Here is a 72089-nt window from a genome sequence, read left to right on the forward strand (position 1 = left end):
ATCTTCGAGCTCCCTGCTTAAATCAGAAGAACTACTAGGTTTTTCGCTAATCAATCGACCTAGAGTATCTCTTTTCCAAGCCCTATTAACAAAATCGGGCATACACTAAAAATTCAAAAAGAATAAAAACCTAACAAGGAAGGCTGTTCTAACAAACACACAGCAGGCTGACTCGACTTCACCAAAGCAAACCTAAAGATTTCTAGCAAACAAAAAGCATGATGGCTCCACTTAGATTGTTTCTAGACCAGCTTCTAATCCTTCGAAAGGGAATTCGTTACAGTTTGAGAAACCCCTCTGGATCAATCCGAGCTAATGTGAGATGAAACTGAGGCGAGGGAAGCTCAATGGAGCGTTGATACCCAAGGCCTCACCAGCGTTACAAGGCGGTTTGTTTCAACTCCCAGAAGTCATCATAAACTTTGAAATTGCTTAAAAGGTAACCAATATCCTTCGAAAAATTTTCCTAACAAGCTCGATACCCTATAGGTCTCTTTCTAATCAGATTTTAAAGCTTGGGTTCGCGTTAGGTTTTGTTTTCCTAAAACGGGCAAGAAAGGAACGGTGATGAAATCCGAACCCTTATCTTGTTTAGGCCAGGCCTTGCCCTTTACTAGGAAAATAAAGACAGTCCGGTTCGTCCTCAAACAATTATCACCTTAAGGAATATAGTAACTCGCTTGCAGGGGATTCGCGAGTGTTTCGATTGGACTTACCTCCCGTACCAGACGGGGGATGAACCGTTGTCGTCGACTCGGGCCACGACTCCTATGCCGTGTGCGAACCCGAGGGGCCGAGGTGATATTATAATCACCGTCCTTCTCTGCACATAATTTAATATATTTTTTTTATTATTAATATAACCCTTCCGTAGGGTTTTTTAAAAAAAATGTCCAAAAGTCCAGAATAAAGTCCAAATAAAAAGTCCAAAAATTACAAAAATTACGAAAAATAAAGCCTATTTACAAATTCTAAAAAAAATAAAAGCTACATATAATAAAAATTAAATCCTAAAAAAAAAATTATGTCTTTTTTTTTCTTCTCTTTTAGCTTTTAGCTTTTTGTTCCCAAGTCCTTAGTATTCCAGTTCGAACCTGTACCTCAAAGACACAAAAAGAAACGTAAAGAGGAACAAATAAAAATAATAATAAAAAATAAATCTAAAAAAATGCTACCTAAACACAAATCCGCGTCGGCGGCGCCAAAAATTTGATGGTTTCCAAAGTTATTGTAGTTGTGGTAAAAACTGGGTTCTTTTCAGACTTGTGAAGGAAATAATTTTTAGACTTAATAAAAATAAAGATAAAACAAATTAAATTCAAAGGTGAAGTAAATATTATGGAAAGACCAGGGTTCAGGATTTCACCATACACCAAAATTCATGTGATTCAATGATAATTCTTATCATGCAATTCTAGACATTATAATTACAATCAAAAGTAATTGTGATTATAATCATTGCCTAAATTAGATTTTCAAAACATCCATTATTAATCGCAAGCATAAAATATCAAAAGAAATAAACCAAGCATATTTTATCATGAGAAAACACAATTAATTAATCAAAATCATTTATTCAATTTTCATTCGGTGCAATTAATCATAAAAGGATTGCATATATAAATTTAAATGAATTTTACCACATAACTTTTGGAAGAATGGCTTCCTCCATCACCCCTGGGATTGGGTTTAGCTCCTCATCCCAAAAACACACTCACAAGATAAATTCATGGCTAAAATAGGTGTTTTTATTGATGAATATAAGATGAAACAGGAATTTGCAACGCTGTAATGGTGTTACAGCGCCACTGTTACAAAGGGGAAAGGGCTGAAAATCAACAATACAACTCAAGTGTTGTAAAACAACGACACTGGATTCCACTTTTAAGACTGTTGAAGAACGACTGTCTTAGCTAGTCTGTTGTTCGTCTTCTTCTTCCTCCTCGAGCAGCAGCAGCAGCTGCACTGTAACTCTCTGTAACTCGATTCTCCCTTCTCTGCAGACCTCTAAACTCTCTCCTAATGGTTTCTAACCCTTCTATGATGAAAACACAGCTATTTATAGCTATCCAACTCCCTAGAAACTCGATCAAATCCGAGAATAATCTCATTATTCTTCTCGGGCAGTTTGGAGAAAAATCACTTTCCTGTTGATTCACGTGGTTCTGTTGGCTATTCTCTCGTATCCAAACTATTCTCTGACTTGAACAAGACTAGGTACATCTTTATCCAGCGTAAAACTTTCCCAAAATTCTTCACAAAATCTTTGAAAATAAACAGAAAGAATACGTATCCCTGTTGAACTTTGATTCACTTCTCCCGGACATTCTAGCCCAATATGTTCGACCCAAACGCACACACAAACCCTGTTTTGCTCTAGTAAGTCCAGCCCAATCGAATTCCACAATTGAATCTCTTTAAAACTGCCCAAAGATTCTCACACAAAAATTGCTCATCGCTGCTGCCAGTTTCCCGCCAAAAATTGTATTTGAATTATGTAGATGACCTCCCCTTATCCATTTCGAGAGTCCCTTTAGTACATGCCCTGAAATGGGGCGCCCCTTATCCAACTTAGGGGTGCCTTTAGCAATTCTTCTAGGATGTTTTCCGCACTTTTTCGGGGTTCCTCCGGGGTATTTCTGGGGTGTCTCCAACATACTTCTGGGGTGCTTCTGGTAGTTCCTCTCGGGGTGTAAATACCACTTTTCGAGCCCATTTCGCCGCAAAAGCTTATTTCTCCAAAAACACCTACAAAAGCGCAAAATAACCAAATAAGTACAAAAACGAGCACTAACAATACATGTAAATGAGAACAAATAGACACATAAATGCGTCTATCAACAATGTCTTTCAAGCATTTCCATACAAATAATTTAACCTTATGTGGGAGCTTAGTTCTCCATAAATATACCCACACAGAGTTGGGAATCAGTTGATTTCTAACAATTGCATTAGTTCTACTACTAAGGATGTTATAGGCACTCTTAACAGAGAAATCTCCCTTTTTATTTGGTGCCCAAATAAGAGTATCAACACCCATCTGTAGGACATGCATAGAAAGAATTTTAGAAGCAGTTTCAATAGGAAAAACATTATTGATCAAAACAACATTCCAAGTTCTTGTACCAGCTATAAAGAGATCAGAAACCATAATAAGGGTTTGAGTGATAGCCAAACCTGTAATCGGATCAGGAGGAAAGTCCAGTCCAACCACCCAACAATCTAACCAAATATGGATTTTGGTGCCACATCTAACACACCAAAAACTATTATTTTTAATAATGTCTCTGCATTTATGTATACCTTTCCAGATCCAAGAACTAGTGTCACTAATCTTGTCTTGATTTAAGAAACTAACATCTCTGAAATATTTTGCCGCCATAATTTGAACCCACAACTCATCTCTTTCAGAACATAGCTTCCAGGTCAACATACAAGTAAGAGCTTTGTTAAACAATTCTAGATTTCTAAAGTCAAGACCACCTAAATCCTTAGGTTTATACATATTAGACCAAGCAATGAACTTAATACCTTTATTAGCATTATGACCCCACCGGAAATTCATCCGGAGAGAATCCAATTTCTTGATGAGAGTATATGGGATTTTAAAACACCCCTTTTGAAAAGTTAGTAGGGAGTTAAGGATAGATTTGATCATAGTGGACCTACCAGCCTGGTTTAAAGAAACACTCACCAAATTTTGAAGTCTAGCTTCAAAAGATTGGGCAATAGGATGAAAAGCTTTCAGTTTAGAGTGACCAAGTAAAAGAGGAGCTCTTAAATATTTTTCAGAATCATTAACAATATTCATATTAAGTGCTTTGGCTAGATCAACACAAGCTTCAGGACTAAGATTACCACTGAAATGGACAGAAGATTTATTAAAATTTAACAGTTGACTAGAATACTTACCAAAATTATGCAAAATATCCAGAAAACTATCAATATGATTCATACTAGCATCACCAAAAATAAGAATATCATCTGCAAAAAGTAAATGCGTTATAGGAGGAGCTCTCCTAGAAACTTTCACACCACGAATGACACCATTTCTCTCAGCATGCATAAAACTTCTAAATAAAAATTCCATGGAAATGATGAAAAGGTAAGGAGATAAAGGATCTCCTTTTCTTATACCCCTAGTAGGATTAAACTGTTCACAAGGAGAACCATTGAGAAGAATACTAATACTAGTGGTGGACACACACTGGAAAATCAAGTTGCAATTTTTTTTACTAAAACCAAAATTTTCAAGGACTTTAATAAGAAAGTCCCATGCAAGCATGTCAAATGCCTTAGAAAGGTCAAGTTCTAATGCCACAGTGCCAAAAACTCCCTTCTTACGTTCCATGGTATGAATCATTTCATGAGCAATAATAATATTGTCATGAATAGCCCTATCTGGCGCAATACAGCTTGATAAGGAGAAATAATTTTCTTCAATAAAGGCCTAATCCTGTTGGCAAGAATTTTAGACACAATTTTGTAAGAAACATTACAGAGACCTATTAGTCTAAAATCAGATGGCAATTTACGATCCTTGGTCTTAGGAATGAGAGAAATGTATGTTTTGTTCAAGCTTTTAGGCATAAAACCACATTCAAAGAATTTTTTAACCACATCAATAACATCTATACCTACCAGATCCCATCGGGATTGATAGAATCCAGGTTGGAACCCATCAGGACCTGAAGAGCTCCAGGCAGGCATACTCTTCACAACATTTTCAATTTCATCATCAGTAAAAAATCATTATCTACATCAACAAGTACAGTAGGAATAACATCAAACACATCATCATTTAAGCATGGATTAGATGTAGTACTAACATTTTTAAAGTGAGCAGTGAGAATATTACCAATATCAGACCTGTCACTATACCAAGTACCAGTACAATCACAAATAGTATTAATGTTATTGATATGCAGCCTTTTATTCACAAGGGAGTGAAAATATCTAGTATTTTTATCCAAATCAGAAATATTCTTATCCCTAGACTTTAATTTATAAAATTCAGTTTGGATACTATACCAATTTTCCAAGTCATTAGTGAGAGCTTTCACTCTACTAATTTGTTCACTAGAACTAGAATCACTTTGAGCATTTTCTAGTTGAATCTGAATATTTTTGATGTTCTGATGGATATCACCAAACTCCATCTTGTTCCACTGAGATAAATTTAACCTAGCACTCTGTTGTTTAAGCTTAAGTTTATATGCAGGGCTACCATGCACATTCACATTCCAATCATAATCCATAGTAGCTCTAAAAGAGCCATGATTTAACCAAATACTGAAAAACTTGAAAGGTCTCCAAAGATTTCTAGGAATAGGATTAGTAATCAAGAGAACAGGACAACGATCAGACCCAATAAAATTCATGTTTAACAGCTTAGCTTGAGAAAAATTTATGAACCAGTCATTATTACCTAGAGCCAAATCAATTCTAGCTCTTTTACTTCCAGTGCCAAAGTTATTATTAGTCCAAGTATAGTTTTTTCCTTCAAAACCAATATCCATAATACTCGAGTCCATAACTTTATTATGGACCCAAAAATCAGTGTTATTATCATTCCTACCTAAATGAAAGTTTAGGTCACTTATGATTAACCAAGTCTGAAAAACCTCCTTACTAAGTTCATGCATAAAATTCCATTGCTTTTTCTTTGGATCAGGATAGGTTGAACCATACATAAAAGATATCAAGATTTCAGGCTTACTATCATAACTAATTCCATCCTTCTATATTAGGAAGACCATCAACGTAGCCTATCCTATTAGTATAGTGATAATTATGATAATGTAAAGATTGAGCAATAAAGATCATCCTATTTTTATCAATTTTAGTTTCACAAAGAAAAATAAAATCAGGATTTTGAGTTTTAGCGAGATTCTGCAACTGCTCATTCGTAAAGTTATTAGCAATTCCTTGGACATTCCAAAAAAGAATTTTCATTTTTGCAAAATTAAAAATATAAACCAAGAAATTTGAATGAAGTGACTTAATTAGTACCTAAACTAGTGAACCTTTAGAAAATGCATAGGAACCAAACAACAAAGGAGAAGATATAAGAAAAAATGAAAAGTTTAAAAAGACAAGAGAGGGAGAACCGGCCCCTGAGTAGCTACTACACAAACCTAACTGGTATAGCCTCTGTTAGCACAAACCACAAACCAAAGAAATGTTTTAAGAGAAGCACTGGGATATCGGAAAGAAGAGATAAAAACAAGAATAAATACTAGTAGGATTGAAATCAGAAAAACAAATCGTCTTACCTTTGAGATTTATCGGATCAGAGGAGCGGAGGTTTAGATGTGAGGTTTATGACATACATATATGTGATAAAATTATTCAATTAGTCTTCTGTTTGTAGTTATTCTTTTTCTTTCTTTGGATTACGAGGGTGAGGGATATTCTTGTAATTACGTTTTTTTCTTTTGCTTTAATAAACATGGTCCTAAACAGGAGTAGTCACCCTCCACCGAAGAAAAATCGGATTACTTCGTCTCTAAATCTCTTTTCCATAAAGCCAACGAACATCTTCACCCCTCGTGTTTGTTTGGATGGTCAAAAGTAGGTGTAATGCTTTCTCCACCACCCCATGTACCATGAGTTTAGGAATAAAATTGCTTTTGAGTCACTAGAACTCTACGGGGAATAGCCTCGCGATACCACCGAAAACAATTTCAGTCATGCATCCAAATCAGTCCTCCAACAGCCGAACCTTGGTGTCAAAAATTGGCAAGACATGATTTGATGCCTATTTTACTAATCAAGATATTTGTACTCAAAATTCACTGTGTAAAAATAGATTTTTTCCGAGTGTTGTGGTTAATCGGAGCTTCTGGTTGATTCTGGTCCCACCATTTATATTTTTTTTAGTAATTTTTTTGATATATCCGGTAAAAAAAGCTAAAAAAATATTTTCAAAACTAAGAAAATTTTACAAAATATTAAAATTCACCAAAAATCGGCTAAAATATATTTAATCACAATCAAACAAAAAAAAAAATCACATCGAGATATATATTTTTCATCATGATTTTATCATAAAATTAAATTAATAATAAAATTTAAAATTAAAAAGTCCAATATCCAAATACATTTCTAAAAATCAAATTAGTCCTAATTACAATCCCAATCAACTAATTTAACCTGGATTACAATTTCATCAAATTTAGGTCAATGTTTAAAATTTGAGAAATATCCGGAGTTATCGATTATTACACGTTGATTTACTTCTTCCTCCCCGAAAATATTGATCCTTCAACCTGTCAAACAGATGAATTACAAAATCATCAAAAGAACATATTAAACAAATAGAAAACAAAAACAAAAAAATTGAAAAGAAAAAAGAAAACGTTTGTGCGAAGAACAAAACAAAAAATCCCAGGAGTATTTCGTGAGCAATTATTTTATCATTCATTTCATAACAAAATTAAATAAAATAATTTCTATTATTATTAGATGTGTAAAAGATATTCAATGTTTTTTTGGAAAAAGAAAATATCCCAACAGTAAATGCAGTATCTTAAATTTTAAATGCAGTATCTTAACGTATCGTCGGAAATCTCTTATTATGGAAATTATACAAATTTTAAGATATTATGTTAAAAGAAAAACTATTTTTGTATAGAAGTTATGGGTTCGGCGATTCACTATATAAAGCACTCGAACAACAACCAAATTTCACTGTTTCCACGTTTTCTTTTTATTTCTAGAGTTTTACTTTTTTCTTTCTTTTGCTCTTGCAATGCAGGGTTTGTCAGTTTAAAGTCTTATATATTTTTGTGATTTGTTTTGCATGTACCATCGGAAGTGTAACAGCTGCAGCAATGGGAGCTCGTGAATGCTAATATCAGAGGTAATGGAACTAATCATGATGTTTTTGTTTATGTTTAGACGTGGGTTTTCTTTGAATTTTAACCCTCCTATTTTACTTTTGTTGTAGATTGGTTTACGATCTACGAAATCAAAAAAAAAAATGTAGGATGACGAATCCAAGGTCGTGATATTTATTCTCCCAGTGGAATGACGACTTAGGTAAATATATTTGTTATCGGGAGGTTTTCTTTTTTCAAGTGTCTTAGCATGGTTTTGCGCTTTTTCCTAAGAACACACCCGCGATCTCTTCTCTTTCCTTCAAATTTCCTTTAACTGTATAGGTCCCATGTTAAGTGTTGTCTTGATTTAGGGTACGCTGAATAATTGGAAGAGGACGTGGGTGAGTTTTCGCGAACGGCTCGAGTCAAGTGGTCCACAGCACAGCCATGGATATGAGCCGATTCAAACAAAATGAATCCTTCAAATACCGTGAGAGAAGAAGGTAACGGCTATCAACACACTTTTTATTTTCATTACTATTTTTTTTTTTTGCTCTGTTTTGTGTTGCAAGATAGTTGGATTGCATGACACATTGTATATTAGCTTAGTGTGCTAAAAGAAACAACCAAACTTGGGTCTTGCCGCCAGTACTGAACCTGTGAAGAAGGTAAGAAAAAAATATCATGTTTGTAGTTGGTATTACTTTTGTAATTTATCTCATCGGTTTAAGATTGGTTATTTTTTGTTGTTTTTTTTAGAAAAAAAATGTTTTGTATCATCTGAAAATATAGTAAGTAGTTGTACATGCTCCCAAAAGAGTTGTGAAGGCACCCTGTAACAGCCAAGAAAAATTTAGTAAGTTTCAGCTTTTCAAAAATCAAGATCGAACCAGGCAACCTTCTATTGGCATATGGTCTTCAATACATATGGTAATTTACTCTTTCTGTATGATTAAGCAGTTGAATTGATGCTAATTGATAGTAGTACCTTTATGGTAATTGGAGACGGTGTTCTTAGCTCTTACTCCAGTAATTTCAATTATTTTTCGTGATCCATGGTATCTTTCCTTCACAGGTGGAAAGAAACCTTAAAACTGGATATAGAAACATCATGTTTTTGTAAATTGAAATTATCATTGCTGGCATTTTTGAGTAATCTTGATAATCAATCTTGCATTTTTGGTTAAAAGTGGAAAAATATTGGGGGTGATTTAATCTCTTTTTTTGGCTACATAAATATGCGCGTATTTGATTGATTTTTTGTGTTAGATCGTCTTTCATTTTTCCTTGATTCCTCAATTAATGAGCTATTAAACAAACATTCTGTCAGTTTGTTTCATGTTAGATATGTAAGTCCTTATACTTGATCCACTGATAAGATTATTTGCAAACGAATCCAGATTATTCATGATTTCAAACTTGCGGACTCACGTTAGACCTTCATTTTGGTTTTAATAATCGTACTTCGGTCATGTATGTAGTTTCTGTTAATGCTATAGGTCTTTTTAAGTTTCTCTTTGTACTACCCTCTCATAGGGTAATACTTAAGATCGATTTTGCCTTTTTTTTTTTTTTTTTTTTTTTTTTTTTTTTTTTCTCTGCTGTCAACTACTGAACTTCATTAGTGGTTGTTTTTGCCTTGGCTTTTTTTGTTTTTATGTATGGTTTAGTGGTGCAGGTGTATTGATTGTTTTACATCATAATAGTTTGCATTGGTTTGGCTGTTTTTGTGGGATAGCAATGTTGCCGGATAGTCCAATTTGTTAAACGAACACGAACACCCTTTGTATCTAAAACTGTATATTAGTTGGTGATGACGCACATGCTGTGATTGATTAATTAATTTTTTCCCTGTTATGATTATCTTATACTGTGTTGTAAACCAAATTGGTGCATTTTTAGGAGTTCTTTTAAAAGGTACTGTGACGGCGACAAAAATGGATACCAACCTATGGAAATTTATATGGTGATCCCTATCACATCATGATACTGGCGTTCTTCATGGGATAATCGAGAGACATAGGGCTGCATAGCCGGATAGCTTAGTTCCAAGGTTAACTCTACGGCTTGCATGGTTTTCCTTTTCCTAGCGAATTCACATCATGTGTTTAAATTGTGGGTTTCGGCCTTCTGGATCATACCTGCGTGGAGGTTCTCTTCCCTAAGAAGGTTGACAGTGTACGTACGTATACGTAATTAATTAATTCATTTTCACGTTTATTTGTCAACGGGTGGCTAAATATGGATGTACAAGGTTTCTTTCTTTTTTCTTCTTCTTCTTTTGGAACTAGCTCACTTGATACTTTACTTATAGAAGTGTAAGCAGAATATTTCCTTAAATCCGCACCCACCCACTCATGGCTCACCCCTAACAAATATATACATTATCCATCCGTGTCCAATACATTAAAATAACGGATATGAAAATGCAACCATGTCTAGTCCATTACCCGACGGGTAAAATATCCACAAGTGAACAGATGAACAGGATTGTTGCGGGTGGATTGGCGGAATTCAAAACATAATTACAAAATACTAATTTTTGTAGTGTGTCCAATAAACACAGACAACAAAAGATTAGTGATCATGCATATTGGGTCCATAGTATCCTTAACTTTGTCCGTCTCTCTCATTTTGATCATGGTTATTTCTATGGTTTCTAAATGTAAATACCTTGCTCACGCTATAATATTTCCCTCCGGATTGGGTGTCCTACGGATGCGTAATGTCTCACCCACGTCCGACCTTTAAAATGTCCGGTTTCAAAAATTCACCCGGACCCAATCCACCCGAGAGACGGATTGGGTTTCCACCAGCTAAAATGCGGATTGGTTTCATGAGTGTGGATGTTTTTGGTCACCCCTAATATAGATTTCCCCAACAAGAGGTTGGTTACTTGAGTTATTTCTCAATCGACATCCATTGCCGCAGCGAATTCACATCATGTGTTTGCAGACTTCACTAGGAGTTCTTCGACATCTGAACTTCCAGTCCCCTTCCTTGTTGCATATTTCTGTTTCAACTGATAATGGGCTTAGTCAAACTCAGTACTTCCCACAAATCAAATTTTAAACAAAAGATAGAGACCACCTAATTTATCAGTACAAGATAAATTTTGGTGCATCTTAGCTTGATGAAGTTTCACCTGCAGGATATGAATTAATCCTTCATTCTGATTAAGGTACAATTTTCCAAGCTGGATTCGTGACCAACAATTCCTCCAGCCATGAAGAGGCAGAAGACCGACTCTGCTAGAAGCAACACAATTGGTTGCAAGCATGGACACTCAACATTTTTTGATTGAAGGAAATATCAATGGGGTAATGGAGTTTGTCACAGGGTAAAGCAAACACAATCCAGTGGAGAAACCAGGCCATAATCTCTAAACCAGAAGCTCTCAAGATTTTTCTTTCAACCATAGGAGTAGTAATAAAATGGTACATACTTTAGCTAAGCAGACAAGGAAACAAGGACATAATACCTCATAAACGACAATGGAGACTAATGCCTAGATTTCTTTTCTATAATTTACATAATGATTTTCGGTATTTAATTTCAAATGTAAATCCATTTCAATCTTACGAGGATAACTTTCTGTTGAAAGATACCCATATTTCAAAATACTCGCTTACCATGAAATAATACTTGAAATTTTTCTAGAGGAACAAATTGGTATTATATATTACATGGATTGTAAAGTGTGTTGTCCCAAAGTAAAGGGTGAAAGTAAAAGTTACTGGCGTACTAGATGCAATTCAATCGTACTTCCCAAATCACAGTAATTTGGGAAACAGATAATTTTGGATTCTTGAAACAATTATACTTCCCAAATCACAGTAATTAAGGAAACACGTAATTTTTGATTCTTGAAACAATTAAGCCGCATATTCTTATAAATCAGATACATAAACTACAAGATAAACAATAGGAGACGGAACTGCAACAACAATCGATATAGTAATAGGGAAGTCGGCTAAACAATTGGTGAATTGTAGTATGATTACACATTCAACAACAACGAGACACTTCGATATTTACAAAAATAAAACTTCTTTCTTTGAATTGCTGATCAAACAATACAATCTAGGTATAATTGCTGATCAGACGATGCAATCTACCGAATCGATCCAACAATGAATTCTCAATACTGAAGATTATCAGAATCAGAACAAGAATGTGCCATACTTTCCGGATGACCGAGTAGAATTTTTGAAATTTGAGCAAAAAATATAAATTAATGCACGACCATAATATTTTTAATTATAATTTTTATTTCTATTGGATTACATTTTTATTAATTGTTAAAAATCTGTATAACATTTTAATAATATTTTTTGGTTTAAATGAAATTATCCAACATCTCATAAAAATAGACAGACCCGTGGATCCCAAGTGTGACAAACTAGTATAAAGAAAAATGAAAGAAAGTCAGAGCCCTTTAGAAAATACGGTACAAGGAAAAGAAAAAAAAAAAGAAAAAAAAAATGATCCAAAGTAACTCAAGATTTTGATAGTACATGATCACACACTAGAAAGAAAAAAAGAAAAAGAAAGGAAACAAAGTTAATACCATAAATATAAATATAATTTATAAAGTAAAAACTTTAGTCCAAAAACAAATGGTTTCATACTCACGGCTTTATCAGACTCCACCATGAAACCAGCTCCTACAAAGACCACTACGATACAACCCAATGGAACAAAAACCCTAATATCTTTTTTTTTTTTTTTTTTATATATATACTCGGACTCCTACCAAAGGATCTTCACTTCAATCTGAGAGACATTAATGGACATTGTGACACATGACAACAGTAATTTTATTATGTGTAAAACCCACTAAACATACATACCTTCTTTTTTTTCAGAAAGAACTCTATGTTCTCACGTCTCTAAAATCTATCTCTCTTATTTAATGAGATAGTGAGAAACCAAACAGAGGTTTTTTCTTTTGGAACTAAAAATCAAAACAGAATAGTTTTGGCAAGTACATCAATATTATCAACATGTACATTCAATACATCAAAGAAGAAGCTCAATTCTGTTAAAGAGAGAGAGAGAAACAGAACAACAACCCACATTCAGAAACTGTCAATAAATCTCACCATCATTACCAATTTGTTGATTCCTTCCTTCTAATTAATAACAAGGTGGTGCAGAAGCTGCTGCTGCTGCTGTTTGCTCAGCTGCTCTTATAGCGACCCAAATCAGAGCAGCCTCGGCAATCTGCACCGGCTCACTTTACAATTTTACCGTCTGGGGGTTCTCTGATTTCTTTTATTTTGGTTTTGGTTTCTTTTGTCTGGTTGTGGTTTGTTAAAAGAGATAAACTACGTTGGAATTAGACAGAGAGAGAGAAATTTTCTGGTAGTTTTTCTTTTTTGATTTTTGGGTAACCGTGATTTGGGTAGATGAGAAACAAAAGTCTGATTTGTATTCATGTGCAATGTGTCTGCAGATTCTTTATCTAAAAACCCATCTCTGAAACCTGTCGTCGTTTCTAAGCAATTGGTTTTTTCACATCTTACCTATATGATGAAATGCTCATAAGAACAACTTATTATTATTATTCATCACTTCTTCAAACCCGGATACTACTGACCTTTTTCATTATTCAATCAAATCTTATTCATTATTCAAAAACAAAAGAAGATTAACAGAAACAGAGACGAACATGGAATCCCTTCTTAAGGGGTTTCAAGAATTACCTATATTGGAAAAAGCATCAATTTCGATCCATTTATCGTTATTCATATTCTATCTTTTATTCATATCAGGTAAGTGGATTTTGAGTAGTATTGATAGAGGGAATTCATTCATCAAAGAAGACGGATCAAATGCCACTAGTAGACAACGGGGAGGAGATGACTATTCTGATTCAATTCACAATATTCAGATTGGTACTGCATTTAAGATTACTGTTTGCTCTTGTTTCTATGTTTTGTTTCTACAAGTATTTGCCTTAGGGTTTGATATTACTAGTTTAATTAGGGGAGGAGATGATAGAGATGACTGGTCACTTATATACTTACCCATAGCTCAAATACTAGCTTGGTTTGTGTTAAGCTTCTCCGCATTTCACTGTAAATTCAAGGGGCTAGAGAAATACCCATTGTTGGTAAGAATATGGTGGTTAGTCACTTTTGTTATCTGTTTGTGTTCACTATATGTTGATGGTAAAGGATTCTTTGTAAATGGGTCTGAGATTTTGAATGTGCATGTTGTGGATAATATTGTCGCCACACCCGCCATTGCGTTTCTATGTTTCGTTGCGATTCGAGGTGTTACTGGGATACAAGTATATAGAAATGCTGGTCTTCAAGAGCCATTGCTGCCAGAGGAAGAAGCTGGTTGTCTTAAGGTTACTCCTTATAGTGGGGCAGGAATTTTTTGTCTAGCTACACTTTCATGGTTGAACCCACTGCTATCAACTGGTGCAAAAAGTCCTCTTGAGCTCAGGGATATTCCTCTTTTAGCACCAAAAGATCGATCAAAGACATCTTTCAAGGTTTTAAACTCTAATTGGGAGAAATTGAAGGCTGAGAATCCTTCTAAACAGCCCTCTTTGGCTTGGGCTATATTGAAATCGTTCTGGAAGGAAGCTGCTTGTAACGCTGTATTTGCTGGATTGACTACTTTGGTTTCATATGTAGGCCCTTACATGGTTCGCTATTTTGTCGATTATTTAGGTGGGATTCAAACTTTTCCTAATGAGGGTTATATTTTAGCTGGAGTGTTCTTTATTTCTAAGTTAGTGGAAACATTAAGCACTAGGCAGTGGTACTTAGGGGTAGATATCTTGGGCATGCATGTAAGAGGAGCCTTAACAGCAATGGTGTATCGGAAAGGCCTCAGGCTCTCAAGCTCAGCCAGGCAGAGCCACACCAGTGGTGAGATAGTAAATTATATGGCGGTCGACGTGCAAAGAGTCGGTGATTACTCGTGGTATCTCCACGATATATGGATGCTTCCTATGCAAATTATTCTTGCTTTAGCCATTTTATACATAAATGTCGGAATTGCTGCATTGGCGACCCTAGTTGCCACTATTATCTCCATTGTGGTTACTGTTCCTCTTGCAAAAATGCAAGAAGATTATCAAGACAAGTTGATGACTGCCAAGGATGAAAGGATGAGGAAAACTTCTGAGTGTCTCAGGAATATGAGGATTCTCAAGTTGCAAGCATGGGAAGATAGGTATAGATTGATTCTGGAAGACATGCGAAATGTGGAATTCAGGTGGCTAAGGAAGGCTCTTTACTCGCAAGCTTTTATAACATTCATTTTCTGGGGTTCCCCCATTTTTGTCTCTGTTGTTACTTTTGGTACATCCATACTGTTGGGTGGTCAACTCACAGCTGGAAGTGTTCTCTCCGCACTGGCTACATTTCGAATCCTTCAAGAACCACTTAGGAATTTCCCGGATTTGGTATCAATGATGGCTCAAACAAAGGTATCTTTGGACAGAATTGCGGGTTTTCTGCAGGAGGAAGAGCTTCAAGGAGATGCTACAATTGTTCTTCCTAGAGGTGTTACGAATATGGCCATAGAAATTAAAGATGGTGAATTTTGCTGGGATCCTTCCTGCACTAGGCCGACATTATCAGGTATACAAATGAGAGTGGAGAGTGGGATGCGTGTTGCTGTTTGCGGCATGGTTGGTGCTGGTAAATCGAGCTTCCTCTCTTGCATCCTCGGAGAGATACCCAAAGTCTCTGGAGAAGTATGTGTTGTTTATATCAAGCTAGTAACCACATTTCTTTGTTTCATCTTACCTGTCAAAAAAGAACTAAGCTAATAATCACATATCTTTATATTTAAAATTTGTTTTTTCTTACCTCTGAAAATTGAGAAAATCAGAAAAGAGCTGATGTAAAAATACAAAAGAGAGACTGTTTGTTACCGTCTCCCTGTAAAGTTGGTGACTTATTTTTTGACATTTTCTTGGTATTACTGGTGCTCTTTTAGGTTAGAGTATGTGGGTCTGCAGCTTATGTTTCTCAGTCAGCTTGGATACAATCTGGCAACATAGAGGACAACATTCTGTTTGGGAGCCCAATGAATAAGGCAAAGTATAAGAATGTTCTCCATGCTTGCTCTCTGAAAAAGGATTTGGAACTTTTCTCACATGGAGACCAGACCATAATTGGTGACAGAGGCATAAACCTTAGTGGTGGCCAAAAACAAAGAGTGCAGCTCGCCAGGGCTCTCTATCAGGATGCGGACATTTATTTGCTTGATGATCCCTTCAGTGCTGTAGATGCACACACTGGATCAGAATTATTTAAGGTAAAAAGTACTTCAATTGATTCCTTGAATCTGTAGTTCTGAACTTGGAGAATGGTTTACATAACTTGGCATTTCTGGTTAAACTTTTAAAACTGAACTGCAGGAGTATATTATGACAGCACTAGCCACAAAAACAGTGGTCTTTGTTACCCATCAGGTTGAGTTTCTACCAGCTGCTGATCTGATACTGGTACAGTCTCCTTAAGTTTTTGCATTTCTGCTGTTTACTGCACTATTTGAGGCTAAACTTTTGACTGCAAAGAAAATGAAAAACTAGTGAAAATAAATATAACGATCTTTATGAATGACAATTAAAATTATTTTGCATCTTTAAGATAATGTCTTGTGATAAATTCATCCCCTTTTACAGGTTCTGAGGGACGGCCAGATCATACAAGCTGGAAAATATGATGATCTTTTGCAAGCTGGTACAGATTTCAATGCATTGGTTTGTGCCCACCATGAAGCAATTGGCTCTATGGACATTCCCATGCAAACTTCAGATGATTCAGATGAAAATGTTTCTCAAGTGGGCTCTGTAGTCTTCAGTAAAAAATGTGACTCAACAGCGAGTAATCTAGATAGTTTGGGAGAAGTCCGAGAGAAAGAATCAGTTGCAGATCGAAAAGCAATGAAGGAAAAAAAGAAAGCAAAACGGTCGAGGAAAAAACAACTTGTTCAAGAAGAGGAACGGGAGAGAGGAAAGGTCAGCATGAAGGTCTACTTGTCGTATATGGCTGCAGCATATAAAGGATTGCTGGTTCCACTGATTATCCTTGCGCAAGTATCATTTCAAGTCCTCCAAATAGCAAGCAACTGGTGGATGGCTTGGGCAAATCCACAAACCAAAGGAGACCATCCTAAGACGAGTAATATGACCCTTCTTCTTGTTTATATGGCCCTTGCATTCGGGAGCTCATGGTTTGTTTTCATTAGGGCTGTTCTGGTAGCTACATTTGGTCTAGCAGCGGCACAGAAGTTGTTCATAAAGATGCTTAGATGTGTCTTTAGGGCGCCAATGTCTTTTTTCGACTCTACTCCAGCTGGAAGAATATTGAACCGAGTGAGTTTTGTGTTGTAAATGTATTGTTCCTCATGAAATTCCGTCATGTTGCCTCAATTTACATTCTCTATCTGCATGGTTATTTATGAAATACCAGGTTTCTGTGGATCAAAGTGTTGTGGATCTTGATATTCCTTTCAGACTGGGTGGATTTGCATCTACGACAATACAACTTCTCGGTATAGTTGGTGTAATGACAACAGTTACATGGCAAGTCTTACTTCTTGTCATCCCAATGGCCATCGCTTGCTTGTGGATGCAGGTAACGAAAATTTTCAAGACCTTTGTATAATTAATCTTCCTTAGATACTTCAGAAGAAATCATTCTGTGTTCAGAAATATCAAGCTTGTTTATTTTTATTAATCTTCTGTAGTTTTAATTTGTGAATAGTGTATAGAACGGATTAGGTCCAGGCTAGATCTACATTGGGTCTGGCCGGATTTATGGTGCGGTCCAATGTGGTGTATTTATATATGTCGCAAACTCAAGTTTATATTGCAAACATATCGTACATCCATTTTTTCTGTATCTCGTGTAGATGATACAGCTTCCTGTGTAGCAATCATGTTTCGGTTTGGTTGTCGATTTCATGCATCCTTATTCGCTGTCGTAGTACTATTTTGTTTGTTGTGCCAGTTAATGTAAAGTTATGTTTCTAGTCTTGCTTCAAAGGTTGGAGTATGTATTCCTATAAATCTTGTTTATGTAAAATACAGAAATACTACATGGCCTCGTCAAGGGAACTTGTTCGCATTGTTAGCATCCAGAAATCTCCTATTATCCATCTCTTTGGGGAATCAATCGCCGGAGCTGCTACAATTAGAGGGTTTGGTCAAGAAAAACGATTTATGAAGAGGAACCTATACCTTCTCGATTGCTTCGCCCGTCCATTCTTTTGCAGCATTGCAGCCATTGAATGGCTCTGCTTGCGCATGGAATTACTTTCGACATTTGTGTTTGCATTCTGCATGACTTTGCTTGTGAGTTTCCCGCATGGAAGTATTGATCCAAGTATGTAGTGCTTTCTTACCTTATCTTACTATATGTGACAGTGACACATCTTTTTGTATATTCGACTGGTTTCACAAACTTTTTTGTTTGCTGTTGTTCTGTACAGGTATGGCAGGTCTTGCCGTGACTTATGGTCTTAATTTGAACGCTCGGTTGTCAAGATGGATTCTTAGCTTTTGTAAGCTTGAAAACAAAATCATTTCCATTGAGCGTATTAATCAGTACTGTCAAATTACAAGTGAAGCTCCATCGATAATTGAGAACTCTCGCCCTTCACCCTTATGGCCAGAGAATGGAACCATCGAGCTTATTGATTTAAAGGTTTGAAGTCAGTTTCTCGTTAGTCAAGAGTTTGTTGTTATTATTTCGTTCTACCAAGAAGTTGAGATAATCTTTCCTCAAAATCTACATCCGAAAAACTGTTTTACTTGTATATGTGTACTGCTTTTATCTTATCCAACTCTTCTTTAACCTTGGCAGGTTCGCTACAAGGAGAACCTTCCGGTGGTCCTTCATGGAGTAACTTGCACATTTCCTGGTGCAAGGAAAATCGGTATTGTTGGGCGCACAGGAAGTGGGAAATCAACTCTGATCCAGGCTCTGTTCCGTTTGATTGAACCAGCAGTTGGCAGGATTATCATAGATAACATTGATATTTCAACGATAGGTCTTCACGATTTACGTAGCCGTTTAAGTATCATCCCTCAAGATCCAACTTTGTTTGAAGGGACCATTAGAGGCAATCTTGATCCCCTTGAAGAGCACTCAGATCAAGAGGTTTGGCAGGTAAATTAAAATCCCGACCTTTTCTCCGTAGTGATAATCTGTCTACAATTCCAGGCTTTTAAAATCCTCTTTTACAACGTTTGCAAATTTCCTTTAGGCACTCGATAAATCTCAGCTTGGAGAGGTTATCCGCCAAAAAGAGCAAAAGCTTGACACCCCTGGTAAAGTTTTATGGTTTTCGTTAAATGAAATGTGCAAGATTCGTATAGTCGTAAGATACCAAGACATGTATCCGACTTTGTAGGTATCTAATCAGTTGAGTTCTATGTATAATTGGCAGTGCTGGAAAATGGAGATAATTGGAGTGTTGGACAACGACAACTTGTTTCTTTGGGTAGAGCTTTGTTAAAACAAGCAAGGATATTAGTATTAGATGAGGCGACAGCCTCAGTTGATACAAGCACAGATAATCTTATCCAGAAAATTATCAGAACAGAGTTTAAAGACTGCACTGTTTGCACTATTGCTCATCGTATTCCAACCGTTATTGATAGTGATCTGGTTCTGGTCCTCAGTGATGGTGAGTACATCAGTACCCTGAATTTGCATTTAAACTTGGATGCTTTGAGTAATGGTGATAAAACTCAGGATAGGAGCTTGGACGAGGTAAAGGGTTCAATCCTGATATGCGAACCTGCCTTTGTTGGGCGATCCTAGTCATCCGGTAGTTAACATGGTTCATACTTCATACTTCACAGCGTTGGGTTTTATATGTAGAGCACTTTGACTTGTTGGGATGATTTTAGAAATTATCCACAGAATCAAAACTTCGATCATTTCCATTTACACCAGTATAACCGAGTAGCTGCTGTGTAACTAGACCGTGTAGCTTACAATGGGATCCTTCTTAAACTTTTATTTGATTCATTCCTTCATTAATCGTGTCTTTTGGCAGAGTTCAACTGAGTTAGTTATGTGTTTCTGATGTAGGTCGAGTTGCAGAGTTTGATACTCCTGCGCGATTATTGGAGAACAAATCATCCATGTTTTTGAAGCTGGTCTCAGAGTATACTTCAAGGTCAAGTGGCATGCCAGATTTTTGAATTCTAATGGCATGATTATTGACCACCAGGCTGAAAGCATCAGAAGAAGGGTGAACAAACAACTCCGAGCAGATTATGGGAACGGGATTGCTCCCACTATCTGCTGCAGCATTCAGCAGTTCATGACAAGTTATGAAGCGGAAAAAGGTGTAAGTTTGTCATTAACTAACCAATAGAGGAAAATGAGTGTTGTGCCAAAACATGGTTATGGGGGTTTTGGGAAGTAAAACTGGTTAGATACTAATGAAACGGTTGGTGGGAGTGGGCTAAGAGGGTAGCAGTAGGCTTAACCAATCTAGGGTTTTGTTGTGGTAGAAATTGAATGATAATAATGTTTACAGGCAAAAGAAATGAGCGGCTGATTTCTGTTCAAATTGGTGAATAAAGCAGTTTTGACATTAAATAGATACAGAGGAATAGAGACGTTCTTCCTTTGCTTTTCTATTTTTAGATGATAAATCATTACAGCCGTTTCCATTGTGACCACACTGCTAGTAACTGGCAAATTTCTTTTCATAAATGAGTGCAAACTCTGCAAATCCAGGTTCCAGACCCACATTTCCTTTTGACCTTAAAAAAATGCTATATCCACATGACTAGGCATTTCAATTCATTAGGATAATATTCACCACCACGATTAAAACGTAAAATGTTAATTTTATGTAATTATGTCTCTCCTTATGCAGGCATAGTACAAAAGTGACATAGCATACGTTTCTACCTTCAGTCATATGATTTTTAAGATCACCAACATCACTATCTACTAATTCATGCAAGGCAGAATTTCTTATCACATATTAAAAAGATATACTTATTTTTTTGCTTGCATAAAGATTTTACATCTAGAAATATTATCAAAATTTCAATCAGAAATCGACCCTAATAAACTGCTCAGCAATAGTCAGGCAGTGGAAAGGGTGAATCATAAAAGTTTGGGTAGAGCCAGATCTATGCATTGGCTAGGCAAGCGTCGTGTAGTAAGAGGGGTAGTTATGAGCCTTTTTCATGTTTTAAAAAGAGCCATAATTTACGTGTCCTAATTTACCAAACCATAAATCAACAAAGTCAACAATATAAACATAACCATTATTTATTAGATTAAGCTTAAACATCCCATTGCAAGAGTATCCTTGTCCAACAAACATACCGGACAATACATACTTATCAGACTCGTAGATTATGTTGAATCCATTAAGGTCTTCAGAAATAAGGATTTTCACAATGTCAGGGACATGTAAAACATTAGCAAGAGTAACAGTCTTTCCCTAAGTAATCACGAGTTCAACAGTGCCTTTTCCAATTACTTTGCTGCGTAGGTTATTTCAACTTCATTTCCTTCTCCAATAACCGGTTCGTATGTCTTGTAAAGATTTCTATCCTTATAGAGATATGAACGGTTGAACCATTGTCGTACCATCATCCACAATTATTATCAGCAACAATATTGGTGGTTTGCACTATAATCACAAGTTTTTCATCGAACATATTCACCTCATTTTTATTTTGTTTCTTTCGTTGACGATAGTCACGGGTATAATGGCCGAGTTTTCTTACAGAAGTAGCACATTATCCTTCTTCTTGATTTTTCTTCTTAAACCGAGTATCATTCTTAGGTTTCAAAGAATTACGTGTTTTAGATTCTTCCACACTATTAACCTTAGAAAGATTTTCAATTTGATGATTATCCTTAATTTCTCGTTTACCATAGTCCTCTTCAATACGAAGATGATGATGTAAATCTTCTAAGTCATAGTCGGTGTCAAGATGCTTAAGTTTGTTATTGTAATCATTCCAAGAATGTGGAAGACGAGAAATAGTAGCCCGATAACGAATGAAGATACAAAGATCAATACCAACATCATTAAGATGATTAACAATGAGTATAAGTGTAATACCCCAATTTTGTGGCACTAGATTCTAGCCGAATCCAATACCCCAAAAACCGAGATGCTACTTCAATATTAGAGCCGAAATCCGACTACTAAGCCCAAACTCATTAAGTAATTTATTTGGGCTAAAAATTTAATTTAATATTTTTATTTGAGAACTAAATTTTTTTGTGTTTCTGGTGACTTTAATTTTTCTTCGTGTTAACATTTCGGGAATCTACCATCCCGATAATAACTCGTATCACGTTAATTAGTTGCAACAACAATATCGATGTATACGCCCAATCAATATTTGCATGGGAATCACAGACATAAAAATACCGATCACGATTCCTTGTTAATATATGATAAAACTGAAGTAGTACAGTTTCATGCACATCAATCATTAATCGATGTGAGACCATCACAATTATGTTTCTTAATATTTTGAGATCATATAAAAATCTAATGAACCAAATCAATTAAATAGACTCACTTTCCCAATCACATAAATGATCGAATTTTTGATAGTGGTAAAAGGTTGTCGTTCACTCGGACTTGATGAGATTGATTTTAAGAATTAATAAACTAAAATAAAAGAAAAATATATGTACAAAAAATTGTCACAGGATGAAGAGAGTTACCGGGACTAAGATTTCGTCGAATTCATAACATAAGTTTCAATTTATTTATTCTCAACAATGAAAGGTCAATAAATAAAATTAACATGGACTCTGATTTTGTCAAGGTAGATTCTCAAAAGATTAGTTGTAAATCCCAAACATGATGTATCAAAACATTTAAGCTAAGCATACATCATCAAATTAAATGACAACCAATTAATTCAAATCATATTTCAATTAAAATTAATGCAAAAGTCTTAAAAGAATTAAATAATTTTACCCAAGTATGAAATCGTCTTCCTCCGTCGTCCCAGTGTTGGGGTCTAGCTCCACATGGTGAAAACACATTCAAAAAGATAATTCATTGCTCAAAAAGGTGTTTTTATTGAAGAATTATAATCGAACATGGATTTGTAACGTTTTATGGCTGTTACAGAACCTACAGTTACAATTGAGCTGTTACAGAGAAGAGACGACAGTCTATTAAAAACAGTGATCTATTCTTCGTCTTCTTCTTCTCCTAAAAGTGCAGCAATGACGTCTACAACTTTCCTTTCTCCGTCCTAAACTCTCTGTCGTGTCCCCCTAACACTCCATGCACTTCTAAGACATCCCGACACCTTATTTATACTCGACAGCTCCAATCAAACTCCATAATAATTACAAAATATTTTATTTTATTTCCATGCAGGTTACAAGAATATCTTCCCTGATTTAGCTACTCATGCGATATACTCCATCTTAAATCTCTCCAACTTACTTCTGCACATCCCTTGATCGAGTTAAACACAAGACAGACACCGGAAACCCCACATAAAACTCGGGAAGGAGTTAACAGAACTCGTGTAAAGATCAACACCTGTTTCCTCTCCTCGTTCTTTCCTTTCCTTCTTTACGGATTCAATGTCTCAAACACGAAATAGACTGCATCAACTGATCAATAACACACGCCAGAACTACAAAACTAACTCGGAAAATCCCGAGAATATTTCATGTACGCATGTATACCCTGTTTCTTCCACGTGACTCCGTTTCAATCGAATCCAAAGATATTAATAACCCTGTTTTGGTAAAAACAAGCCATAGTCAATCCATCTGCGCAACAAAATCTCCAAGAATGTAGCCCAATATTAATCCAGGTAAATACGCTGTAAACCAATTTTGAAGAAATATTTTCCCGCCAAAAATGTTACTTCACGAGGATGAAGATGGACAACCCTTAATCGAATCCGATGTGTGAATAGAAATGGGTGTCGAATAGTAAAGAAGGTGACCCATATCAAATAAGTTGCCCCTTAGTAATTGAGTTCCCCTTATCCAAAACTGGGGTCTGTTTAGCAAATTTCCTCTGGGATGCCTTTAACAGCTTTTCGAGCCGAATTTTCCAAAAATGTTTATTTCCCAAAAATACCTACAAACACACAAAACACCATAATAAGTATAAAATTGAGTACCAACAATACAGAAAATTAAGGACAATTTAGACACAAAATTGTGTCTATCAAATACTCCCAAACTTATTATTTGCTAGTCCTCGAGCAAATCTAATCTAGAAAATAAAATCCTATCTCACTAGGTGACCCTAGTGACCGAGTTATAAACTCGGGAGGGTTTACCAGAGGTGTACCCACAAAACCTTTACTACAGACCCTAGCTATCTACGCGGAACCTTGGAAGGCACTAAAGAATCTCCTTGGTTGGCATACTCTCATTGACTACAGGAGGAAGTACCCTTATGCGAAATTTCAATTACTGTACACGAGTTTGCTCTCAAGCATACTAAAATTCGTATATAAGTGACATAGCTCTACTCAGATAGTTTCTGGACATCATAATCGGAGTCAACCAATCACATGGAAAGATTAAGAAGATGGATGTAGAGAAAAAATAACGTAGATGGTTTTAAGGTGAACAGTGTTTCCCATATCCGTCTGAAGGCCTCTTCCAAGATGAACCTATCCTAATGGACTGAGATACCGTCTGACTAATATCAACACAGCTGGCATATACAAGGGACCAGCGGGTGATAATCCTAACTCTAGGTCAACACAACTGGCATATACAAGGGCACCAGTGGTCGACTTTATTGAATTTATTCCGGTTGTTCTGATGGTCTGGTCTCAATTCTTTTTTTTCTTTTTTTTTTTGGTATCTCAATCACTCTATTTCACCGTAGCAATGGTAACAACTTGAATCGTGTGCCCCACCAAATCACTTATAAGAAAAGAAAAATAAAAAACAGAAGGTGAAAAGGATTCAACGAGATATGGCGAAACTACCATGTTTTTTTCTAACACATGAGCTCTGTGTTTTTATGAACAGACTCTATTTAGATGATTCCATCCACTTAGATTGGTTAGTGTCATCCTTAATAAACATAAATTTCTAGGCTTTGGAGTTTATTTATTGCAACTAAAAAATTTCTCCCATACCCCCAAACTTAAATCTAACATTATCCTCAATGTTCTAATGATAAAATTAAAAGCATGAACAAGGAGAAACTATTACAGCTTGAAGCAAAAGAGTTAAGGAATGATATTACCGTGTTGCATGAGCATGGATTACCTCCCAAGAAGTGCTAAGTTTAAAGTCTTCAGCCAGACATCGGAAGGAATTAGTCACCTCATAGCATCATATAGAAGTAACTTGAACAACTGCGGGTCATCTGAATCAAAAAGTGTTACCCAAAGGAAAAGGAAATTACAGCACACCATGAAGATACCGAACATACCCTTATCTAATTTTTTAATTAAGACAACTATATCTAGTTGTGGTTCAGGTTCAGGTTCTATAAAAGGGTCTAGATAAAATGTTTTCAAAGGCCGAATTTCCTCAAAGGTAAGATCTTGGAAATACTTAACTAGGGACTCAGAAGCACATAACAACAACCTGAATAATTGGGGATCCTCTAAGTCAATCAGATTTGACTCACATTGTTGACCACAGTAATGGTCATTCTTAAGCAAATGTGTCGACCCTAATCTCCTAAAATAATTAGGTTTAGTCTCAAAACTTAATAATTGACACATCTGAAACTTATACGTTCCCACAATTGGTTGAAAAATATTTGGTAGGAAAACAAAGTCAAACTGGGTATTATCGCCTGGGTAAACCACATCAACCAGAGGATGGGTTTATAACAACTGAACTTCTTCCTGGACATTATCAGGTTCGGAGAGCTAGCATGAAGGTAATCTGGCACAATAGTTGAGACACATATATCAAGTCCCAAGTGAGGGACCTTTCTAAGAGTTAAAGCGTATGGACAATGATAATCACCCCCAAACTTAGAGTTTTCAGTGTCTCTAGAAAGACTAGTCACAACTTTCCTAATTTCTATGTCATCAGATTCCTGGAAATGGTCAATTGATTCTTCTAAGTCAGGTTCATCCTCACTCATCTCTACGAGTTCTTTGTCTAAGACTATTGTTTCTAAATCGCTAGACTCAAAATAAACTCGTTCCTTTAAATCTTCGTTGGCTTCGTGAAAAGGAAATACTACATCGTCTAAAACGGGGATATTTCTAGTTAAATCCTCAACCTTTTGAATAGGTGAATAATTATTAAAATTATCTGGATTCGTACTAGAATTAACATTATCATTATAAAGCTCATTGGGAGTAACAGATTCCTCATCACTATGCTTATATATTTCAGATTCTTCATCAATACTATCCTCATCACAGTCATCATTATAATAACATGAAAATGACCGAACCTCATCTAAACAAGTAGTGTTACCAATTATAACCTCGTCATCTTGATTATGTGAATAAAAACTATCCTTATTTTCAAGGGTGATATTGGAAACACTATATTAGAATTTAAGACTATCTTGAGAAAATTTTTCCACCATCCTATTTGTACTTTCAGTAAATTGCTTGAGAGAATCTTCTAGAGACATCTTAGTTGTCTTCACTTCGGACTCTCCTGGAAGCGAAATATTATAAGTCCCTTTCATAAATAAGTGAAACTTTTGTGTTGACTCATTAAAACTCTTGAGAGACTCTTCTAAAGAAATAGGAGGATTGTTTTGCTCGTATGACCTGTGCGCATGTGGATAATAATTGAGCTCACCATGGTATGACCCGTAACCTTCAAAAGGTTGATGTTCCCAACCACTATTCACACTATGGTCAAAGTAGTAATGTCCATTTTTTTCAGTTGGATATTCGTTGTATTGGCTATTGTACCAATTTGACATTCTCAAAACAAAATAAAACCCATTGACAGGGGATTCGTGGGTGGATAGAGTCTTACCTCCCGTACTAGACGGGGGATGAACCGATGAAGTCGACTCGGGCCATGACTCCTATGTCATGTACGAACCCGAGCGGCCGAGGCGATATCGTAATCGCCGTCCTTCCCTGCAGCAGTTTTAATTAATTCACCCTTCCTTAGGGTTTTAAAAATATTAATGTCTAATGTTCCAAAAATAAAGTTCAAAAAGTCCAAAAATAAGAAATTACAAAAATAAAAACCTATTTACAGTTTCTAAAAATAAAATAAAATATCTATATACAAAAAATCTTCTTCTTCACTCCTTTTGGATTCCTCTTTTCTTTCCTTCTTTGGCTTCGCTTTTGTTCTCAGCACTTTCTCCTTTTTTCTTTATCTCAATTCCAAATCTGAAAACAAACAAGAAATACCAAAAGGCGTAAAAAAGAACAAAAATAATAAAAATGAAACCTAAAAACAAATCTATACACAAGTCCCCGGTAGCGGCGCCAAAAATTGATCGAAATTTAGATAGTGGTAAAAGGTTATTGTCGTTCACTTGGACTTGATGAGGTTGATTTTAAGAGTTAATAAACTAAACTAAAATAAAAATATATGTACAAAAAAATTTCACAGGATGAAGAGAGTTACCGGGACTAGGATTTCGTCGAATTCACAACATAAGGTTCAATTTATTTATTCTCAACAATGAAATCTCAATAAATAAAATTAACACTCTGATTTTTCCAAGGTAGATTCTCAAAAGATTAGTTGTAAATCCTAAGCATGATGTATCAAAACATTTAAGTTAAGCATACATCATCAAATTAAATGACAACCAATTAATTCAAATCATATTTCAATTAAAATTAATGCAAAAGTCTTAAAAGAATTAAATAATTTTACCCAAGTATGAAATCGTCTTCCTCCGTCGTCCCAGTATTGGGGTCTAGATCCACATGGTGAAAACACACTCAAAAATATAATTCATTGCTCAAAAAGGTGTTTTTATTGAAGAATTATAATCGAACAGGGATTCCTAAACTGTTACAGAGAAGAGATGACAGTCTATTAAAAAGAGTGATCTATTCTTCGTCTTCTTCTTCACCTTCAATGAGGTCTATAACCTTCCTTTCTCCGGCTTAAACTCTCAGCCGTGTCCCCCTAACGCTCCATGCTCTTCTAAGACATCCCATCACCTTATTTATACTCGACAACTCCAATCAAACTCCATAATAATTACAAAATATTTTATTTTATTCCCATGCAGGTTACAGGAATATCTTCCCTGATTTAGCTACTACTCATGCGATATACTCCATCTTAAATCTCTCCAACTTACTTTTGCACATCCCTTGATCGAGTTAAACACAGGCCAGACACCGGAAACCCCACATAAAACTCGGGAAGGAGTTAACAGAACCCGTGTAAAGATCAACACCTGTTTCCTCTCCTCGTTCTTTCCTTTCCTTCTTTACGGATTCTATGTCTCAAACACGAAATAGACTCCAGCAACTGATCAATACCACATGCCAGAACTGCACAACTAACTCGGAAAATCCCGAGAATATTTCATGTACGCATCTATACCCTGTTTCTCTTCTTCTTCCACGTGACTCCGTTTCAATCGAATCCAAAGATATTACTAACCCTGTTTTGGTAAAACAAGCCATAGTCAATCCATCTGCGCAACAAAATCTCCAAGAATGTCTCCCAATATTAATCCAGGTAAATACGTTGTAAACCAATTTTGAAGAAATATTTTCCCGCCAAAAATGTTACTTCACGAGGATGAAGATGGACAACCCTTAACTGAATACGATGTGTGAATAGCAATGGATGTCGAATAGTAAAGAAGGTGACCCATATCAAATAAGTTGCCCCTTGGTAATTGAGTTCCCCTTATCCAAAACTGGGGTCCGTTTAGCAAATGTCCTCCGGGATGCCTTTAACAGCTTTTCGAGCCGAATTTTCCAAAAATGTTTATTTTCCAGAAATACCTACAAACACACAAAACACCATAATAAGTATAAAATTGAGTACCAACAATACATAAAATTAAGGATAATTTAGACACAAAAATGTGTCTATCAATAAACATATCCAAATTTAACTAGCTCGCAAGGAGTAAGCAATCCTTATGGAAAATACGTAGGATGGATATATATTCTATCAACTATGTTAAATGGACTAAGAGATGAATCATATATGGAGGTATCATTATATGTGACGGTACACCATGAGAGACCGGCATCAACTTTTTTTTCTTTTTTTTTCAAGATTAATAGTCATGGGAACAGACCTAATTACCGTGTACGACGATAACATACCCGCGTATAATTTATTGCATATATAAAAGTTCAAGATTCATTATAAAACAAATCAAAGTATTAACAACCATATATGAAATCGAATTCATGCTATTACAACCATATATATATGTGTTTGTGTCCGTGCTATTATAAGATATTATTATAATATGAAAAATCTTTTATCTAGATTGTTATAAACTTTTATAGAAATCTAATGTTTCCTTAAAATCCTTAAATGAAATCTCTCATTTTCTACCGTTAAATCTGATATATTATTTTATCATATATACTAAGTATCATCCCAGCTAACGTACGTTCGGGACTCAACTTCTTCGATTGTTTTGTGTCGTATGGTTTATTCTTAAGCTTGTTCTTGGATTTGTAACTTAAACATCCCATATTAAATATACTAGAATGTAACCTGTGCTACGCATCAGGACTGGTGGAAATTGACGATTGGTGTGGAGGGGCTTCCCTCCGTACCCGTGGCCCAAATTCATTGGAACCCTTTAAATCGAACGTGCATTTGGTTAATAGAAATATCCAAACATAAAATTTGCAAAGTGTTAATTTTGGCATGTTGTTCCAAGCTTCTTAAAATATACTGAATCTTCAGTTGTCTTTGATAAATCTGGAGGCCCAACTGATATTCATATTACGTTGCATTATTGGAAAGGACCTCCCATTATTTCACATATTCTTACATTTTGTGTTCTCTGATTCGTTAAAACTTCTTCGTTACTAACCGATCAAAAATAAATAAATATTCTTTACTAAATTTTAATATTAGACCACACTTTTTATTGTGGTCGGTTCATTCCAAAATACTAATAATTTCCAGCACTCGTTACATGTTTAGGGTTCACTTAAAACATACTTTAGATCCCATAATTATCCCGTGGGGTACCGCCTGTTCCTATAGAGTGGAATGAAAGCACATACTCCTTTAGTATTTTGAAAATGAAACTCAACTGGTTGATCATTATGTTATCTATAAATGAGAGACGGAAATTGATATTATTATGTTACAGATTTAGGATTCACTTAAAACATACTTAAGGTCCCATATTTGTCCCGCGTGGTACCGCTTGTTCCTAAAGAGTGGAATGAAAGTATGATGTATAAATTTACCAAATTTTTCGATGGTCAATGAGAACTCTTGTCCAATTTATTAAAAAAAAAAGAGAGAGAAAACTTGTCCTCCATATTAGCTTTAACTTAGTTTGGAAAGACTCATGAGCCAAGTTGCGTCATAAAATAGAAGTAGTATATGATTTATATATAATCTTTAAAATCGTATATGATTTGTCATGTTTTTGCACATCTTATCAAACTTGTTTTTTTAAATTGGTTTTCTTCATCTGGTTCATTTTCCATCTCAATTTTTCAAAATCTTCGTGTTCTTGGACCTGGTTTGAACACATTTGCACCGTATAACATGGGTAATCACTCCTCTCGTTAAATTTCTACTTTAATATTCACGTTTAGATCTTCGATATGTGTCTTAAGGGACTTTTTTAGTGTTTTGAAATAGTTGTACTCTTAGAGTCGCTTAAGCTTTGTCATTCTTCTAGTATGTAACTCGAGCTACGCACCAAGGCTGGTTGGATCAGCTAATTTAGTGTAGCAGGGCTTCGCTCCGCACCCGTGATCAAATACATTAGATTCTTTTTGAATAAAGTTTTATTAGTTTGATTTTTTTAAGGGATAGGAAAATTATAATTTCCTTTAGATATCTAACGATTTGATGATTGAGATTTCGGTATGATAAACCAAAATTCATGTAGTATTATTTATCGGCAGATGTTAAAGTAATTAAATAGAAATTGACTCCATAAACTTTGGATTGTATAATTAAACTTCATGTTCCTATAATTATTTGCATTTAAACACAACTCGCAGGCATTTATTAAACAAAAAAACTATAGTATATAAATAGATTTGCCTATTTGTTATGACCATATTACACAAGAACCAAATATACGTCATATATATGTCTTAATTTCCACGCGTGGTTAGCCTCACCCAACCACACCAACGGTATTGCAAAATATTCAAGGTGGGAGATTGATGTATCAAAGTGGAAAAAGTAACTAACAAATGCACTTTATGAGCAATACAAAACACCCGGATTACATGCCTAACTTTAAAGATAACAACATCACCATTTTTAAAATCGCATAATAAGTTTGTAGTATAAAATTTATACCCATAACATTTAAATAACTTATTCTATAAGTAACTACATGCTTCAAGAGGCTAATAAACAAAATTATTCCATAAAAAAATAAATCAAAACACATGAATCAAAAAAAAAAACTGTAGCATAAAAAATAAGTTGTAAGATCTCGTACAAACTGGCCACTTGATTCTTATAAAAAAATATGAAAATCATAGCCAAAGTGAATAACATAAGCAACCACCCCAAATTGAGCATTCTTCCCAAGTACCGAAGCTAAGATTAGCAAATGCGCCTGTCAGTATCGGTCCAAGCAAAACTTGTTAAACCGAGCATAGAAAAATAGGTTGATTATGAATCTCTCATGCAGACGAATTATATCAAATAATAATCCAAAGATAATGTACATCCAAAACATAATGTACATATCTTTGAATCGTTAATGACTTTGAAAATACTCTTTCACGCTATTCCAATGTCTTTGCGCAGATATATCCTCCACGAAGTCTAGATGTTGTTCACGCTTTTTTCGTAAGTTTGTTCTAAGTATTCTATGAATTCATGTATCATGTGTGCGTGTATTGATTCTAAATACTTTACATGTCCATAGAGTGAAAAACATCAACCCCTGCTCGCTCTTGATACAATCCTATAGCTTCCTTTTATCAATTTTATATCTTTTTCGTTCGATTTGACTGATAATTACTTTAGCTAGCAGTCTCTGAGGATCATCCACATCCCTAATCTTAATTCATGGCACATGCGACACTTATTTATTCAGCTCGTAGGTACTCATTGTCCTGCCATAATCAGGAACATGGCCCTATAGATGCCATATAATCAACAAAAGGTGAAAAATGTGGAGGAGGCATCCTGTTAAAGAACATGAATAAGTCATACATAAAAAATTATATCAAACCCATTTTTCAAGGAAACTAAAGTTTCACTATAATAAGGGAAATTATACGATACAATCTGAATTATGTACACCTTGTCACCAAGTATCCATTTGGTAGATTATAATTTAGGAAAATTTTAATTTGATCATAAGTGTACATAATTCTAATATTGAAGTACATCTATGTTTTGACTTTAACTTATTCATACATAATAATTAAAAAAATTCACCCATCTAATGTGGCATACCATCATTTTGAATGGAGCTCATTTTCCTTCTCCCTCCCTGGAAAATACACCTCCAAATGCTGGAATCACGAAGAGTAAGGACTCTATGGACGGAATTGATACGCTTACCGTAGGTGGATCTCGGGGTGTGTCTAGCAAGAGCGAATGGGGTGGTCCCCTGACCCGGTGGTTTAGCAGCAAGTGGGTTTAGTGTGGGTCTCAACACCTCTCTATTAGCGGGATAATTCGTGGGATTCAACCCGCGGACATAAATCATTTTTGCTCTCTGGGTGCCTAACAGTCAGCAGAAAAACATAAAGTTGGAATCCAATTCCAGTATAAAAACAAAAAGAGAGGATATGTATAACATTGGATGAGTATAATCACAAAAGATAGATTGCTGGTCCACTAAGGTCTGTTGAATATTGGAACCAAAACTTAAAAAAGAGTAATTTTAGTTAATCTTAAAAGAAAGTAATTTTGGTTAATCCAATGCCGAAGAAGAAGTACATTTGAGTTTTCTTTTATTCTTTCTGTTTTAATTTAAAACGCCATATCAACTGAATATTTTGTCACGTAATTCAGCGAGCACACCATACGTATCATTTATGAAATCATCTGCAAGCGAAACAAAAAATTAGAATCCGTTTGTATCACTTCTATACTTGGGAAATCAAAGCAAGCATTAGTTTTAATTCAACGGCTGGGTTGATTAGCTTTGATTTATTAGTTATACAGCTGCTGAGTTGATTAGTTTTGATTTATTTGGTTTAGTAATGAACTGTGCTTGATGACCTTGTTTGCATCAGTACCGACACCACCCAAGACCACTTCATACTCCAAATCACAGTTAATAGTGGTTGCAACAACACTTAATATCCATGGAGCAATGTTTTACTATAGTAGATGACGTGGGATTATCATTTCCAATATGGTAGGAGGAGAAGCCCAACGGAATAAAGAGGATGAAAGGATCCAGATACCCCCGCATAGAGAGCTAGAGCATAATTATGCTATCGTTTCTACCTTGGCGGAAATTTATTTAAAACTTTGGATGGAACTTCTCCTCTGAGGTTTCCCGAGAAGGCCTTGTTTACACTGTTTTGAAAACGGTTTCAGACTTTAGCACCCGCGTCAAGTGGTGGTACCGCTCGCACGCTGTAGATCAACACCACTAAGGGGTGCTTTTCTTTCATTAATTGCCATCTTCTTTTCCTGGGTCTTCCATTAGCACGATGTAAGGTACAATGACAATGCATCCAGACCATCTCCTATAGCGTCGTCAAATGCAGCCAAGATGAAGGAGCCACAGTATCCACTGGATGTGCATAGCAGTTCTGGATCCGACCATTTGCGATTCATGTACCGAGGCCATAGTATGCAATTGACATAGAGTGGGTTTCATGCCTAACGTGTCTCTTGGTGAGGTCTGCTCATCATGAGTACTGTCATTTTTTGTAAAATGTCATGGTAATATCTTACTCTTATTATTTTTCTAGTAAAAAAAATGTAGAAAATAGTTATACTCCGTTAAATAACTATTAAAAGTATGATAGATACGAAAGAATAGAACATAAGTTTAGTAGCTTAAAATTTCACCAGTAATAATTTATTTCAAGTTCTTGGTTCTACTATTTTTCCTGGGTTGAACCACACATTCCCATATGTTCATTCTGCGCAGGTTTCCTGACGCCCCCATTATCGAAGTGTTTTGGGAGTGCTTGATGTCATCACAGTCGTAATTCTATTATCTTCTTTTATTCTTTCATTTTTGGGCAACTCCACGCACAATTGAAAAACATAATAAAATCGCTATTTTAACTGCCCCCATGGGGAAAGTAACCTCTTAAAGTTGACGTAAAGTGTCTGAATTAATCACTTTGTTTGCATTTACCCTTGACCTCAACATAAAAAGCCTTTCGGCATTAAGGACCAACTCGGATTCTCCAACATGTGTTATGTATTCGGTGCTTTATTGAACTGTCACTATGTCTTGCATTACCTAAATTCTTTGTAGAGTTGGAAAATAACCCGCTAATGGATTAATTAAGGCATCATATTCATCAGTTGAGATAAACTACTCACTGAAATAGTTCAGTCCATTATAGTTTTTCAGTAATTGAGTTATCTACCGACAAAGTACACAGTTAGCACACTGCTGTTGCATTCTTTTTCTTCAGAAAAAACTAAGGAAAATAAAATAAAATGTTAATCCAACAAAAAACTGTTTTTTGGCTTTTGTCGGATCATGGGTGAATTTAGCTCTGTAACTGGCATGTTGTACTACACATCTATGATACCTTTCAAGACCCTTCCAGACATGCCTTTTTTATTGCTTATAGATGGTAACCTTTTTTATTGTTCTGTAACCTCCTTCGCATTTAATGCGAAGAATCATAAAGATCTTTCTTTTTCCAAAAAGCATTCAGGTTTTGAAAAAAAAAAAGGAGTTACCCATATAACCGATTCTAATACGAAAATAACTAAAAGAATTAATACCAGAAGCGTCTTTTGTACTTTGTTCATAAGCAATGAAATCTTCCACGCCGTATCATTTGAATCATCGAAAGGAAGAAATATAGAGAGTGGAATTATAAAAACCTAAGAAAAATTGTGAAAGAAACTTGAAAATGTTTCTTAATACGAAGAAGAGAAACAACGCTGGAAAAGTAACTACTGTAATTTAAGCTACTTGGCAGGTGCTTTATAAACAAATATTTTAAATAACTGCTAAACTAAGCTAATTCTCTTAAATAAATTCAATTATGTATCATGATAAAGTGTATTCATATCATCTCAAAGATAACCGAACTAAAAGAGAGAATTTTCTCTTGAAGAATTCAGAATCTTGCACATACACATCATTGAGTTTTTTTTATTCTTCTTGTTTTATCTGTAAATTTGGCACTGTTTATGTCTTCCTGAGCTTTCTCGGTTTGGGCAGCCAGCCAGCCAGCCAAAGTAGCAGGCAACCTCTCTAATGCAAAATCCAGCTTGTTTCTCAATATCGTGAGAATCAACAACTGGCATTTCTTACGTCTTCCTGAGCTTTCTCGGTTTAGGCACCCATCCAAAGTAGCAGGCAATCTCTCTAATGCAAAATCCCATTTGTTTCTCAATATCGTGAGAATCTACAACAACTGATTTGCAAGAAAAATAGTCCTATAACAATCTAAACAGTGAGAGTTCCAACCAAACCAGAAAATAAGACTTTACTCATCTACAGAACACGGTTAAATACCGACGATTGGACCTGACGTGAATCGAACATGTAACCTTCTGACGTGAATTTAAATGCGCTACCATTGCGCCATAGATCCGTAGTTTAAAAGACTCATCTTAGCATGGGACAAAGAATTTTTTTTACCTTCGGTGCTAGTCTTTTCAATGGAAACCATAATTTACCCAATAGTCGTTGTACTACAGTTGTGGCCTTGTATTCAATTCCGAAGACTATGTCCATGGAATTTTCTTGATATCTGCATTCAATAAATAAATTCATATTAAAATACCATAACAACAAACCAAAATAATATAAAACTAAAAGAGATTACTTTCTCAGCTATACGTGGCAATACCAAAGAAAAATGAATTAAAGTGGACACAATTTAAATCCACTTAAACTTACTTATCAATGGTTCCACGCCATAGCGACGGCAATCAATTGTCCAAATTTCAAATTAGAAAAATAATAGTTGTTCCATTCACATCTTTGGTACCTGAGATGTTAGTAAAGCATCACCAAAAAACTGAAGGCTATTATTGCAAGATCAATTCCCAATAAGTCTCGTGTTTGTAGTGTCAGCTACGTAAATGCTCCCACAATCTCTTATGTATCTATCTATAATGTCTTGCTACGGATACTCTTTTGTACTTATCATAAAGGACTTTAGATCTTCCGTCTAACGATAAAACCAAGAGAAGATTATGATTTATATGGTACAGGACTTCCATCTAACAATTCAAAATAACTCCTCTATAGGAAAATGAACAAACATATACTGTTATATGCCTGTAATATTTTCATTCTGTATCCCTACCAATAGAAAATCTATTAGATCTCAGAAGTAATGAACTATGAAGTATGAATAATTCAAATAAAGCCCTTCCAACACAATGAGTATAAAAAGGATAATCTTTTGCTATTCTAATTCATTTATAATTAAAATAACTACTGAAGCACAACAAATTAGAAAATTTGTTTTGTTAAACACTACCATATCACATTGGTATATCCGACTCCCATAGGCTTATAAATGACGACATCCTTTGGAGGCATTACGCACATCGTCATCCCCAGCAGCCCACTGAACACTTGTATAGCTTCTGCCTGCATCTCCATGAGAGTATTACAACTGCTAGAATAGGGACCATATGCCAATTTAAACAATGATAACCCGAGATAATTGTAAAGTAGAAGGCACCATACCTGAGAAAGAAGCATGGACAAAAGCATAGTCCTTTGATATGGACTAATAATGCATCAGTTGCAAGCTCATCATATTTAGATGTGGAAACACAGACTTATGGTATTTGTGCCCCTAATAAGCATGTGAAGGAACAACATATCAATGTTGGTATCCAAGTGCTTGTGCTTAATTACTTAGCATATATAATGTAGCAAGTTAGTATCCATCCTATAAGAATAAGTTCAAATCAACATAATGAGATACACATATTGTAAGCCGTTAAGAGACGGTGTAAATACAACAAAATACCATTATAGATCTCCCTGCTGAATTATGATCAAGACCTGCAAAGGTCGAATAACTCTAAATAACCGTTTCTGCAGTTATTACCTAAAGAATGCCATATGTGGTAGTCAAACCCACATCCGTCTACATGTCTGTGACCATGCATATTGGTAATTAACTTGTATCAAGCAAATAAATATTGGTAATTGATTTGTGTCAAGTAAACAAAATTCAGTACGAAGTACAGGGTACTCTTTCTTCAACATTCTCGATGCCGGAATTGTAGCTGCAAGTACACTCCACATACCTACAAAGACTACGACAGTCAAATGAATTATGCAATCTAGATTCATTCACAGTTAAGAACATTGTAGTTGCAAGTGCACTCCACATACCTACAGAGACTACAACAGTCAAATGAATTATGCAATCTAGATTCATTCACAGTTAAGAACATTGTAGTTGCAAGTGCACTCCACATACCTACAGAGACTACAACAGTCAAATGAATTATGCAATCTAGATTCATTCACAGTTAAGAACATTGTATATGAAGTACACTCCACATACCTACATTTATTCAACATTCAAATGAATTATGCAATTTAGATTCATTCACAGTTAAGAACAAAATATATATACATACGGATAGATGCTGGTGAAAAAGAAACAAAAGATGGGTATACTGCCTATAAGAAGAGCTTCCTTCTCTATACATGTACAAAGGACCAATGCCAATGTATTAAATCATACTTACCCGTTCTATAATTGGCGTTGATACTTGCTTCTCCAACTTCAATGTAATTGCATACGCCTAAAAATTAATGTTAAACTTAAATCCCATTCATCTATTTTTTTATATTAGATGCATTTTTAGTACTTAATAGTTCACACTCTATGTTAGATTAACAGTTACCATTCTTAATCAGCAAAGTTAAAATAAAAATAAAAAAGGTTTGATCCCAATGAAAATCTGACTCCTCCATCGCATAAAAATGGTAAAAAACGAATGAATGTCCAATATCTAACAATTGATAACAAAACTGAAACGCTAGAATACCGTACCAGTTTGTTATGATGCGCAGAACTACCGTCAATCGAAACATGCGTCAGCTATAAGATTATCGTCATCATCGCAGCTGTCGAAAAGCTTTGCAAAGGATTTTTACAAACATGAAACTTAAGTATGAATGCGTACGCTCATATACTTAAAATGTAACGTTTTGGAATCTGAGATCCAAACTTACCAACTCAACCATTATCTCAATCACCAACAAAAATTTAAACCAGTATTGAACAGGTACAAATACCTAAAATAATACCAATAATGCAATAACCAATTGCATAGTGGATGTACCTCATCAGGATGAGTAAAGATGATTTTCCATATCAATCCCGTCATTCTTCTTGTTCTACCAATAACCTTATAGATTTGATTTCAAACAAAGGCAAGCTCTTTCAGCTTATGCGTATAACTGATTATATTCTATCGTAAAGGAGGCTTTCTGAAGTTATTACCGAACAAAGATATCAAAAAAGCTCATACCTTGGCAAAAACTATCGACAACATATCTTGGCTATGGTCACCAATCTCCACCACCATTTGTTGATTTCCTTCGCACACATTGAATGATTTTCCTTCCTTCTACCCATTGAATGCGCGAGTCTTTTGCATCCTTTATATATATGGACATAGGGAACTTGGTCATTACGAAAACTCCCAGCAATAGTTCTTCCCGGTTGTAGCCTAAATTTAGCATAAAATCTTAAAACGAAAATCATTCTCAATAGGAATGGAAAGTATCTGCATTAGGTTAGAAGTCTTATATTTGTTTCCTAATATATACAGAAGTATCTCGGTTAAAATCCTAGAGAAAATAGAGAAAAAAAATCTCCAATGTTAACTGTTTATCAAGGAAAATAAATTAGATCAAAAAAGTTTAAAAACTTTATATAAGGAAAAAGTTGCACATATATAAATTTTACGAATACCGAATCTTTTAAATATGGTTGAAATATTCAAAATATTCACTAAATACGCGTCACAATATTTTATTGCACAAATCGTTGTTTTCTTAATTAATTGAGTACCATAAAATCTGACGGTTTTGATTTAATTTTAATCATGTAAACTTGGTGTAAGAATTTTTAACAAATTTCAGCCAATCAAAGTCAAGGGTTTCGTCTACCTACCAATACAAAAGAGGGTGGACGCAACCACTAAATTTAGAGCATCGAATTTAATATATTTAATTATAAATTGACGGATACAAAATGTAAAGGGCTAACTTGTTTTTGAGCCAATCAGGAGTGAGGGTTTTGTTCACCGGCCAATAGGAGGGGAGGTAAACGTAACTCTCGACGCGGTGTGAGAGATGTGGTTGGGTGTTTAGGTTATTTATTTACATATATTGTAAAACGCAATACTTAGATACCATTGGTGCAACAAAATTATTTGACTAACATACAACTCAACACAAATTCTGAAGATACTTACGCGAGCAATAATTATTTTGATTATAGTATATTTTTCTAAGAATCATCCAGAAGATATGCCATACTGGGGGTTGAACCTATAGGTCAGGTAAGCTAATGTTTATTAAATAACGAGGTATCACCGGGGCCTTACGGCCCCGGCTCAGCCTCTCGTGATAGTCTTCAGTTTACATACATTAATGCAGATTACATCTTAGTTAATGTATCCAAGTATTTTAAAAGATAAGTAAGCAATTTAGTTACTTAGATTCCCATGATGTTTACACGTATTTTATATAATACATGTCGATAGGAAAAACTATTGTAATATTGTATCATTAGACACCTAAAATACATCTACATTAAAGAAATAAAAAGGAATACATGTGGAATATTTCCAGCATTATTTGCATTTAACTTGTCTGCAGTAAGGTATCTGTACATACCCCAATATAATTTCATTGTTTCTGCATTAATCTTTTTCACATCGTATTTGTTGGCTGGCAATATATTACGCTCAGTAAAGCGTTATGGAGACACTCTTTCGCTTGTTCCCATCCAGATATAAAGACTGGTTAGCAGTCCAGGCATGTCCTTGAATCTGTCTACTAACTGTGGAAGCTCGACAACTTCCTTAAGATTATTACCAACCTATGATTTATATCCAACATATATAGATCAGAGACATGTAAATGTACAAACACAACAAAGGGATGCAAACAACTTTGGGGAATATATCTTTGCATAATATATATTTTACGATTCAAGCGCCTCCAGCCGCATATTTTAATAAAGCGCCAAGACAGTGACATAATTCCAAAGTAATGATCTCCTCAAACATACTCCAACGAATTCTTCACAACATCCACTGAGTATAACAGAAAACGTCTATTTAAAGTCTCCTCCTGGAAAAATGGTAATTCCACCAAGTGGTCTCTCCTTATTCCCAGGGTCCCAAATTATTAGGTTTTCTTGTTCCAGTGGTTTATGTTGTGAATCCTATTTATCAACGCCACAAACATTGTTCTCAGTTATTTCTATGGAAATCCTGAACGTGGAGTGTTCTGTAGACATCCTACCAAAAGAAGTGAACCAATTCCATACGAATGAGCGGTCAGAACTATGTGTCTATCCCTGCAGCAGTTAGACGCCAATATGTTATGCAAGAATGATTACCACTTCCTGTATTTCCATTGATAAAAAAAGATCACCGCCACCATATCTCGCAGAACTAAACACGGTGTTGTACGCCGATTCTCGGAAGAATTCAACTTCCTGATAGTCTATTCGAGTCCGGAATTAGGTAATGTAAGTTGAAGGAACCGATGATCCCACATGAAGTTGTCACTAACACCAACACTCCATGTTATTTTTGGTCTTGGCATATCTTCTAAATCTTCAAGAGAATTTCCAGATTCACGTAGTTGTTCTTCCAAAAGGTACAACCCAAATCAAATACCTGCTCATCTGTTGGCTTCCAGATATAATTATACTCTATGAGCAAATCAAAATGTAGATCATCACATATGTTTAGCATAACTTTGACCACAAAACATCTGTATGATTTGAACTACAGTCACATAGAATAATCTTGAAAAGTTTTCTTAGCTGAACTCCAGTTTTCATTGTCATCTCCTAAAATTCCAAGTGCAATGCATGCTCCTTTAAACATACGATGTAGTTTCCTAGCATCACCGTCCCTGACTGTTTTCATGTTGAATGAATTTGCACCGGCTATAACTGTTATTAATAAACACAGGTAATACAATTCATCAACATTGGAGCTGACAAAGTACATCCTTGCAATTGCAAAACCCTTCTTCCTTACTTTCCGTTTTTATTTTACCATTAAAACTTTTTGTGGAAGATCTTTATAGTTATATTCTTTGGCAGTGGCAACGTTGACTTATATTTTTCTGCAGCAGTGTTAACATTTTTCATTGAGTCAGTTGCATCATACACGATTCTTTGTTATCCTGGAAGATGAATAGCCAGTCGAACTACATTAGGTTATTCCTGGTGCGCATTGAGTGATCGTACAAACGCCACACAGACTCAGGTGGCCAAATATACATTACATCAATGTAGGATTACACCTCATCGCATTCACCAACAATTAGTGTTGCACGGTCGTCACCTTTATAGATATATTTTTTGCATGTATTTAACAACCCTTATAGCACCATAGATATAAAAATTAATGTGGAATTGAATATCCTGAAAAAATATGGGTTGTTCGGAACAAAACTACGGACAATCATCTCCCACCCATTGTCGTGACGACGATACATTGGATACCCACATTCATCCATGCTTGTATTCTTGGTATGTTTCTTCGGATATCCTCTGATACATTTTTCATTCTTTATGGACATGGAGGCCACACCACATAGACCATGTACCATGCATTTTCTAACAGTCTCAAGTGAAACTGGATTGTATTTTTCATCTGGAAGTTCGACACATACACATTTATCAACATGTTCAACTGTTTTAAAATTTTCAGGACCATCTAAGAATATAAGACCGCGCATATGAGGTGGACCAAGTTTATGAAACTCAACTATGAACACATGAGCAACTACTATTCCGAATGCATTCACTTTCTTGATTTATTTCATCAACTCCTCTTCAACTCGAATATGCGGGATATGAGCTCAGGACGATCCGAAGCATATTGATGGGGTAGAAACTCATCTTTAAATTCTGGCCAACATGGATTCACAATCATTGTTAGGAAGATACCTGGATGATGATTAAACTGTGTAATGGCTGTTTAATCTTTATAAATCTCACCACAAATAAAAGTTGATAGTAATACGTATGTCTTACCTCGATCATCTCCAGGTAGTACAACCCAAACTTCATCGAACATTAACAGGTTATATCTCCTTTCATCTGTAGTTTATTCATAATAGGTGATGACTTTGACATTTTGGTATGCTGGATTAACATTGCTCAAAATCTCTTGTGCCTGGGAATATTTAGTGAAAACACATTATGTTGTGAGATATCCTTCTGAATTGTTCCAAGAACATATTTATCCAGTCGGGGATACCATCTTTCACGAAAATTCATGGCTTGATGAGGATCATAGACATATAGATGTTGATTGGATATTTTCCTTTATCAGGTGGTAACGTTCTGGTGTTTGCCAAAATTCCCGTGAATTTCAAAAGATTTCGGCCTGTTACTCTTTAAAACTCTCTTATCCATTTTAAAAGCATTCATAATATTATACTCTCGGATATGATTCTTGAAAAACCTTGGATTGGCTTCGTCTCCGTCGAGTAAATACCATTAGTTCCTGAGGCTCTTGCAGCTCAGGGAGTGTTACTTTTCCTTTGCGACAACATTTTTCGAAGGATGGATTCTTTTTGGATGAGTCAGACATCCTCTCGTCAATCCAATGCAGTGCTTCACACAATGGACATTCAATATTCATTTTAGCAAAATAATGACGGACAGATAAGTGTAGATCATCTTTCTAATTTACAATGCTCTGTGTAGCAACGTCAAAGCCCACAAAAATCAACATAATCTTCCGAAGTAAAATTTTCTTTAGCAACGGACCTGTACACGTCAACATATATACTATATCCAGTGCCAATTATTGTTCGGCAGCATTGAAGCCCAAATTTGAGCATTTTTGATCTGTGTTATTCACTAAATAAGTTTGAAATATTCACTAACTGCAATGTTGTTTCTACCATTTTTCTGTCCAGGAAGAAAGAAACACAACTTTCTGCTTAGTGATTGGAAAAAAATATTGACTGATCCACAGAAACAAAATCAAATAAAAACTGAACCGGTGATTCAAGCAATGAAACAGAAACTAAATCACATAGAACGTGAAAGAACAGAAGAAGAAAAGACAAAGAAAGGAAGACAAAAAGAGCTACAAACACTTCAAACGTATGCAAGGTTCACAGAGATTTGGTCTGTATACTTTTGTGTTGCTATATCTACCTATATCTATTAATTAAGAAACATAAAGACAACACTCACCGATCGTATATTTCAATCAAAAGAAGACTTGATTAAGCATTATTGAAGAAGAAAACAAAAGTAAGAACATCAAAATGAGAACATAAAAAGATAAGAGAGAACAAACCCAAGAATAGATGTCATAGCCAGCTGAGCCATTTCACATGGGAAGCCAAATTATATACTCCCTCTGTCTCTTAACAAGAGATACTTTTACTTTTTCAATTTGTTCTATTTTTAGTCTAAAATGAAAAAGTGAAAGTAACCCTTTTTAAGAAAGGGAAGTAGTAGTTTAGAGGGAAAAAAGAAAACAGAAATCTCAATCATCCGATGTTTTCTTTTTACTGTACAATAACGACATCAAACCCGAGATGCAAACCGATCTCTTACGTCATTCTCTGAGATAAAATGGTTTTGACTGATTATTTCTATTTTCATTACAGTTAGGCGTGTGGATTTTTGAAAACCTAGAGAAAAACTTCAAAATCGGTTTAGCAAATGGCCAAAACAATTTCGTTACAAAAGTTTTTATAGCACCAATAAATTGGATAATAGAAGATGTTTGATATCAACACTTCATAAAATAATCCTAACCGATTCATAACTTCGTCCCTACTGCGTGGATATATAGAAGTCTAATCACATAATTTATGTGCCTTCTGTGGATATCGAACCCACAACTACATGGTCACAAACCATGCGCTCTATCATTTGAGCTAAGATAGAAAGTAACACTATGTTAAAACCATCAAACCCATTACGAATCATATACTTACTACCATTTAGCAAGCGTGGCTTGGCATCTATGCTTATAAAGTAGAATTGGAACATTTTTGATATCTTACATCAAATTACCATTATGGGAAGTTCAACCATTAATTGCAAAATAGAATGTTTATTGGTTACCTTTCTACGAAGGAGAAGTTAACAATTGATGCAATTCGGCTACTTCCCAGTCTTGAAATTCAAGATTGTGTTGCACCAGGGGCTTTTATAGTACATGTGAACAGCAGCGGAACTGAAATGACCAAACACAATCAAAAGAAAAGAGTGAAAAAAAAGTTTTCATGTGATTACATACAAAGCACTAAAGAGATCCCTTAAATTTCTAGGTAGAGTGATTCTATCTCTGAAAACACATTGGAAGTAGTATGGTACCACCAAAAGAAACTTGAAACTAAAGTTCCAGGTTTCTGTTCGAGAAGCAATATTCATCGGAGTTATTAGGAAAAGGATTGTGTAATATGAAAAAATATTAGAATCTTAGAAATATATCATTCATAGATTAAGTGTAAGCTAATTCAAGAACTGTAATAGTGTAGAACAGGTAACAAATGGTTAATGCAGTACAAAAGTTTGCTATATTATCTATTACGAACTCATTAAAAACCAAAGCCCGAAGCATTTCTTAATTGGTCATTATATCATTACGACATTGTATTTAACTTAAATATACGTAACAACACTGATTAATAAAAAAAATCAAACATTAAAAACACATTTTATTGTTTTGGTGCTCTGCATTCTGCAAACCTGACAATAAGTTGAAAGATGTATTCCTGTAAAAACTGAAATCCTGCCCCGGTGCTCCAAGTAAAAATCCATCTCAAGTCCCTTGTCAAAGAAGCTAGTTAGTCGCTATGATCTGCCAAAACAAATATTGACAAAATTATATTACCACATTCAAACAAAATGGAACGACAGTTTTTGCTGGATCAAAAACCAAAATAAACAATCTTCGAAGAAAAACAAAAAAGGGAAAGTTAATTGATAAAATAACATCCCTAACTGAAGCTAAATTAGACTACAATAGTACCTTTGCGCTTGGCAGATTCATTAGGAGAAGTTGAATAAATTGGTCGAACTTAGATTTTTCACTCTGTCCAAACATATAAGGTTGTGATAAAAGAACCCACTGCACAACCGAGTCATTTCATCAATCAACTCAACAGCATAACTTGGAATCTCAAATCCATCAAGTATATCAAACAAAACCTTCCATTACAAACACTAAACCCTAGTAAATAAATGATCCTACAACTGAAAAGCACATAATCAAATAAAAACAGAAAAATAGTTGCCTCATTTTCAGCCCCAACGTTGTCGATTATTTCACTGAACCGAGTAAATTTTGTTCATGGTGAATTAGTTACCCTAAAATGCAGAGGAGGAAGCAATGAACAAAATATCACAACAATTGGAGGATTTTCTTAACCAAATCACAGCTTTCCCTTCATCAGGAAACTTGAAGAAAGACGTATTGTCTCTGAAGTTAGAACAAATAAAATGTTGATATCTTAAGATGATGTAAGTTGTCTGGCCTATTTACCATGATACTAAATAGCTCAGACACAAAAACTTACATGTATATTTAAAGTTAAAATCTCAGACCCGCATTAAAACTCGCCAAAGTTGTATTAAAACTTACAGATAAATATAAAGTAATGTGAATATTTCAAAACTGTAGTAAAACTCGCAAGAGATTTCCTGCAAACCCCTTCTTAATGGCAAGAGCTTTGTTGCTAGTTTTTAGTCGTATAGCGACTGTTCATCCATCCGCAAACATATATACAACATAATTTATGTTTTTAGTCTCTTGGCCGTACTCTAGAAGACATCAAGTGCTTTTAGAAAAAAAATCTATTATACCGTGAAGAAAATGGAACCTTACGCATCTTACAAAATACATTTAAAACTTCACCAACTGTAATCGGTCTAGGTACACAATCAACAACACTACACCCCACAACACCACAAAATTTACCCAAACAAAATGATAAACTCCAGTTTCAGGAAGTTGGCTTTTCTTCCCAAACAACAACACAGTCAACACTGATGAGGTTATGATATGATATTCTAAAACAACTAAAACCCCCCAAACAGCAAAACCATATGAGGTTTTACACAGTCGCTGATAATTAATGGTTCAATATAATATCTAAATAAACCTCTCTATGTCCTAGGATTGAAATCCCAAATAAATCATTAATTCTTTATAACATATGCTATTCTAGGCATGGTATTTGCTTTTAACCTGAGCAACATTAAGTCAATATGTAAAAAACTACTCGACCATAATAAAAATATATAAAAACACAAACCAACCAGGGGTTTGATTTGTAAAGAAAAATAACATATAAAATCAATAAAACCCAAAATAATTGCTCACAGATAAGTTGTGTCGCGCCACTAAACATAACAGTCAAAACATGTTAACCTGAAGTTTTCACTATAGAACATGAGATTGAGATTACCGTTTTAGCTATGCACATATCTGTATTCGTTATCTTCGTTTAGTGTTAAACACAAACCAATATCATGTATGGTCAGTGTTTATAATTAAAGGAACTCCAAGGGCATATACCTACCCTACCTGCAAAGAAACTAATACAACGAATTTAGAAGGAACACATAGAATGCTCTATGTAGGGTTACTTCAATTTCGATTGGGGGATGAGGAGTGTTTTTTTTACATGTACATCTGAGACACTTCCAGAAGAACCTACGAAAATTTAAGAAAAGACAAAAGTAGGTATTTTGGCCCACCACCCTTACACCCAATGTCTAACTCAAACCATGAGCAGTAAGTGTGTGTTTCAACAAATGCAGTACAGATCTCAGCACCATTGCAGATCCAATCTCAGCACCATCAGAGTTATTCTTCATAAATCATTTACTAATATAGCCAACCATGGGAAATAGAATTTAGGTACCAAGCTTTGTGACTAAGTACAATATGTACGACGTGTATGAGAAGTAGCATGTAGCAGGAAAATTACCTTCCATGGAAGTTAGTGGTCTGACACCGGTCGTCGTTGCTTCTACTTCCTCATCTTGATCCCTGTGCTAGTCGTGAGTCAAAAGTTATAGTATAAATTAGGAACTGTTAGCACCTTCAGAGTTATTCTTCATAACAATCATTTAATAATGTAGCCAACCACGTGACATAGAAATTAGTTGGTATAACCAAGCTTTGCAACTAAGTATAATATGTACGAATTGTATGAGAAATAGCGAAAGCAGTATTTAAAAAGCGTTCTGACGCGCGCCTAAACGTTGAAATAATTAAACATGTCTATCCATAGTCAATATCTTAATAAACTTTGAAAAAGATATATACAACTGTTGATCTGTTTCAGAATCCGAAGAACATTAAACATGATTACTTGAATCCTAAGTACAAATGACATATATGATTACTTTGGGCGAAGATATCTTCCCTAACGGATTGGAAGATTCCTCTATTTCATTCTGTATATCCTTGGGCAATCCCATTCTTTTGGTTGTCTTGGTTCAGCATCACCTCCATCTTTCTTCGAAGCCTCAACATCACCTCTCGACTTTGTACTTAGTTTTTACTAATCCGCTTCTAGTCGTATTCTATTTCAAGAACTTCACTCGGGTGCTTCCGCACTTCTTAGGTCATATAGAGTCTATCTATAACCCCTTTTCCCTTCTTTTATCGAGAAGAGACACTTGGTAAAGATATCTGATTACGCAGTATTATATGTTAAACCCAAAATATCCTTTATTAAGTGACCTAAGCTAATAAAAGCTACATAGATGGAGAAAAATAAAGTGGTTAACGATTTTTGCACATTGTTAGGAAGTTGATACCTCCCAAATCATTTACACTGAACAATGGTGTAACATAAACGTCAAAGTGCATCAACAATAGCTCCATCCTTGGTATTAATTAATGACAAAATATTATATGCATACGACCGCGCACACCACCTACAGGGTAGTTGATTCCACCAAAATGTTTGTCACACAAAACCCAAAAGAAGAGTAGGTCAAATGCAATGTAGGAAAAAGAAAAAAGAACGCCTCAACGTCACCAATTAATGATATTACCTGCCGTGTTGGCATTCTTCATGGTTCTCTAGAAAGCATTAACTGGTTCATGGTCGCTGCAACCATATTTATACCAAGATAAAAAAATCTAAACTGCAAGAATCTCAACCAAAACAGAAAACAACACTTCAATTATGTGTAGAACACGGTTAAATACCTGCTATTGGATCTGACGTGAATCGAACACGTAACCTTTTTATGTGGAGTCAGATTTGACACCATTGCACCTAAGATCCGTGATTTAAAAGACTTGTCTTAGTATGGGATAGAAGCAAGATTTCCCTTCGGTGCTGGTCTTTTCAAACAATGGTAACTGCGAGAAGGGGAAATCAATCGACCATACTTTGTGCAACAGTATTTGTACTGCAGCTCTATTCTTGTATTTGATTCATGAGATATTTCCATGATTCTTTCTGCCCTCTGGATCCAATATATAAATTCATAATTAACAATCTTTATGAATAAGAATTCTACAAAGAAACCATATAACCACGAAAGGAACAAAGAAACTAAAGGAGGTCACCTCAAACCAATTTTTTTCTCAGCCATATGTGGCAACACCCATCCATGCACACTCTATTATCCCAGCACAAAGAAAAGAAATAGATAAATTTAAGTGGCCAAAGTTACATTTCAAACTAATTAAACTCATTTATAAAAATTTCCATGTTAAGTGACGATAATGAATATATCGTCTGGTATTAATTATTTTCCTAAGAGGTGGGTCTATAATTACGATGTTTGTTAGGCAAATCCGAACCATTTCTGACAAAATATTTTACACCCATTCGAGATTCAACTCGCTTTTGATGCCATTATTAATAATTGTCATCCAACTATGTCGCTAACCTACAGAAAAGTTGGTGCCAATATCATGGTGTCACGCTAACAAATTTCAACATCAAATTACAGATTTCCTTTTTCTTCTCCTTAAAGCTGTTTTACAGATAGAGATCAATGCTACCTTAGAAACCAAAATACTAACTTAAAAATAATGTCACATCAAATTGTGAGGAATTACATAGAAATTCAAAAGTAAAAACGGCATTGAGTTTCCATACCCTGTAGAGTAATATTCTCACACTCACAATTATAGAAAGAGCTTGACATGCCAACATAGCAGAGACTAACTTTCCACAACCCGTGTTCAATAACCAAAGACAAAGCACAGATTCCACGGTTGAAATCCTAATCTGGAGGGCGTGAAGATGCAAGTAAATTAATAGGCTTAGACGTCCATTGCCTAAGGGAGTTTATCATCTCTGAAAAATAGCCAAAGAATTCACGTTAGTACTGTTTGGGGATGAAATAAAGCGAAATAGCCAAAGAATTTACTTTCGTACTATTTATGGATGAAATAAAGTGAATAACCATATCCATTTAATGAAAATTATTGATGGGGGACACTGAAGATGAATAATTACATTGATAAATTAAATCAAAAGAAGGTAAATGTCAGTAACTACAATGGTCATATGAATTGTACAATTAGAGGCATTAATCACTAAAGGGGATAAGTATCTATATGGACAGATGATATCCATTTATCTATCACAACTACGATAAATGAGTCATACTGATCACCTTCACTTACAAAATTTGGTTACTGTTTCACACACTTTCTTTACTTTCAATAAGAGTTGTTTTCAGCTTAGTCGTCTTATAGGACATCACGAATTCTTCAAATAGATTAGCACACTAATGATTTTGTCGAGAAACCAAAAAGATAACACATAAGTTAAAACAGTGGGAATATGGTGGGAGAGATTTTAATAAAAAAAGTTGGAATCTGGGAACCTAATGCTGAAAAGAAATAAAAAGAGAGCTGAGATTACCCGCATGAACATCTATCTTTTCCCTTCTAATTACACCATAAGATGGTCAATCTGCCATCTTGATTCTCCACAAAAAGACCTACAGAAATAATTCAAAAAATTGGATTAGGGCAAAATAGAGTTATCACGAATAAATATTAGTTTAAAGACATATCACAAACACAAATCTTGGCAAATTAAGCTTTCAGAAACATGGTAACCCTTGCAAGAGATTTGATGTTTTACATTATAAAATATCTTCTCAACCTTTCCTTGCCATGCAATTGATTGTGGATGATAATGGCCAAAATCAAAAAAATAAATTGGCTATTACCTAGTTGAGAAAAAAGAAAAGAAAAAAGATAACCTTTAATTGAGATAGAGAATCATACCTTGAACTTGGTCACTGATACCAAAGCCTATGTAATTTCTTCTCTTGCTCGGTGATGGGGAGGGAGATAGGGCGGTTAACTGAATCAAAAACATATGAAATTACTTACACATAAGAACGTATCATCGACAGATTCGACTGAAAGGTTATTTCGATTATTTGACAGTAGATGGGGAATGGTGCTTCATATGAATGAGGGATCCAGGGGACTAATTAAGTAACCCTACCACGCCCACAGTTGCGGAAAGGGTTGAATCAAAGAGGTTTTATTCTTTATCCTTCTCTTCGTGTTCTTTTTATCTCTATTCAAATCACCCGAGAATAGAATTCCTCTGAGAACATTCAAACACATCAATGATCTTCGAGAAGAGTTTTTCGTAAACAAAGATTTTTAATTGGATTATATGGTAAAACTCGAGTTAAATAAGTATGGCCCCTATCATTCCCAGCCGTCCAAGTCAAACGAAATCCAGACGATAAAGACCGCGAGATGACCCTTTCCGGTAAATCTTGTCCACTCTTTGACTCTTTGATCATGGAGACAAACACCACCTTTTTTTTTATAACAATGATCGTCCGAATTTTTTTTCTATAAAATATTGTTACATGGCGATATTGTGCGTAATTATTTTCTTTTTATCGGTAGTGTACATAAATTTAACCCCAAAACATTCCTCCCCTTTCCATGAGGCATTAACGATGACCTATTATCTTAGAAGAAATAGCTCGTGTATTCTACATTATTTGCCTATGCTTTTCGTTAAAAATTCAGTTTTGCTCTTTGGACCTTCAATTCCAGTCGGAACACGACAAACTAGATCATTTTAGTCATTTGAACTAGTTGTGGTAAAGAAGAACATGGTTGATATGAAAGTGCTCATATGGCTAACCATTTGGTTAACTACTGTTGAACTAACTAAATGTACATGTTTGGGTATGGTTACACGAACCTAAATAAACGTGCATTTTAATTGTGTGTAATAAGCTAAGTTTCGATCTAACGGTTGAAAGATATTAGCTTGAATCTAATCAGGTTTTCATCTAACGGTGAATATTGAATGCTTTGTTACTAAGCTAACATTGATTGCAAACCATGATTTGAAACACTATATAAAGGAGAACTCTAGCAACTGGGAAACCTAATCCCCACACCTCATGTGTGACACTAGTTGTATTAGCTAGAGTCGATTCTCCTTTAACGTTAGGTTTTTATCGATACCCTGTAGGTTAACGACTTCAAGACTTCATTGGGATTGTGAAGTCAGACCGATACCACTTTTCTTGTAGTTACGTGATCTGATCTTGCTGTTTCTATCGTACAAAGTACAATCGTAAGATTGGCTTGAGATTGATTTCCCCGATAGGCAAGATATAAAAGAAGTCACAAAAATCTTCGTCTCATCGTTTGTGATTCCGCATATCTTCTTTCGCTATTCGATTAAGATTATTGTGAGGTGATTGATAATTCTAGGCTGTTCTTCGGGAATATAAGTCCGGATTATCAATTGGTTCCTGTTCACCTTGATTTATCAAAAGACGAAACAAAAACTCATAGGTATTTCTGTGGGAGACAGATTTATCTATTACCGTAGACTTTTCTGTGTGATATAGATTTTTCTATTAAAGTCTTCGACTTTGGGTCATAGCAACTCTTAGTTGTGGGTGAGATCTGTTAGAGCATTGCTCGGTCGAACTCGCATGCGTTGCTATCTCAAGCATGTTTGTCAATGTTAGTGATCAAAACTATAAGTCTTGATTTCTAGTCTATTATAGCTAAGTCTCGGACTAGGATAGAAAGTGTAGTTGAGCTCAAGGACTTCATGGCGATTCATCATACAAGTAGAAGAACTACTCAAGGAACCGGTGGAACTTCTCGATAAAAAGGTATGTGAAGACTTGAACTTATCTATCACTCAAAAGTCTATCTACTCTATCTCCTATTCTTTGAGACAATAAGTCGTATGCTATATATATAAACGTTGATTATACACATTTGGTATTTCGAGCCGAGTATACCTCACCTATCTATATCTCGAAATATGAGTTGGTAAGCTTTTCGCTTTAACCAAGTTTATCTTTACCATGTAACGAAAGTCATGATATGTTTCAATCATCTTGAAAATTGCTGTGACAAGAAATGGTGTAACAACTATATAACGTCCTCTAAGAATGTTTCAATGATTGAAATGAGAGTTTAGATTGCATAACCAATGGTGGACATAAGCATTGTTGTGGAAACACATTTATGTATAAGTCATATTCCTTGAACCAAAGTTTTTGAACTTTGTTGATCAAGAGAATCGGAAGAATGGCGTGAGCCAAGTCCGCGAACTGCCGAAGTTCTCAAACCCGAGAATTTTTGTGGAGTTGACAAACTATTTGCGTGAAACTAAGTCCGCGAACTCAGTCCGCGAACCGGCGAAGTTCTTATACCCTAGAATTTCTGCTGGAGTTTGTAAACTCTGCCCGGTAACTTAATTCCGCGAACCTAGTCTGCGAACTTGAGAAGGTTATATATCTGAAGATGATTTATGAACTTAAACTTAAAAAGACTAAGGAATGAAGTTTGCAAACCGTGGCTATAAAAGTTCATGAACCGATTCAAGTGAATCAAATCATCTATGCTTCAATTGTGTCTTGTGTAGTACATGAGATTTCCTTGCAATTGAACAACTATCTAACTAGTTCATTTGAAATCATTTGAACTAGTTATGGTGAAGAAGATCGTGGTTTATATGAAATGCTCATATGGCTAACCTTTTGGTTAACTATTGTTGAACCAACAAGTGCATACGTTTGACTACAGTTAATAAACCTAGAAGCATGTATTGTCAAGTGTGTGTAACAAGCTAAGTTTTCGATATAACGGTTGAGAAATATTAGCTTGAATCTAAATAAGGTTTATATTAGCTTAAATCTAAATCAGGTTTTCATCTAACGGTGGATATTGATTGCTTTGTTACCAAGGTAACTTAATTTCAAACCCTGATTTGAAAGACTATATAAGGGTAACTCTAGTATCTGTGCAAAACTAATCCCTACACCTCATGTGTGATACTAGTTTGCATACTAGAGTCGGTTCTCCTTTAACCTTTGGTTTTCTTCTTCTAAAACCAGTTTAACGACTTAAAGACTTCATTGGGATTGTGAAGCCAGACCGATACTACTTTTATCGTAGTTGTGTAATATGATCTTGCATCTTCTATCGTACGAGTACAATCAGATTGATTGGCTTGAGATTGATATCTCCGATAGGCAAGATATAAAAAGCAATCACAAACATCTTCGTCTCATTGTTTGTGATTCCGCAACATCTTGTTTCGCTACCATTCGATTAAGATTGTTGTGAGGTGATAGGCTTTTAAAGATATTATATTTAAATGCAAAAAGATCCCCGGCAGCGGCGCCAAAAACTTGGCAGGCCTCGAAAGGGTATAGAAATTGAGCGCAAATAAAAACGGGGGCCTACAGTAATACCCCAAGTGCACGGTCGTCAGTTGTAGCTCGTGCAAGTACGGGTCGATCCACAGAGATCGGGTGTGTTTTGGAAGTGTTTTAGCTAATTGGGTTCCTAAATTGTTGTTGGGTTTTGAAGCCTTTTGGCTTAAATTGGGCTTTGAGTGCTAATGGGTTTGTTCACAATAAAAGGAACTGAGCATGGGCTCAGTTTGGTCTTTGAAGTGCAAATGGGCTTAGGCCTTAAACTTAGGCTTTTGATTAAGCCTGAATTGGATTGGGCCTTAATGAATTTGGGCTTTGGTCTTAAACAACTGGGCTTTGGTTAAGCCCACAGTTGACTGAATTGGGCTTCAGTTTGAATTGAGCTTTGGACTTGATAGTGGACCAGATTGGGCTCAGCTGGCTTTGGCAGTGAACTGAGCTTTGGGCTCAGCAGCAGCAGGCAGGAAAAAGAAGGCAGCAGCTTGGCAGCAGCAACAGAAGTGCTGCAGGGCAAGTGCAAGAGAAACAGCAACTGCAGAGCAAAAGCAACAGCAGCTGCAGAGGGAGGCATAGAAGGCAATGCAGCAGCTGTACACAGGGCCAAGAAAAGAAAGCAGTATTGCAGCACAAGACAATGCAAGTAGCAGCAAGAACAGCAAGACAGAGGCAAATGCACAGCAAGGCCAAGGAAACAACAGCAGTAGGGGAAGCAACAAGAAACAAGTAGTGGGTAACTAACAGGGCAGCAACAGGGAAGACACAACAGCAACAGAAAACAACACAAGATGAACCAAGGCCTAAGCCAAGGGCAGGGGTGATAAAGAAACTGAAATGAAGCAAGGCTAGGCAGAATACAGGCAAACTAAAAGAATGGGAGGAAAATTAGCTTGCTCATTGTCACTAGTGAGCACTAATTTCCCCCAATGCACAATCAGCACATTGCATACAAGCATACACAGGGAATGGCAAGAAAATCAGCTTGCTTTAAGCACTGATTTCTTCCATTACACAATCAGTTCATTGCTTCAAATGTATCTAGCCTAACATTCCTTCAAATGACAGTGAATTAAACATGACACAACAATGAGGATAAACATATAAACAAAATGAACATAAGCACAACTAACAGCAGAACTGAAATACTAACAGGAATTAATTTAACCTAACATGATACTTAACACATTAACAGTGAATAACACAACATCACAAACATAACAAGAGCACAGCAATTAACAAGAAACAATATTGAGAACAACATGAACTGAAATGAGCTTGTAAATTGAAAATTGAAAATTAACAGTTAACAGGACATGAGAGTCCTGGATGTGGGCTAATCCCAACATAGTTTTTACACACATCCCTCACCACATATTTATACCCAATTACATCATTAGGGCTTTCCCCCAATTTTCCCCCAAAATCAGTGAAATTAGGTTTTGCAAATTACCTAATTTTATGGCACAATTCCTCCCATGTGCGACGACCCATTCTTCCTCTGACTCCCCTCATGCTATCCACGCCTCCAATTGCTTCATCTATCAATCTAATTCACCAAATCCAATCCTAACAGTGAAGAGGATGGTGGAGTTGTTGAAATAGCTTAATAGGTGATAGGGGTGATGATAGTAGTGATGGGTTGCGGTTGTTGTGGAGAGTTGGTGGTTTGGTGGCTGTTGCAGGGGGTGGTGACGACAGGGAAGAAGGTGGTGGTGATGGTGCGGCAGGGTATGGCTCTGCAGAGGGGGTGAGGTCGATGGAGAGGAAGGAGGAGATGTTTGGTTGAGGTTAAATGGTTCGGTTGGGGGTGTTATGCGAGATATCAAGGTCGATGTCCAGCGAAGGTAAGCCGCTGGATGCGAAGATGGCTGGTAGATCTAACGGTAAGATAAGAGATGAATCGATGCAACCGTTGGATTTTGAAACACAACGAAGTCAACGGTTTCAGATGATGTTAGGTACTGTAGTGTTAAGCGGAAGTATCAAACTTTGATGCACAGCAAGGGAGCGACCGTTGGATTCAACTACCATCTAATCTGAAGGCTTGGAATTTCAGCGCTGTGGTGCTTGGCAGAGACTTCAGATTTTGATGCTCTATGAAGGAGCGACCGTCGGATGCTTCTGAGAAATGATCTGATGGCTGAGAACGGAGGCGCTTTTGTGTGTAGAAAATGAGGTTGTGCGCACCATTCTTCGCGGTTTCCTTGCGTAATTTCTCCCGGCTTTTCACTACTTTTCTGCTCTTTTCGCTCCGCGACTCATCCGAACTTTATTTATTACCTAAAAATGCAGAATTAATTAATAAAAATATTTATTCTTGAAAACAATGAAAATACAGAATATGGGATAAAATGTAGAATTAATGCACAAAAGATGAGTTAAAATGCCAACAAAAAGGGATAAATATATACAATATTTGGCACTCATCAAATACCCCCAAACCTGAATTTTACTTGTCCTCAAGTAAAACAAAACTAAGGAAATCCTAACTATACCACTATCGCTGGTCTCTCGAATGCATTTAGCGTATGCACTAAGCCTTTTAAACCACTAAGTGTCCCTAGTGGACGAGTGAAGTCTCGTGAAGGTTTGCTTAGAACGTACCTACAAACTAGGTCAAAATATAAGCTCAGATTCCATCAAATGACATGTGCAAAACAGTTTAAGCTCACAGCAAAATGGAGATGTCAATCTAGCTATCGAAGGCACAATCCTAGCACTGATAACAAAAAAAAGACATGTGATAAGAGTGTAAAGTGTATCTACACATGTGTAAAGAAAGATCTGAAGTCATGACTACTAATCACCAAGAGATAGTTTCTCAGGCTAAGAACTGAGGTCGAAATCTAGCTAGCTGTCCGGACTTTACGAGAATTGTGAATGAGTTGGAGGTATTTCACAATTTCTCGCGTTGTACATCAATGGCATACACCCTCCTTGCTTATTACAACGAAACAACAAAAGATGACTATTTACATGACTCTTATTTACATTGACAAATCTCTTTTTATTTTTTTGGAACAAGAGATGATGGAATTGATAAATACTTGATTTTTTTTTTGGTATTTTTCTGATATATTTTTTTTCTGAATAATACATCGTTTTTTTTTTTTTTTTTTTTTTTTTTTTTTTTTTTTTTTAAGGAAACACTTTTGATACATAACAATAAAGAAACAAAAGATTACATGACACTTTGCAAGAGGTAGCCCTTTTTGATGCACCCAGTTAAATTCGATGGTTGTCTTTCTTAATGTAACCTCCATCTTCTATCCCAACCAACCAAAGAACAAGCTAGTCAAGTTTCGTTCAGTATTCTAAAGTGATTGGCAATCGTAACTTCCTATCCAACACCTTGAAGATCGAGGCCATACATGTATTGGTAGATCGTGCGCGTGCAAATTTCTTATCACTATGTGAATTGTGCTAGAATCAGGGTGCCTAAATATCTAGACTAAGACTCCTAATAAAAATACATATTTGCACAAGAGTCAACATTTCAAGGTAAATGAGCTCCATTTTTATGATTTTTCATTTTTAATTTTTTTTTTTTGAATTTGATTTTTCAATTTTTTTTTTTTTTGGAATTTTTCAATTTTTTCAAAAAGAAGAAGGAGTTTTGTTTTCAATTATAGCATATTATCGTGGTATCTACTCTATACCCCCAAACCTAAACTAAACATTGTCCTCAATGTTTCAAAATATGGAAAGAATTAAAATGCAACATATGGAAAGGGACATGCTGAGTAGAGTAAAAGGAGAGAGAATACCCGATTTCGGCGAAAGCAGAATTAAAACTCCGTTATTCAAGGCAAAAATCCAACATATTTCAGCCGAGATCATATTGGATTAGCAAAATATATACAAAAGGAAATTTAACTAACACATTATCTACAAGAAAATTTGGTTTTAAAAAATGGGAGCAAAGTAGAAATTTGGTTTTAAAAATAGGGAGCAAAAGAATTTTTTTTTTTTTTTTTTTGAAAAAGAAAATGAAATTTGGTTTTTGAATTGGGAGCACGCCCACTGTGCAAGCCTCTAATGGAATGGAAGGAAGGCTGCGCCTACGAAACAAGTTTTAATTTTGAAAGTTTAATTTGGCCCAGTTGGTTAAGGCCCGACGTTTGTTTTAAAACTTTGGTTTCGCGGTCCACTTACAAGTCCAATCGTTATAAGCTCAGCTGGGTTTAAACCCAGAGTCCAAAATACAAGTCCAATGAAGAATTTAAACAAGCCCACACAAAATAAATACAAGCCCACAAATTAAACAAACAAGCCCAAAAATAAATTATTACAAACCCAAAATAGAAATAAAAAGCCCAAAAAATTGGGTTAATTATTACAAGCCCACAATTAAAGAAATTTGGAAGCCCACAGGTTGGGTTCTCTCAATGAATGGGTTTAGGCTTACCTTTTAGCACAGCCCAGCTGCTCTGATATTGTTGCAAAAACCCAGTTGGGTTTTGGTTCTTTTCCTTGGTGGCGTCCCAGCAGAGGAAAACAGGTTCAAACAGCAGGTCCAACAGCAAATGAAGTGAAGCAGATGCAGATGCAAATGCTATGAATGAAATACAAATAGCTAATAAAAACACAGATAAAACACAGCACCAATCCCCGGCAACGGCGCCAAAAACTTGGCAGGCCTCGAAAGGGTATAGAAATTGAGCGCAAATAAAAACGGGGGCCTACAGTAATACCGCAAGTGCACGGTCGTCAGTTGTAGCTCGTGCAAGTACGGGTCGATCCACAGAGATCGGGTGTGTTTTGGAAGTGTTTTAGCTAATTGGGTTCCTAAATTGTTGTTGGGTTTTGAAGCCTTTTGGCTTAAATTGGGCTTTGAGTGCTAATGGGTTTGTTCACAATAAAAGGAACTGAGCATGGGCTCAGTTTGGTCTTTGAAGTGCAAATGGGCTTAGGCCTTAAACTTAGGCTTTTGATTAAGCCTGAATTGGATTGGGCCTTAATGAATTTGGGCTTTGGTCTTAAACAACTGGGCTTTGGTTAAGCCCACAGTTGACTGAATTGGGCTTCAGTTTGAATTGAGCTTTGGACTTGATAGTGGACCAGATTGGGCTCAGCTGGCTTTGGCAGTGAACTGAGCTTTGGGCTCAGCAGCAGCAGGCAGGAAAAAGAAGGCAGCAGCTTGGCAGCAGCAACAGAAGTGCTGCAGGGCAAGTGCAAGAGAAACAGCAACTGCAGAGCAAAAGCAACAGCAGCTGCAGAGGGAGGCATAGAAGGCAATGCAGCAGCTGTACACAGGGCCAAGAAAAGAAAGCAGTATTGCAGCACAAGACAATGCAAGTAGCAGCAAGAACAGCAAGACAGAGGCAAATGCACAGCAAGGCCAAGGAAACAACAGCAGTAGGGGAAGCAACAAGAAAACAAGTAGTGGGTAACTAACAGGGCAGCAACAGGGAAGACACAACAGCAACAGAAAACAACACAAGATGAACCAAGGCCTAAGCCAAGGGCAGGGGTGATAAAGAAACTGAAATGAAGCAAGGCTAGGCAGAATACAGGCAAACTAAAAGAATGGGAGGAAAATTAGCTTGCTCATTGTCACTAGTGAGCACTAATTTCCCCCAATGCACAATCAGCACATTGCATACAAGCATACACAGGGAATGGCAAGAAAATCAGCTTGCTTTAAGCACTGATTTCTTCCATTACACAATCAGTTCATTGCTTCAAATGTATCTAGCCTAACATTCCTTCAAATGACAGTGAATTAAACATGACACAACAATGAGGATAAACATATAAACAAACATGAACATAAGCACAACTAACAGGAGCAGAACTGAAATACTAACAGGAATTAATTTAACCTAACATGATACTTAACACATTAACAGTGAATAACACAACATCACAAACATAACAAGAGCACAGCAATTAACAAGAAACAATATTGAGAACAACATGAACTGAAATGAGCTTGTAAATTGAAAATTGAAAATTAACAGTTAACAGGACATGAGAGTCCTGGATGTGGGCTAATCCCAACATAGTTTTTACACACATCCCTCACCACATATTTATACCCAATTACATCATTAGGGCTTTCCCCCAATTTTCCCCCAAAATCAGTGAAATTAGGTTTTGCAAATTACCTAATTTTATGGCACAATTCCTCCCATGTGCGACGACCCATTCTTCCTCTGACTCCCCTCATGCTATCCACGCCTCCAATTGCTTCATCTATCAATCTAATTCACCAAATCCAATCCTAACAGTGAAGAGGATGGTGGAGTTGTTGAAATAGCTTAATAGGTGATAGGGGTGATGATAGTAGTGATGGGTTGCGGTTGTTGTGGAGAGTTGGTGGTTTGGTGGCTGTTGCAGGAGGGGTGGTGACGACAGGGAAGAAGGTGGTGGTGATGGTGCGGCAGGGTATGGCTCTGCAGAGGGGGTGAGGTCGATGGAGAGGAATGAGGAGATGTTTGGTTGAGGTTAAATGGTTCGGTTGCTAGGGTGTTATGCGAGATATCAAGGTTCGATGTCCAGCGAAGGTAAGCCGCTGGATGCGAAGATGGCTGGTAGATCTAACGGTAAGATAAGAGATGAATCGATGCAACCGTTGGATTTTGAAACACAACGAAGTCAACGGTTTCAGATGATGTTAGGTACTGTAGTGTTAAGCGGAAGTATCAAACTTTGATGCACAGCAAGGGAGCGACCGTTGGATTCAACTACCATCTAATCTGAAGGCTTGGAATTTCAGCGCTGTGGTGCTTGGCAGAGACTTCAGATTTTGATGCTCTATGAAGGAGCGACCGTCGGATGCTTCTGAGAAATGATCTGATGGCTGAGAACGGAGGCGCTTTTGTGTGTAGAAAATGAGGTTGTGCGCACCATTCTTCGCGGTTTCCTTGCGTAATTTCTCCCGGCTTTTCACTACTTTTCTGCTCTTTTCGCTCCGCGACTCATCCGAACTTTATTTATTACCTAAAAATGCAGAATTAATTAATAAAAATATTTATTCTTGAAAACAATGAAAATACAGAATATGGGATAAAATGTAGAATTAATGCACAAAAGATGAGTTAAAATGCCAACAAAAAGGGATAAATATATACAATATTTGGCACTCATCATGAGGTGATTGATAACTCTAGGCTGTTCTTCGGGAATATAAAACCGGATTATCAACTGGTTCCTGTTCACCTTGATTATTATCAAAAGACGGAGCAAAACCTTTTAGGGTTTATCTATGGGAGACAGATTGATCTTTTGATAGACTTGTCTGTGTGAGACAGATTTGTTTATTGTTAAGTCTTCGACTTTGGGTCGTAGCAACTCTTAGTTGTGGGTGAGAACAACTAAGGGAATCAAGTGCGCAGTATCCTGCTGGGGTCAGAGGCGTAGGGAGTACAACTGTACCTTGGATCAGTGGGAGACTGATTGGGGTTTAACTACAGTCCAGTCCGAAGTTATCTTGGAGTGGGCTAGTGTATGTAGCGGCTTAATACACTGTGTGTTCAATCTGGACTAGGTCCCGGGGTTTTTCTGCATTTGCGGTTTCCTCGTTAACAAAATTTCTGGTGTCTGTGTTATTTCAATTTCCATATTATATTGTTTTATCTTTATAATTGAAATAATATAGGTTGTGCGTTTAGATCATCAATTAGAATAATCCAACCTTTGGTTGTTGATTGTCATTGATTGATCCTTGGATATTGGTCTTTGGTACCATCTAAGTTATTCCTTGTATTTGATTAGAACTCGCAGTTCCTGCTTGAGTAAATCAAATCAAGAGAGGGATATAAACTCGTTGATATACTTTTGGTTGATTGAGTCTTGTTGATTCTCTTAAAAGTGTATTCGAGTTTGTCCATACAGATTGTAAAGCGAAATATTGGGTGGTGTTGTTAGACCCCCGCTTTTTCAAGATCAGCTAAGGGAATCAAGTGCGTAGTATCCTTCTGGGATCAGAGACGTAAGGAGCGCAACTGTACCCGGGATCAGTGTGAGATTGATTTGGGTTCAACTACATTCCATACCGAAGTTAGTTTGTAGTAGGCTAGTGTCTGTAGCGGCTTAATACAGTGTGTGTTCAATCTGGACTAGGTCCCTGGGTTTTTCTGTATTTGCAGTTTCCTCGTTAACAAATTTTCTGGTGTCTGTGTTATTTCTTTTCCGTATTATATTTTGTTATATAATTGAAATATCACAGGTTGTGCGTTGAATCGATCAATTGGGAAATCCAACCTTTGGTTGTTGGTTGAAATTTATTGATCCTTGAACATTGGTGTTTGGTACCGTTCAAGTGATTTCTCTTGTATTCAATTAGACTCGCAGATTTCTATTTGCTTGAGTAAGTATTGAATCGAGAAAGTGAGATATAACTCTTTGATATACTTTTATTAAGATTGAGTCTGACTGTCTAGTTGATTCTCTTAAAAGTATATTGGAGTTAGTCCATACAGATTTCTAAGCGAAATATGGGTGTGGTTGTTAGACCTCCACTTTTTCAATTGGTATCAGAGAAGGAAAACACGTTTAAAGACCTTATATGTCTGTATTTGTAGCGATCTGACTCTATGGACAGGAATTCTATCTACATAAACGTACCACCAGTCTTCGAAGGCTCAAAATACCTACGGTGGAAAATTATTGTGCGTGCTTTTCTTCAAGCTCGTGATTTTGAAACATGGGTACGTGTTGTTAATGGCTATGATCCTCCGGTTAATACAGAAGGCGATGTGTCTGTACCTAAGGATATTGGCAGATATAGTCCAGAAGAAATCCTTGCTGCAAAGCAAAATTCTGACGGCTTAAATGCTATCATACATGCTATTACCCTAGATCTTCAGCACCATGTGACTACATGCACAAAGTCTAATCAATCCTGGGATATCTTAGAAATCTTATTTGAAGGGAATACTAGTGAGAAGGAAGCTAGGCTTCAAAATCTAAATTATGATTGGGAAAACCTTCGTATGGTCCAATTGTTTTGATAGACATAGGTCTATGGATTCCTCTCAAAAGGAACATGGTGGACAGATTGTTGTTCACCGCAACATAACTTGATTGTGTTGATTTGTGTATCTTGTCTCATGTGCCTGATCAAAATAAACAAGGTTGTGCACCTCTCAGGCTTTAGGAAAAGTTTGTTTTCTTCTTTTCTTTTCTTAGTTTTGTTTTTGTTTGATGCAAAATTGGAATTCCCTGTCTATCAATAAAGGAGGGTTATTCTCGATAATTCTACTTTGTCTAGGGTTCAGAGTTGTGCGTGCACGAACCTGTTAAAGGTTGCGTAACCCTACATTCCTTTTTCCTTCCCTAAAACTCTTTATAAGACTACTTGCTGAGTTTAAATTGTGATTTCCTCTCAGAAACCCATATTCTTATGGATACTCCAAGCATCATGTCTTCATATGGAAAAGATGTTAATATGATTGTTAAGCCATCAATCATGAAGAAAAAAGAGAAATCTCCGTTGCCTCCAACTTTGAAAAGGAAAAGAAGGAATGTGAGGAGGCCAAGAGCTATTCCTTCAAATTCTCAGAAGTTTTCTGATGTTCTTGAAGTGTTGAAGGAGACACGAAAGGAGATTCAACAAATAAAGGCTTTTGTGCTTAAGACTCATGAGATTCAGAAGGCCCTGGTTCGATATCAGTCAAGAAGGTTTATTGATATTAACTCCTATCTTCATGAACCTTATGTCCCAATGGCTATTGACGACAAGGAGTTCGGGGACGATAAAGAATTCTTCAAAGGTCTTAACATCTAGTAAATCTTCTGATGAGCATTTTCTTTCTTATTATGTTTAGAAGAATAACTAGAGTTTAGAATAGCCATTATTGTGATTACACATAGCTATGTCCAACATTTTCATCTTCATTGTTTTTAGGTTTATTTGTTTAAATTCTAAAAATTTGTTTGGAAGATGATTTTCGCAGTATTAATCTTTATGGCCTTATATATTGCAATTTGTTATGAGATATGTGTGTTTGCGTCCGTGAACTATGATTGTCCCATACTTTGTCAAAAGTTAAGTCTTTCATATGTCTATATGCAAGTATTGATAAAAGAATGAATCAACTTTTGACATTACAAAAGTTTTAAGCCTATTATATGTCATTATGCAAATATTGATAGAAACTAGGATAAACTTTTGTTTATGAGGATTATGTCTATTGTATGTCATTGTGCAAATAGTGATGGAAATATAATGAACCCTTGTCTATTCCGCAGTATTGATCTTCCCTGATCCATATTTTATGTATATATTGTGCGGCTCCATAAGTTCTCTTATGTTGAGCAATTCCGATTAAATTAATCATAAGTTTTCTTGTGGTTAATTTAATTGAGTATTTTTGGATTCAAATTTGTATTCGTATGTGATTTGTTATGTCCAAAGAAATCCTTCTTTTCTTGTGAAAGTAAGGTCGCTCTTGTTGTTCTTTCGGGAATGACATTTTATGGGGGAGAGTTCTTAATTGAACTTGCGCTTAATTGCCAAATCCTTGTGGGGAGTGCGGCTGTGGAATATTATAGGGGTTATCTTGTATCTTTATAAACTCCTTGATGAAAGCATTTAGCTTCGGCTATATGATTGCATCTAAAAAGTTGATATGTGCTTTCTTTTGGTAATGAAATGTCTCTATGGAAATTTCATTAGGATCCCACTAGTTTTCGTACCTTTGCCAATTTTATTGACAAAAAGGGGGAGAATTAATGTGTAGTTCACACTACAGATACATATGGTTTTCAGATCATTATGTAAGAGGGAGTGGTTTCCATATGAGATGGAGTATTGACTAAGAGGGAGTGATACATATCACCATAGTATTGTTGTCGAAGTTGTGATACAATTGAACTTTGATATTGTGTAATAATACTAAAAAACTGTGTAACAATGATTGAGAATTCTTGTTTTCTCATTGTTATATCTACGGATTTTCAACAACGATGATGCTAAACTTACAACCTTTGGAATCATTGGAGTACTTGGAAGTGACGAAGATTTCGAGTAATGTTGAAGAACCAAGAATATCTGGCATGTGGAAGAGAAGCTACAAAAGTTTATTTATTTATTTTGTATTCCATGTGTATTGACAGTTTTGTCACTAAAATTGACAAAGGGGGGGATTGTTAGAGCACTGCTCGGTCGAACTCGCAAGCGTTGCTATCTCAAGCTTGTTACCAAGTTTAGTTGCCAAAACTATAAGTCTTGATTTCTAGTCTACATATAGCTAAGTCTCGGACTAGGATAGAAAGTGTAGTTGATCTCTAGACTCCATGGAGATCATCATACAAAGACGAAGAACTACTCAAGGAACTGGTGGAACTTCATCGACTAAAAAGTATGTGGATACTTGAACTTATCTATTACTCAAAAGTCTATCTACTCTATCTCCTACTCTTTGAGACAAGAAGTCGTATGCTATACATATAGACTGTGATTATACACATTTGGTATTTCGAGCCGAGTATACCTCGCCTATCTATATCTCGAAATATGAGTTGGTAAGATTTTCGCTTTAACCAAGTTTATCTTTACCATGTGACGAAAGTCATGATATGTTTAAATCATCTTGAAAATTGCTTTGACGAGAAATAGTGTAACAACTATATAACGTCCTCTAAGAATGTTTCAATGATTTGAATAAGGGTTTAGAATATATAACCATGGTTGGATATAAAATGTCATGAACATACTTAGAGATTCAATTACTACAATAACCTACTCCCCTAAATTAAGGAAGAGCCTATCAATCTCTTGATTAATTTCAACATGATAATTGTTCTTACAAGGATCCTGGCCATAAATAGCCGCAACACTACTCGATCCCCCCAATGGGTGGTAATAAACCAATCGGGTGCCCTACAGATGGCTACACCTCAATGGATACAATTCTCTCTCAAATGGGATAAGAAGGACACATGCCCAAAATACTTATTAACTAGTTGCAAGACATAAGAACACAGGCCCAAAACAACTACTAGACTCCCTAGTTACATGACAATACCCACCCCCCCCCCCTCGGCACATCCTTGTCCTCGAGGATGAAATTAGGGAAATGAGAACGAATGTGACTGGCTTCTTCCCAAGTAGCATCTTCAGGTAGTGAACCATCCCATTGAATAAGAATCTGTAGGGTAGGGTTATCTTCTCTAAGAATATATCTGGAGTCCAAGACAACAACTGGTAACACTATGAAAGCACCAGAAGAATCCACTAAGGGTAAGTTGGCAGCTGGAGTAACATGTTGGCAAATCTTCTTATTCAATTGGGATACATGGAATATAGGGTGTATCCTAGAACCCACTGGAAATTGAAGTTTATAAGCCACAACTCCAACTCTTTGTAAAACTTCAAAAGGACCAAAGTATCTTGCAGAAAGCTTCAGATTACTTCTCAAAGCCACAAATGACTGTCTGTATGGCTGTAACTTCAGGAATACCCAATATTTTTGAGGAAGATATCTGTTCTGCCGCCTGGTGATCATCTTCCTTGCATATTCCCTTCTTCAGTATTTTTTGAATAGATATTTTTTGTAGTGGTTTGGTTTCTCTGGTTTTCAATTGACGGGTAAGGGCTCTGTGAGAGTTTGAGTTTACTTGGTATTTTTCCTTTAAGATGGTTTGGGAATTTTTTTTTAAGGAAAGATGTTATTTAATTGAAATTGAAAACTCTACTCATGAATGCAAGTAGTGCAATCATTTAAGAGAAGTTACAAACATTGCATGAAAAGGGAAAATGCTGAAAGAAATGCTGAAAGGAGAGAACGCTGGAGGTGAAGGTAGCACAACGTTTTAGGTATTGAGAGTTTGATCCATCGCGAGTGAATCGTCACACCTTCCAATTTGTCGGCATTGATGAGTTTGCAGTAACCATCCAAGATAACATCTGCCACCAGATATGGCTCGTCTTCCTTTTCTTTAGGCGGACCGGGTCGAGCTTCTATCTTCACTGTTACATCTCCAACTTTAAACGAGGTCGTCTTGACTACCACATCTCCAATTTGAAACGGGTTTGGGCGTTGCGCAACCATTTGATTTTTGAGCTCGTCATCTTTGGCTGTGACAGCTTCCAAATTTTTGACAAAGCACTTGAAATGCCCAACATCCCATTCACATCTCCTAATGACGCCTGGGTTGATAATCGGACCGAGTTACCATGCCTGGACGAGAGGAGAGGTAACTGGGTGCAGAAAGGGTTGTTTAACCAGACTTACTTGTGTTCGGAATCTGCGGATGAACGTCGACATGCTCTCTCCAGGTAATTAGGTTACATTGGTAAGTTGTTGATACGGCAACATGTAATCTTCGAAGTTGGACGGTTTGTTGGAAATCCTTTCGGGTATCGATACCGGCAGAGGGGATACTCCTAATTTCTCTTTGTTTTCGTGTACCCATGAGCGCCCCAGAATCATGTCGTAATTTGAGAGTTCCTTGACAATGTGGAATTTTCCATGTGTCAGAGCGTCTCCTACCTTAATTTCAAGGTTGATGTAGCCATATGCATTTATTGCCTCTCTTTCCAAAATTTTAACCATGATTGGGGAACGGGTGGCCTCCTGCTTCGAAATTCCCGCAATAATTTTGATGGTAACGATGTTGAAGTCAGAGGCTACATCAATCAATGTGTTGTCGAGCTCGACGTACCTCAGATAAACCGTGGTCAGCAGTCCCCAGTTGTATTTTCCAGTATCGCTTCCTGAGAGAGTTTGGGGTTCCGGCGTGATTTCTTCAGTGGGAAAGAGTCGCTTTCCCGATACAACACGATTAAGGGATGTGAAGATATCTTGATGCTGTGTCTTGGAGAGATAGAGAATTTCGCACACATGCTGCATCATGGATTGTACAGTCTCGTGTACAGGGTCCCCAGAGACCATGCAACTCCTGACTGGAAGTGGATCTCTATGAACTCCCTCATTGTCCATTTGAATCTCCCCTGCTTCTACCTTTTCTTTGAAGATACGCTTTAGCCTATTGCAGTCACTGGTCAGGTGGTGGACAAATATGTGGTAGAGGCAATATTTGGGGTTTGCCATTTCCGCTTCGGTTGGTGGGCGCCTGGTTGGAGGTAGCCTGATGGTGTCGTCTTGGATCCATGCTTCCAAGAGTTCAATCACTTCCTCGATTGAGAACGGGAAATCCAAGACATTTTCTCCAGCTTCTTGACGTTGCATGGGAGCTTTACGCGGCGGTCTTCCGTGGCGGAGCCACCTATCGCGCTGGTGCTGCGTGCTTGGATTTTTGTTCTGCCTCTAGAGCCTTCATTTTTCCTCCTTCGTCTACCACGCTCACATAGGAGGGACCAATGTTGTATTGCTTAATGATGAGGCGTCTATTTCCTCGAGTTTCGCGTACGTCCTCGCCTCTGATTGGCCCGGTTCTTTCCAACAATGTTGGTGATGTTGTGGCCGACCATTTTGCAGCTTCATGAAGTTCAGAGAATGTCTGGAATCGCAGATTCTCTAGTAAAGATCGGTAGATGGGAACCATGCCATTGATGCAAGAATCCAACAATTGTTGTTCTGCCACGTTTGGGTCATGACAATCCAGTGCTTGAATTCTGAATCTTTTAACAAAATCATTCAGATGTTCGTTGTTTCGTTGGAACATCCTTCCTAGATCTGAGAAGGTAATTTTCTCAGACACAAAGAAGTACTTCTTGTAAAAAGCTGTAACCATGTCAGACCAGTTGGAGATGCTTCCTGGTGTAATGTTGTTGTACCATGTGTATGCTCTTCCAGTAAGTGATTTCAAAAATTCCCTCAAACGGAGAACGTGATTGTATTCGTTATCCATCAGGAACTCCAAGAATCGAGAGACATGTTCACGCGCATTACCGGTGCCGTCATACATAGAGAATTGAGGGGAAGAGTACCCCCTTGGAAGAGGAATTATTTGTACTTCCGGAGGATACGGGGGTTGATGATGATGTATGTCCATGGAATCGCTTTTATCTCAGTTTCAGAGAAGTCATTCCAAATCTTGTCGCATGACAAAATTGAACGGTTGATTTCTCTTCGCTGGAGTTCCTGGGCGAGTCTCTTCGTTTATAAAGGCGCGTCCTGTTAAGGTGATGGCGCCAGGGGTATTGGAGGTGTTCCTCATTGGATCTGGATGGCGTGATTCTTGTGGTAGCCGCTCCGTTAGTGTCTTGAGGAAAACAAGTACCTCCTTATGAGTCGAAGCCATCTCCGTTTGGGCTCTAGCAAGAAATTCTTGTCTTTCCATCAAGTCAGCAATGGTAATATGAGGTCGGCTCACCCTGGCTCCTCCAGTCTCTCGTACTGATGGTGGAGTAGCAGCGGCTCTGGTGACGGTTGGAGATGTCACGTTTGAAGAAACGTTGGGGGCAGAAGCGGCCCGGGCTCTGGTGACTGGAGGTGTAACACCTGAAGGAACATTTTCCGCGGCAGAGGCTCTGGCTCTGGTAACCGAAGATGCAGCGCCTAAAGGAACATTCTCCATGTTGCTGGTGTTGACAGGTGGCGTACGAACACTACTGGAAGGAACGCCAACGACGAGAATAATTTCAGCGCCAGTGTTCTCAGGCTTTGTTGCTGATCCGGACCTAAGTTCTACCATCTTGAGATCCGGGTTGAAAGATAAAATAGGGAATTGAGAAATTGATATTGTGACCGAAAGATTAACCTCCCACTGCTTCGGTCACAAAGTGAAGGAGAAGGGTTGGTCTTAGGGAGGGAAGCGAAGAAAGTGTTGAGACCAGAATAGTTGATTTCGGAAGTGTAGGTGTTTCGAGACTTGTATCAGAAAGTTGAACTGGCTAGCTGAATGAGAAGCTATCAGATTATTTCTGGATGTTGTATTATTCCTCTGACCAAAACCTCTTGTTTGGTGGAAATAGGTGAGACCTATTTATACAAGTCGCAACAAAACGTACCCTGGTCTCATAGGAAGTGGAAACGATTGAGTAGTGGAAGAAGGGAGTAACGGTTAACGCCTGGAATTTATGTTTCCATAATGAAGGATACGTTTACACCATTACTTATTGCCATTACTAACCGCCCCTTTTTATGACACTTTCCTGTAACAGGCGTATTGCATGCCGCACGCTGTAAACCGCCAAACCAATACCCTGATGAGTATCCCCCAGTTTGTGACATGTTTTGATGTCTCGAGTGTTTTCGTGGAAAACATGTAGCACTTTGCTACGTGTGGAAAGTTAAAATTGAGAGGCTTTCCACATCTAAATAACATGTGATGCTATTAGGCTCGTCTTGGCTGGTCGCCTAAAACTTTCCACGAGCTTGCCGGCTCGGTGGCGAACTTCGATGGCCGAGATCGCATCTTATGAATAAGGGTAGTCGTTGATTGTGGCTACCTTGTGTTGGCGCCTGAAAATGACGTAGTGGCGTTTTGGTGTACGCCAGTGGCATTGCGGCAAGGCTCGTGCATGCCAGTGGCACGGTGGTGCAAGTGGCGCCTGGCGTAGCCATGGCCACTGGATTTAGGCGGCCGGTCGCCTAAAAGTTGCCACAAGTCTATCAGTTCGGTGGCGAACTTGGATGAATGAGATTGCATATCAGTAGGAAGGATAGCCGTCGATTATGGATACCTTCCGTAGGCACAGACGCCTTTAATGCGTACCAGCGGCATTGCGGCATGGCTGGCACGGTTCTTGCATGCCATTGGCACGGTGGCGCCTGACATAGCCATGGCCACTGAAATTTTGGCACGTTGGTGTGAAAATATTGCCTAAATTAGGGTTTGGCTTGTCGAAACCCTAATTAGTATATATGGCATGTCGCATGTGGTGAGTGGCCATGTTTGGCGCGTTTGGCATATGTGCTTGGTATGTGCGTTTGGCATGTGCGAGTTTAGCACGCTCGGCATGCGCGTTTGGCATGCCGTTTGCCGCGTTTTTTGGGAAGCTAATTGGCTTTGTGGCCATTTGGCGCGGTTTCTTTCTTTTCAACATTGTGGCGAGTTTAAAGCAACCTGATTGGTTAATGTAAGTGGGACGGCCAGGCATGGGCGTGGCTACACTTCTGTATGAGTGTGGCGGGTTTAGAGCGACTTGATTGGTCGATGGGAAGTGCGGCCGGCAAGCTAGGGAGTGGCCACACATCCAGTACGTTGTGGCGGATTTAAGGCGACCTGATTGGTCGATGGGAAGTGTGGCCGGCAAGCTAGGGCGTGGCCACACTTCCAGTGCGCTATGGCAGATTTAAAGCGACCTGATTGGTCGATGGGAAGTGGGGCCGGAAATCTAGGGCGTGGCCACACTTCCACTGCGCTGTGGCGGATTTAATCGCCTAGTTTGTCTAAGCATAGTTTTTTGACCAACGGGGTCTAGTGTATTGCGCGGGGATCGAAACCCTGATTTTGCAAATTAGTCGGGTTTATGAGTTCTTTGTGAGTTATCAAAATAATTGGTTGGATTTTGTATGCTGCCAAAAAAATCCTTATCTACAGAATGCAGTGTGCTTTCCGTCTGAGCATTTCGTTCGACGGCCTTAAGTTTGGTACTTGGAGGTTCATGCTACTCTGTTGCGAGTGAACATAAATCCGTCATGCCATACCGATATTAAGGTTTCTTCCGGGGAACATGGCACATGAAAGTACTCAGTGAGTCTTGTATCGGCGAGGTGCCAAAATTTACAGAGTGTTTGGGATGGTTACTACATTCTCCAGTCTGGATAATATTTCATGTAAATATATCGAATGGCTCAATAAATATGTTGGTGGAGAGATTAGCACTCACGGCACCGTCTCCTAGCAGAGTGATGTCACATCAGATGCAAGGTTTTACGATTTTAACCCTAAGCTAAAAACCACCATCAATATTAAGTCCCCTGCTTAGAACTTAACAGTGGCATTGTTGCGGGGTAAGCATGAGATGGTGACGGACGAGAGTAAAATCGAAAGAGCAAGTCGTGAAGAGATTTCTAAGGAAATTCAACTAACCTTTGGTGGAAGGCATGAGGAATCCGTGATTCTTGTGTTGGCGGCTCTACGTAATCCTGAGTTGGTCATAGAGTTGGCGTCAGCGCTGAAACTTTGGCTAATAATTAGTATAGATGGTACTGCAATTTGGTTCACGAATCGGTGAATGGCGCTAGTTGGCTAGGTCACGGAATGTATGGAGATGTCGCTGCTTTGAACGT

The 72089-nt window shown here is 36.7% G+C and overlaps 1 protein-coding gene and 3 long non-coding RNA genes across 8 annotated transcripts; 2 read left to right on the plus strand and 2 right to left on the minus strand.

Annotated features, from left to right (window-relative positions):
- Nucleotides 1–8505: 8505 nt before the first annotated feature.
- Nucleotides 8506–10086, plus strand: LOC113333512. Its single transcript, XR_003352096.1, has 2 exons — nt 8506–8753; nt 9726–10086. It is a non-coding gene; the product is annotated as an uncharacterized LOC113333512 (long non-coding RNA).
- A 3411-nt stretch (nt 10087–13497) lies between these two features.
- On the plus strand, nt 13498–20460 carry LOC113333680 (ABC transporter C family member 5-like). Its single transcript, XM_026580104.1, has 11 exons — nt 13498–15546; nt 15792–16112; nt 16216–16302; nt 16483–17175; nt 17273–17437; nt 17893–18187; nt 18294–18508; nt 18668–18973; nt 19071–19134; nt 19254–19493; nt 19904–20460. The coding sequence occupies exons 1-11, from the start codon at nt 13498–13500 to the stop codon at nt 20014–20016; spliced, it is 4548 nt and encodes a 1515-aa protein (XP_026435889.1). The 3' UTR covers nt 20017–20460.
- A 23653-nt stretch (nt 20461–44113) lies between these two features.
- Nucleotides 44114–45701, minus strand: LOC113333486. The gene is made up of 3 exons (XR_003352055.1): nt 45314–45701; nt 45031–45142; nt 44114–44515 (listed from the first exon to the last, which is right to left on the minus strand). It is a non-coding gene; the product is annotated as an uncharacterized LOC113333486 (long non-coding RNA).
- A 1604-nt stretch (nt 45702–47305) lies between these two features.
- On the minus strand, nt 47306–50931 carry LOC113333484. Of its 5 annotated transcripts, none has more exons than XR_003352053.1 (8): nt 50561–50931; nt 50190–50268; nt 49416–49616; nt 48878–48930; nt 48512–48774; nt 48355–48410; nt 48115–48234; nt 47306–47343 (listed from the first exon to the last, which is right to left on the minus strand). It is a non-coding gene; the product is annotated as an uncharacterized LOC113333484 (long non-coding RNA). The 5 variants fall into 5 exon arrangements; XR_003352052.1 differs by lacking the exon at nt 47306–47343 and adding an exon at nt 47376–47986; XR_003352054.1 differs by lacking the exon at nt 47306–47343 and having other exon boundaries at nt 47376–48234; nt 49443–49616.
- Between the last annotated feature and the right edge of the window lie 21158 nt (nt 50932–72089).

The sequence above is a fragment of the Papaver somniferum genome, unplaced genomic scaffold (genome assembly GCF_003573695.1).
Source record: "Papaver somniferum cultivar HN1 unplaced genomic scaffold, ASM357369v1 unplaced-scaffold_133, whole genome shotgun sequence".
NCBI lineage: Eukaryota > Viridiplantae > Streptophyta > Magnoliopsida > Ranunculales > Papaveraceae > Papaver > Papaver somniferum.

Excerpts from the sequence above, each read along its gene's own strand:
- LOC113333680 (XM_026580104.1), top strand. The coding sequence starts at position 13,498 with ATGGAATCCCTTCTTAAGGGGTTTCAAGAATTACCTATATTGGAAAAA. Across the intron at positions 18,974-19,070 it reads CAGATCAAGAGGTTTGGCAG|GCACTCGATAAATCTCAGCT; the intron begins GTAAATTAAAAT and ends AATTTCCTTTAG. Across the intron at positions 19,494-19,903 it reads GGTTCTGGTCCTCAGTGATG|GTCGAGTTGCAGAGTTTGAT; the intron begins GTGAGTACATCA and ends TTTCTGATGTAG.